Below are 72089 nucleotides of genomic sequence, written 5' to 3'. Positions count from 1 at the left end.
GACCGCAGACGTCATTGTATGCCCGTCTAGCCGCTCTGACTCTAACTGACAGGTCCTGCATGATAAGAATGTCACTTCCCTCATATGCGAGACGCTGCGACTTCTTTGCAGCAGCCAGGATTTTACTCTTGTCCGAGTAGTTGTGAAGCTTAATCAGCACAGGGCGTGCGCGGTTGGGTTTAAGCGGGCCCAGTGTTCTATGCGCCCGGTCGATTTTAATAGCGCCATGTTTTGTTTCAATCTCCAGCAGCTTGGGCAGCCAGGTTTGAAAGAACTTAACAGGTTGGCGACCCTCCGCGCCCTCTTTCAGACCGATGATACGAATATTGTCCCGCCGGCTGCGATTTTCGGCGTCTTCTGCTCTCTCCGAAAGGGACTGTACAGTTTTTTCCAACGCCGATATCTTGCTATGAAGTTCCGCCACTTCATCCTCGGTCTGGGAAACACGGCTCTCCGCCTCTGTGATTCGCTTCGTGTTATCCTCTAATCGGGTTGTAATTGTGTCCAGCGTCGACTCAAAACGAGCGAATTTCTCGTCCAGGAGAGCGCTTAAATTATCAGTTACGGCCTGTACCAGACTGGACTGTTCAGCTGAAGAACCACCATCTTTGTTACCTTGATTAGCAGACGGTTGGCCTTTTGCTGTCGTGCGGCCCCTTCTAGTTTCTTGTTGAGAAGCCGCGGGACCTGATCCTGACATGTTTACGAGTTGGATGATGAAAATTAAATTAATAAACAGCCACGCAGTTTAGTGTAAAAATGAGAAAATAACGCGATGGTCGCGGGAGCTCGGCGAAAACGTGCCACTTAGAACAAGAGCATCACGTGACCCCCTGAATCATGGTGTTCACCACATTACTGTCTGTTGCAGTACTGCACTGAAATAGCTGTGCAAGGTGCAGGTGTGGATAGTCCTGGCGGACTTACATCAAGGCCATGAAAACCTGGTCTTCCAGCAGGATGCCCTCCACTTTCCATCCTGCAAAATACACAATGGAGCCCTCAAAGCGCTCCACCAACCCTGCCACTCTTTTAAACATGGCCATATCTGGAAGCCCTGTTTCCATCCTTATGACCTCATCTGTCAGCCATGCAACAGAGTATCTGCCTGACCTCTTTATCTCAACTGGCTCAGACTGCAAGCGGTTATCTCCTGCCTCATCTTCACAACTGGGTCCAGACTGCTCACTCGAGGGTCCGGGTTCGGGGTTGGTGTCTGGGTCTGCAGGCTCAAGCACTTTGGCATAGCCGTGGTCGATGGACTTGCTTGTTGAGGGTAAGCTGACTATGCTACACTTTGTCCATTTAAACAAACTTGGCCCTTTGTCTTTCCCATGAGGGAAATGGCAGCTGCAAATTCTAATATTAGCATCTGGCTCCGTCTGCTCGTCTGCAATGAAAAAGAGAAGATTATATAATGAATACTTAAAACCCCGGAGCACACCTCCAGCTAGCCTGTTTATCCCGAGGTTTTCCCGCAGCCTGCCGGATCAAGGCCATATCCAGATCTGACGAAGGACCTTCGCCTGGACCCGATGACAATGCAGTGCTGAAGTGCCAACTAGCCTCTCCCTATGGAGGATCCCTATACCACTCTACAGATAAAGCGTTGTGGGAAAATTACAAACCTGCGCACATATATTCAAACGCCAAAACGAATCAATTCTTAATGCGCATGTGAACACCATCAGCGTTTACCACAGGTTCACGAGTTCACACTTACAAATCAGTCGGATAGATTAAATTGGTAAACGTATTTGGTGTGCTGTCCAGGGAGAGGGCTCTGATTTTGGCTAATTGGCCCGAACGCAGAGTATCTCTGTAAAGCTGCTTTGAAGCAATCTACATTGTTAAAAGCGTTATATAAATGAAGATGACTTGACTTGACCAAAGTGTGATCACACTAAATACTGATTTGATTTTTTTTCCTGTTCACTCACTTTGCAATTTGTTTATTTATAATATATTAATTCATCTACTTTTGACTTATTACCGAAATATGTCATACAATGCTAAACCCTTTAGAACCGGCTGTGTCGTCGCTGACACAGACCAGCAAGCTGTATTCATTGTACCGTAACTCTTCAACCGTTCGCACTATCAAAACCATTCAAATTGTCCCTGATAGTAGACAACATGTGCTTTTCTGCAATATACGGCTTATTACGGTAATTTCATGCTTTCCGTCAGCAAATGACAGCAGCTTTCTGGCAGTGAGAGAAGGAAGGATTTTAACAGAGAGATACGAAGCGCGGCAGGTTAGAGTGTTTTGGACTGCATAAAATAGTAAAAGAAACTAACAAATACATTGCGAAAGAAGTGGCAGACAGCAGAAGATACTGCAGCTATTAATGGTACTGCAGATATTGGATTTTGTCGCTCTTTTCTTGCCGTACCGCAGCAGATTCAAGTGTCGACGCTGTGGGTATGTATGGTTTTTCATGCTCTGACGCATTAACAAATTAATTGTGAAAATGATACGTTTCAAGTGAATCTTTTTGACGCAATATATTTCATACATATATGTGAACATATAGATAATGCATTTAGCACTTTAACACGGTTGTTGAGAGTATTATAAGATGTATTGAATTTACATGTGCGTCACATGTGCGAGCACGGATTCATTTCTCGTGACGATTGCGTCTGTCTTAACTATCTGACGATTATTTGTATTATGAGTTGAGTGAATGTAATCTCTATCTTTCTAGTCCATATGAATGTCTGCAGTCTGTCATCAGCCAATGTAAATTGTCTTCATGTTGTTGTTTCCAAAAAAAAGGTATGTTGCTTTCATGTTTATTCTGTTAACAAATGTTATTTGAATGAAGAATTACTGATGTTGTCTGCAATTAACCATTCTGTACATTTATATTGGTGTACTTATTATAAGTATTATAAGTGTTATGTTAAGTTTTTCACATTGTATATCTTTACTATGTGTCTAATGTGTATAATACGAGTTAGTGGCAGCAGATTCAAGTGTCGACGCTGTGGTCCATATGAATGTCTGCAGTCTGTCATCAGCCAATGTAAATTGTCTTTCTTCTTGTTGTTTCCAAAAAAAAGATAAATTCAAGCTGAACCCCATTTGTGAGTGTGTCCTTCCACATCCGTTACACATGTGTATGTGTGCGTGCCTATGAATGGACGCATTTGTATGTGTGTGTGTATGAAAAAAAGTGTCCTAAATGAAAACTGTGCAACCCAATGTCACAAAAAAGACTTGTATCTGATGTATTATACTTAATTTTTCAACTTTAAAGTGTCAGTTTCTTTCGTTCGTAATTTTTCAGGGTTTTTTCTAAATATATATATATTTTTTTGTCTATTTAAATTCTATTTACAAACTCACCACACACAATAATGGTCAATAACTGTAATTTGTTGAAAGCTAATCTTTTTCTGAAAAAGATGACACCTTGCACATGAAGATAGCACATTGTTTTAGAATTTTACAATCAAAATGTGTGAAAAACACCTATTTTAGCTTCAGGTTCTAAAGGGTTAACCCGATAATCCTTTGATATTTTCTCTTAAGCCTAGTTCACACTACATGATTTTAAAACGTCGGGCTGAACTGTCCGGTTCACACTACATGACTTGCTCTCTGTGAAATCAGGAGTGTTCAAGTTGTTGAGCTGTTCACACCACACGACACAACGTGATTGATCCGCAACAGGAGGTAACGCACTACACGAGTTTACAACAACTCTGTCACCCAACGATTCTATCTTGTCTACAAACCACGTTTTGTCACAAAAAATCACGCGATAAAACGAACCGGAAATGATGCGAAACAGCACGCGCGCCAATACCCAGAAGAAGACGAAGAAGAAGACAACACGCGATTATGGACGTCAGACAGAACCTGGTGCTGCAAACTGTTTGCGCGATAATTTGCTCTGAGAAAAAATAATAATAATAAAAAAAATAAGAGAGTATGGGTGAAAGAGTGGATCCGCATACGCGAACAGCAGGGATTGTCTGTGCTACAGAGAGAGTTGGAGGTGAGTACAGCATGTTTATATCGGAGATGTAGCTGCATGTTTATGTTTGGCCGGACGCATTTAAAATGTTAAAATATCAACGTGTTGTGTACTGTGCTAAAAAGCTGTGTTGCTTGATTTATTTATCGTTGTAATAGAATAATGATAGGACAGGCTTCAGGGAGTTGCTGCGAATGACGGCAGAGGAGTTTGATTTTTTGCTGGATAGAGTCCAACATCTTATAACAAAGCAGGACACCAAGATGAGACGTGCAATACCACCCAGAGAGGGTCTGTCTTTGACCCTGCGGTTCTTGGCAACAGGTTTGTCTGATTTCATTTTAAACTGCATGTAGTGATAACGTTTTTGTCTGTCTGGGTAAGTTATGTTTCTGACTTTGTTTGGTGTCATGCAGGTGAAGCTTTCAAGTCCCTCAGGTTCCAGTACAGGATGGGGACCAGCACCATCTATCAAATAGTGATGGAAACCTGTACAGCTCTGTACCAGGTTATGAAGGAGGATTTCTTGAAGGTAGGGAGTTATTTAAAAAACGTAAAGATATACACTCTACAACTTAATTTAAAAAAAGAACACCCAGAACATCAACATTGTGGACATCGGCAATATACAGTTGACTTTCCTTTTTCCTCAAAGTATTTTAGTAAAACCTATGATTACAAACAGGGATATACTTCCGAAAAAGCATAAGTAATTATATTTTTATGTCTACACATACTTGTATGTTTATTCTCTAGTTTATCTTTATATACATATTTATATGGATTAAGTGAGAAGGAGTTTGACTCACAAAAGTATGACTATCCAATTTTGTTCTACATATAACTGTATTCTAATCATTCAGTCACTGACTTTTGGTGTGTCCTATTATTTTAGACACCATCAACGGAGGGAGAGTGGCATACAATAGCCATGGATTTCGAAAGGAAGTGGCAGTTTCCACATTGCCTTGGGGCACTGGATGGAAAGCACATTTACATACAGCCTCCAAGAAAAAGTGGAAGTTTTTACCACAATTACAAGGGCAGGTTCTCTGTGCGTATGATGGCTGCAGTAGATGCGAACTACAAGTTCATCTACGCAAGTGTGGGTACCCAAGGTCGAGTTTCAGATGCCGGACTGTTTGCTCACTCTGATCTGCGCAAAGCAATGGACGAGGGCAGACTGAGCTTTCCCCCACCTGAGTCCTTGCCCGATTCTAACACAGTGATGCCCTATATGTTTGTGGGAGATGATGCATATCCATTAAGGCATGACCTAATGAAGCCATATCCATTCAGGCATGACCTAATGAAGCCATATCCATTCAGGCAGATGGAGCACAGTCAGAGGGTTTTTAACTATCGTTTGTCTAGGGCACGAAGGGTGGTAGAGAATGCATTTGGCATTCTTGCCAACCGGTTGAGAGTGTTCAGGTCGACCATTTGCTTGGAGCCAGACAAGGTGGTGAAAATAACAATGGCTTCCCTGTGCATCCACAACTTCCTCTGCGAGCGCAGGTCAGAAGCATATGCCCCTCCAGTTTTTGCAGACTGGGAGACTGCTGACCACAACATGGTTGATGGGCAATGGAGGAATCATGGCATGGGTGCTTTCCAACCGATGGAGAACACCTCACATCGCAATTATACAGCGACAGCCAAAATGCAACGCAATCTGATGCGGGACTACTTTGTCTCACCAGGAGGAAGTGTTTCTTGGCAGTATCAACACATTTAAAAAGGAACTGATGTAGAGTTATCCCTGCAAACAGCAGGTTAAAGTCAGTTTAGGAAATTTTATTTTCTTGTGTGTTCAAAAATCCAGTATTAATAAAGAATATTGTTTTGTGATTATCAGTTTGTAGTGTTGTTATTCAATTTGTTATTTCAATTGCATACAAATCCAACGGTGCAGGTATGTAACAATTAAAGGCAATCTATATGTTGCAATTAAGTACCTTATACTACCTTTATTTAGTAATCCACATTCATTATTCACAGAACATTATTAATATGCCTATACTAGGGCTGGGGTGATAAATAATAACATAGCTGATCGTGATAATTGTCGATTACGATAAGCACTGGGCATTTTTACTCGATATGGATTGATCTAACAGCCAATCCCACACTATTATATTTTGTGTATCGCCCAGCACTCTAAATAGGCAGCTTCTCAATGATTGTGTTTGTGGTGCACAGCAATATGTGTTGTAACAATAAGCTAAAATATACATATACGTTAAATATATATATATACCATTCCCCATATGAGTGTACATAATAAAAAACAATTGGTCTTCACGTTGTAAATAGTTGTTATTCCTTTTATTACTTGTAAGGTTTTAATTGAAATATATTATAATGTGAACGATGTGAAGGATACTCTGTAATTCAATCATCAACAATTTGAGCGTTGAACAGTCAATTAGGTCACTTCACTTTAGAATGTAAAAGCTTTGAGAACTGGACAGACAGCCTGTTTTAGAATTTGTGTTTTTTTTTTTTTTAAGTATGTTTACATCAAAGAAAAAAGTAACACTATACAAACAAGTTTAAACGGCAAGTGGTGCACTACTATAATAAAACAAAATGTAATAGAACAATATTGTTTAAGATAGTAAAAATCCACAATTCACAATCCACAGGTTCATTAGAAAGTCTAGTCATAGGCATGTTCGGGTTGTGTCTCCAAAAGTGATCTATGAAACCCATGACCTGAGGCATAATAAGGCTGCTGGGAATGAGACTGGGCCGTTGGTAGACCTGAATTGACAGGTTGATATGGGGTAGGTTGTCCAGGTGACGACAATGACCCGCTTCTGTCATTCTCCTGGGCGTTGTATATCATAATCATTATGCTTCTTTTTACTCGTGATAACAGAACTGGGTCTTGAATATCCCTCAATTCCAAAGCCACCTGGTTCCCAAAAGAAGTTAATGTATCCCGAGGTGTTTGTGAGTCCACTTGAGCAACCATCTGTTTCAACAAATCCAGCTTCTGCAGCTCTACAACATCCTCGGACACCCTCTTTCTTTTTTTGGGGATTGTTGCTCAAACGTGGCTGTTTACCGCTATCACTTGAGGCAGTTGAAGCAGTTTCCTCCGACAATGTAAAGGCTTCTTGATTTGACGGAATTGGGGTGGACGCAGTACGTGGGGAGCTGTCCACAGATGGTGTATCAGGCCTTAGGTCTGAGAGGTCCATATCCTCTGCATCACTCTGCCCACTGAATGATGCACCAAGCTGGAACAGAGAAGACGGTGATAGGATTAAGAAAGAGCTGCTTCAACAACATGCACTTACATTACCCAGTTCAGCACAGTGTAAGATTTGAGTCAAGAGAGCAGAATAAAGTATTACTGTTTACTGTAGCATGTGTGAGACAGCGTGTGTATGTGTGTGGTATTGTATTTTTCAGTGATTTTTTCAGTCAGTGACTGAGCGAGTGTGCATGTTTTTGTATATGCCAAATCTGGCACTATTAACCCATTTAATCCCAAAAATATCCAAACGTGTGTGGAGTGCGTGTGTGGCGTGCGTGTGTGGGGTGTGCGTGTGTGGGTGTGTGGCATGCGTGTGTGTGGGTGTGTGGCATGCGTGTGTGTGGGGTGTGTGGGTGTGTGGCATGCGTGTGTGTGGGGTGTGGGGTGTGTGGGTGTGTGGCATGCGTGTGTGTGGGGTGTGTGGCGTGCGTGTGTGTGGCGTGCGTGTGTGTGGGGTGTGTGGGTGTGTGGCATGCGTGTGTGTGGGGTGTGTGGCGTGCGTGTGTGTGGCATGCGGGTGTGTGGCGTGTGTGGGGTGTGTGTGTGTGCAGAACAATTGTAAACTTTTAATAGTTTGTAATTTTTTAATAGTTTGTAAACAAAAACGCATCAAGACCGCTCACGGGCCTTGTTCGTTTTAATATGTATGTGTTGGTGTATGAGTGTTACAAATGGATGCTATTACAAATACATGTCTTGCTTCTGTTGACCGTTTAACTTACTGTTGTTTCGCATGGCCGGTGGACAATATATGTTTTGATGAAATCCATCACTCTGAGAAGCCACCTTTGCCTAGGAGTCAAGGGTTTGCAGCCACTCCCACTTGGTTTGGGTTTCTGCAAACAACAGTACTGCGTTCGCAGGGATACTGCCCTGGTCTTAATGTCCTCAACAGTAAACTCTACAATTAATAAAGAAAATGCATTATTCTCAGTTATCCACCACCACAAATTCATTTATTTTATTTGTCTGTTTCAAACTAAAAATGACAATTTAATCCTTCCCTGGTTTAAAGTGTCTCTCGACTGGTACAAAAGGCAGATTGGAATTAAACTTTAACTGAATATCCTCTTACTACACAATAATATATATCACAATAAACAGAATTACAGTAAAAAGATGTAATTTACATTTCAACACATAACATTTAGATAATGTAAAAATAACATTTTGCTCACCTGGCTGTTTGAGAGCGTTTGTAATTTCCGTCCACCTTTTCTCTTTCTCTGAGCGGTTGTGGTACATCTCATGTCCAACATCATAAAGGCATTCATGCTCCTGCCACAGTTCGATTAAATTTTGCTCCAAATCCTGAGTCCATTGCTTTCTTGACGACATGTTGCTAATCTTTCTGTAAACTCGTCTTCCGTGTTTCTTTGAAAATCGCGTATTTACCCGCGTCTTTACCCAGTGACCTCAACCCATGCGTTGCTCTGATTGGCTGTAGCTCATGACATCATGACCTCAACCCATGCCTTGCTCTGATTGGGTGTAGCTCATGACATCACGTGAGCTTGAGTCGTGCGACAGCTCTGGATATCTAGCATGCTAGATATTTTCCTGGGCTCGGCGACGCGTCTGCGAGCGTCTTTGATGCGTTGTTGGCTCTTTCATACTAACAGATTGGCGATCGTTCATCGCCCGCTAATCCCCCGCGATTTGCACGCGATAACACCCTGACCTGTCGACGAGCTCAACGATTTGCAAATCGGGCTTAAATCGGGCTTATAATCCTGTAGTGTGAACTAGGCTTTACAGGAACTTCCCTTCCCCCGAATTCTTCAATAAACCTTTGATTGCATGGAATTCACATCCACTGTGTAGTGCTTTTGGAAGCTGTGTGCCTAATTGGGTACTTGCCTTAGCATTCTCAGGGTGGCGCAGTGTTAGACTTATTCATTCACTCTCTCACTAATTATCAAACTACCTTGCCAAAAAAGGAGACTGACTCACCATCACAATGAAAATCTTTGTCCAGAAGAATGACATGCATGGCTGCCTTCCTGCCTTCCGATTCTCCCCGAACTGCCTGATCTTTTTAATATTCAATGTTCACACAACTTAACACAAAATGGTATATTCCAGAATGATCACACTGGTGTGGCAGTACTCTTCAAAGGGTTCACCCATGTTAAATACTTGCCGAACTCTTCCTAACTTCATGACTACTCTCTTACTGTTAAATATTGCGAGTAATGAAAATGACATGGCTAAGTTAACGTGGTAATCCTAGCTAACGTTCATTGCTCGCTACTAGCTAGGTAACTTAGCTATGTTCCACGCAGATTTGTATCTCACCTGATGTGTTTAATCCAACGACTCCTGGTCCTTTCATCACTCGGGAAGCGAAACAACGAGCAAGATCCGTTGCACATATGTGTGCAGTCTGGTACAAAACACTCAGGCGTAACGTTACGATTGTAACGTAAGACTATAGAAAAAATGACAGACGTTAGCTTCAGTAAAGTTAGCTGCATTCATTGAGAGAAAAGTTATGACATCACATGTGCGCCTTTTGGGTTTGTTGTCTTACTTATATATATATAATATAAATATTATTTATATTTATATTATTTATATTTGTATATTTTATAACATATTTATATGAATTTACATATTTTGTGTGCGCTTTTGTCTCAGTGGTTCAAGGCTATTTAACGAAGTCTATTTACTTTAACAGTGTCGCTGCTCACACTACCGTGATTGTATATTACTTATAAAATATAAATAATACAAATTTTTATAATATTTATATCATATTATATATATATATATAACATATTTTTACATATTTATATTAATTTACATATCTCGTGTGCGCTTTTGTCTCAGTGGTTCAAGGCTATTTAACGAAGGCTATTTAATTTCACAAAGTGTCGCTGCTCACACTACTGTGATTGTAAGCCTGCCAGATGGATTTCTTTTTTGATAGCCTTTTAATGAAATTTGAATTTCTTAAATGTTTAATTGACTACAATAGATTATTTTATTGATTATATTGGATGAAATCTCACAGGTCCAGCTTATTTGTAGTCAATCTTTCCAAAACAGAGTTGGAAGAGAGTTCAAACTTGCCAGGACTAAGGCGTGCTGAGGCAGGTCTAGCTCAGTTTCTTCTTTCTGAAGCCGTTGTTTCTTTTGCCAGCTATGGGAGAAAGCGGTCCCCAGCGTTCGACACAAACCCATGGCCCGGCGGTGCGTTCTTTTTCTGCTATCATGGAGCTGGTGACGGCTAAATGGAGGTTGTGGCCGAAGCATGGTAGCCATCCCCATCCACGTTTCCTCACCGCAGCCACAATGTTGGCTCCGTTATCAGTAGTGACACAAGCCAACCTCTCCTCATCCAGAGGCCATTCTTCAAGAGCGGATCGCAGAGCCTTGGACAGGTTGTCACTGGTGTGACTTTCTGGGATGAAGGAGGTCTCCAAACACCTTGACAACAGCTCCCAGTTGGTGTTCAGGTAATGAATGGTCACGCTCATATAGGGCATGTTCACGCTTGACCACATATCTGTTGTGAGAGGATAATGGTCAGCATCTTTTAGCTCGCGAGTCAAACTGTCCTTCATTTTCACATACTTCTCTGGTACTGCCTTTTTTGGGGGGACATATTGTTCAGGGGGCACATATTGTTTGTCGAAGGCCTGTAGCGTCGCCTTAAAGGCTGGCTTCTCACCTTAGTTAAATGGCAACTTTTCCTCCACCAGAAGGCGGGTCACACTATCCGTCAGGGTTCGGCACTGATGGCTGTCGCCGGATGATGGATTCGAAGATGCGTCCTCAGGTTGTAAGTATTTGAGCGTGATACCGGTATCTTTTTGTGGCAAATTCTACAAATGGACTCATCCAAATTGTCTGGAAGTCCTTTTTCGTCTGGTTCAAAGCCAAAATGTGCCCATATTGGCGGCGTGACATTTGGCTTTGCCACCAAGTTAGCCCTCTCTGCTATGTTTCGATGGAATAGTAGCCCATCTACCTACCCGCTATTGTCGGGAGAATTGTGTTAAATAAGCACGTGCAATTAAAAACTGAGGTCCTGCTTTTGGGGTTTCCTCATCAGTCATGCTTCTGTATTTTATGCTTTAGTAAAATGAAATTCAAATTATAGGCTACAAGACATTACACAGGTACTCTCGCATTTAGGCCTAATAGTCAATACGAATGGAATGCTATTATGTGTCACGGAACATTCCGCTCCCCCAGTCGCGAAAGGTCGGATTTGCTCCATCTTTTGATGATAAGTTTTGTTTAGAAATCCTTGAATCCATGGAAGACACAGTGTCATTAGACACAATCCATGTCATTAGGATCAATGAATCCATGTTATTAGACACAACGTGCACACATGTGCAGGCCAATGTTTTTTTTGTGTGGTGATGGCGGTGACGAGCGCAGACCCGCGTTGGGCGTCACGTGACCGTGATATTGCAGTAATGCGGTGACCGTCCCAGCCCTAGTGAATGCACTCACAGATTCCAGAAAATCACTGGCAGTGTGAATGAACCAAAATCAAACGATCCTGGGACAAATCCCAGGACACATTATCCGTGTATTTTCCGGAATCTCTGTGTGAAAGGGGCTAGACATTGACATGCATAATCGTAATAATGCATCCCTGAACAGAGCGAGTGTCAATATCAAAAGTAGCAGTATGTGGTGTGTCCACCAGATGCTTTAATTTGGACGTTTATTGCTCTGTTCACATCTACAGTCCTCATGCCTCCTTTCAGCAGGACTATAGCATGTTCACACTGGTGACCAGAGACTGCTGGCATCTTTCTGCTGGTGTTTTTCAGTCAGTTGAAAGGTCTCTTTCTTAAATGTCCTAACTGATTGAAACTGACATTTATTGTCTACTGCCTCTAAACTGTTAGTATCTTAAAGACTGTTCCACAGATTCATGTGCAAAAATTGTTTATGCTTGCATGAAACACATTGTTTAAACCCTTCCCAATAAATATCTGTAAAACGTAATCTTTAAAGGGGTCATATAATGCCATGTTTATACAAGTTAATATGATTCTTTAGGGTCTAAATACAAAATTTGTGTTATACTTTAATTAAAAATTCTCATTATGATTGTAAGAAAACACTCATTTTACCTGGTCAAAAACAGCTCTGTTTTCAGCACGCCATTTCAGTGCATTTGCCTTTAAATGATAATGAGCTTCGCTGACTCCGCCCCTCTGTTCTGCGGGCGTTTCGACACAACGCACGTGGAGTGTTGCCTTGACAACAGTTGAGGGTATATTTTGGAGAGAGAATGGCAGCGGGAGTCTCTGAGGACACATCTGTGCAATCTTATCAGTTTGAACCGGAGTTGGACCTGGAACAAGATGACGGCCGCAAAGAAGTTCGACAATTAAGGCTCGAACAGGACGTTTCTGAATGGTTGGGTAACATAATGTCACTTTGATCTATCTTTGTATGCACTGGCAGGGTAGAGTAGTGAGATACGAACGCTGTGTGTTTACTGATGTATAGGTTAGTTCGTTGACAGATTGATGTTACAACTAATGGTCATGAAAAACTTTTCTTCGTGATTTGCAAAGATTAATATAAAGGTTAATAAAACTTTACACTCACTTCTTCTGGAGGTGCAGAGGGAACATAAATAGTTGCCACCGATTCTTTTTTCATGAGCAGCTTCTTACCAAAACCAGCTTTATACTGACCCTCGTTTATAAAGCAGTCTGGCGAAAAATGATTCGCGCAAACATGAACGCATGGATCTTGCTCGTGGGGAATATTCCCATTCGAAAACAAAACTCAGCCACTGCGTCTTCAGCGGTTCGGATTGAGGAACATTACAGTTTTTTACAATCACTTTGCTACTATTTTCAGAACCTTGATGTCATTTTTCAAAACTCTAGACACAAAACTCAGAACGGTTATCACTTGTAACACAGGTTGTCTAATGTTCAAAACATTGCATTGTGCATTCTTATCTTTAAAGAAATCTTGCACTTGCACAATCATTGGTTCAAAAAACAAATTTACTGTGAAATACCATTGAAACACAACTATAGATCACCCACACACAAGCAACCGATAGTTTCACTCTGTCATTGTTCGTACAATCATTAACTATTGTAGAACAAAATAGGTGATACAGGTTTCATTATGGTACTACATGTACAGTAAATACCTCTGTTACTGTAAAGTACTGCAGTAGTAGAGAGAATATTACAGACAAAGTGGAATCATTGAACAAAGTTTGTAATATATTGATGCAAAACACTACAGTACAATCACAACATTGGTTTATTTTAATCAAAGCAAAAATACAGTAATTAGCTATGAAATAGAAAAGAAAAGACAGTACTGTAAACCATCAAATGCAATGAAATAGAAAAGAAAAGACAGTACTGTAAACCATCAAATGCAGTGTTCCTCAACTTGCTTGCACTGTAAGAAATAAAACAGCAGTGATTACTGTACTTCTACATTGTCATCAACTCTGTGTTGTGGATTTGGCCACAGGTTCTCATCTACATCACAATGGATGTTTTCATTAGCCAAACATCTTGGAAAAAACCTTCGGGCATGGCGAATCCAGGCCTGACACTGGTCTGCTGTGATGTCATTGCAGGCGTCATCCATGGCCTGGAGAAGAGTGACTTGTTCATGAGGGTGCCTATCATGAACCTTCCATCTCCATGCGGAGAAAAATTCCTCAATCGGGTTAAGGAAGGGGGAGTATGGGGGTAAATACAGGGTGTTAAATTGTGCATGGGCCTGAAACCATAGGTCACACCTTCAGCTCTACAAACCTGTTCGAGCTCATCAAGAAAGGTGACAAGGAGAGCTGCATTATATGGTCCAATATGAGGTCTGCGTCCCACCACACCATCTTCTGATATAGCCGCACACATGGTAATGTTGGCCCCACGTTGTCCAGGTACTTGGATGGTTGCCCGCTGGCCAATGAAATTCCGACCTCTCCTCCTTGTCTTGGCCAGATTAAAACCTGCCTCATCCAAATATATGAATTTGTGATGGTCGTCATCAGCATCCAGCTCCATCACCCTCTAAAAATACATTTTGGAAAGAGATTTAGAGATTACCGTACAATGTAGAATTTTTGGGAATGTTTTTACAACAGCCGTCTTGAAACTGAACTTACCTGAACATACTCAGTCCTCATTTGTTTCACTCTGTCTGCATTTCTTTCGAAAGGCACATGGTATAGTTGTTTTATAGATACCTGGTGCCTTTTCAGTATGCGTGCAATAGTCGGCAAACTTATGGATCCCACATTGTTGAACATGTCTTCATTGTCCAAGATATGCTGGCAAATTTCTGTAAGGCGAATATCATTTCTGGCCCGAACCAAATCGACCACAGCCTGCTCTTGCTGGTCAGTTAGAATTTTGCCTCTGCCTCCACTATTTGGCCTAGTCACAATTCTACAGGGAACATTAGAGTAAGAAGACACTTGGTCACATCACCTATTCTGTGATACACATTGGTATGCAGTCATTTGACAATTGAGAGTAGCATAATGTTTAGTGCATGCTGATAACTTACCGGTTCTCATTGCGGAAAGTTCTGATTATTGAGGCCACGGTTGACCTTCTCAGGTTTGGTTGTATCATTGTAGCCGCCTCAGTCATTGTCATGCCATGATTTATGACATGGTCTACAACTATTGCCCGAATTTCATTGGACACTCTATGCTGTTGCTGCCGCTGTCTTGGTCCGTGGCCTTGTCCTCTACCACGTTCCCCCACACCTCTCAAACGAGGCCCACGACCACCTCTCAGAAGGGGTGCCTGTCCTCTACCACGTTCCCCCACACCTCTCAAACGAGGCCCACGACCACCTCTCAGAAGGGGTGCCTGTCCTCTACCACGTTCCCCCACACCTCTCAAACGAGGCCCACGACCACCTCTCAGAAGGGCTGCCTGTCCCCTACCATTCCTTTGACCAACACGTCTTCCTCGTCTTCCTCCCACCACTGCTTGACCTCCATTGTGACCTGGATCACCTGCTGGCTCCATGTTACGTATCACTATGCTCTTGCAATTGGATCCCAATCAACTCTTTATATACTCATTCCACAATGTGCCCTCAATCATCAGTAACGAGTTGGCAGAATTGGACAAGCAATTCCAAGGGCCTGCATCTCTACAGTGCAGTACTGTCAATACTTTAAATAGTCTGAAAAGGTGGTACAGTATTTGGGACCATAGACACAGTGTCTGATGAAGCATTACAGTATGAGGGCCATTCCACCGAATGGGTGACATTTGCTTGTTGTATTTCTTCAAAATTAAACTTTATTTTTTATCTTTTTCAACATTGAATCTAATACTACACATATTTAACTATTCAAAATGTGTATTGGTCAATCTCAGGCAACTTTATTTACTTTTTTACAAGGTTTAAGCAGAAGATGGGCGCATGTTTTCTCAATCCTGTTACCGAAAACCATGTGCCATTTAAAAAGCAAGTTTAAAAGCATGTCAATTAATTCCTTTGTTTTCCCCACAAGAAAGTGTTTATTTTAAAGAAATTGTTGGTTATTTGTTCCAAAAATGTATATTTGTGACAATAAAATCACTATTAAGGCAAGGTGTATTTTAATAAAAAACACAAAGCCATTTTTTTCATTTTAAAGAAGACCAAAGCCTCAAGTTTATATATTTTTTAAACAATTTAATTGATTAAATAATTGTATAAATGATGGGCCAAACAAAACTGATAAAAACAGTGATTTAATTTAATTTTTTTAGAAAAATGAAAAAAATAGTAACAGGACTGAAAGTAACAGGATTGAGTTTTCAAGCAAAAAGTTATCAAATACATGGCATATGGCCACATAGTACATGCTAATAGCATGAGGACACTGAGCCATTTCTAGTGCCTTTCCAAAAGTTAATATTTTTAAAATAAACAAATAAAATCTAAGAAAAAGTTTAGGTAACAGGACAGTATGTTGAGATTGACCTTCTCAGTCGTAGTTACAATTTCATCACATATACAGAAATTAAAATGAGAAGACTAACTTATGGTCTTCCCATTGCCTTCAGAAGATCCAGATGATGCAACTTACTGTTGAAAATGGTCTTGTGGATTATTCCCAGTTTTTCAGAGGGGGTAATGTGTTAGGGTAACAGGACTGAGTGAAAACCCGGGGACATGACTAAAATGTGTATTTTATCTCAAATATTAGATAAAATGTCTTTTTCTTTTTTCATTTTAAAGCAGATTGGATATAAAGTCACACAACAATAAAAAAAAATTCAGATTTCTGAAGGATTTGAATCATTATATTTCATTGTAAAGTTTAGAGATGGAGAGTGGGGACATGCAGAAAATGCAATTTTTTAGTGTTCTATGTAGTTTTTATCTAAGTTTTTAAATATACATTTTAAATTTGTAGGTAGCTTAATGTGCAGGACATTTTGCTTAATAATAAAATGTATTTTAGAGTTAATTTTCATGCAATTTTATACATATAATGTCCTGGGGACAGAAATGTCACCCTTTCGGTGGAATGGCTCATGATATAAAATATTAGGCTACATCCATGGATATTGTAGTCTAATTGGTTCATGCTCCACGCTCATTGGTGACAATGAATCTCGTTATCTTGAAACTTTCATGATTTACTGTAAACATGGAATATTGTTTGTCTGTTTCCATACAACTATGCATTAAGAGTAACGCAACAGTTACTTATCATTTTGAGCAGTTGTATCAATTGATAGTTAGATCAGTGTAAGGAAATGAATAGACATTCATTTGAAATGTAATGTGTGAATTGCCTTTTGAAATAGTAGTACTTTGATGTTAAGTTGTGTCATATTGAACAAGTGATTTTTGTTGAATGAACAAATGATCTAAGTTTTATGTGTATTGTATCCAAGCAATTGAGAAAATGGTTAGAGTTTTGAAAAATGTGCATTTTGATAATTGGTTGTGAGTTTTGTGTCTAGAGTTGTGAAAAATGACATCAAGGTTCTGAAAATAGTAACAAAGTGATTGTAAAAAACTGTAAAATGACTGTGTTCGTTATTACTCCCAAGAACAGAACACCACAATCGCTTAGACACCATTCTGCTCCAGCGTATCAACAATGGCGGACTATGATGACAGCTCGCTCAGGGCGGGTCTGTGCTGAAACGCTGCTGTCAATCAACAATAGTGGGAGGGGCGTCCGATTTATTGACGTCACACGGCCGAACGGCTCGATTTGAGGCAGGGGAAAACATATAAGGAGATTAAAACAAAAACACTGGATGGATTTTTATCATTATATGATGGTTGTGTACAGGCACTGCCAACACACATTTCAGTACAATCAACTTGTAAAAGTGCATGTACCATTATATGACCCCTTTAAAATACAGTGTCATGAACAAAAGGATGTTTTTTAAAGAGTTTATGTGAAAAGATCAATGACAGTTTGCGTGCGTGTGTGTGTGTGTGTGTGTGTGTGTGTGAGTGTGTTTATCTCTGTGTGTGTGCGTGTGTTTATATCTGTGTGTGTGTTTATCTCTGTGTGTGTGAGTGTGTTTATCTCTGTGTGTGCGTGTTTGTGTGCGTGCGTGCGTGCGTGTGTGTGTGTGTGTGTGTGTGTGATGCTGCGCTGCATCTCCAGCCCTTTCACTGCACCTGCACAAAGATATGTTTATTGTTTAATAAAGATATGTATATTTCACTAAATGAATTTGTCAACTAAAGTGAAAGTGTTTTAGGGGCAGTCCTGACTGGAGGCCAGATAAAGATAACGATCAGACAGTAATTCGAGGTCCGTGACGAGGTCACGCCTTCTGCTTTATCTCACACTCAGTGTTTACTGGAGAATCTCGATCAGCCCGTTTCACGGCATTCTCTGTTTCGGCTTTTAAAGAACCTGGAGGAAAAAAACCCCAATTCTGAACCCAGAGAACACAAAGTCTCCATCTGAAATATTAATGTTTTTTATTACTGTACTATACATTCATGAGAATATTAATGAGAAAATACAGTTTTGAAATAGATTAGTAAAATATATCTTTAGAAATCAATCAGGCATACTGAGGATTTCAGTGACGAAAAACCATCATAAAGATCATAATGTTCCCAACTAGAATCTTTTGATAAATACACAGATGGACACAAGCTGTGTCTTTCAGGTGTCTGTCTAATATTCTTTATTGTGTTTCATATTCAGAGTTTCATGTTGAGATGTCTGTATTGTACAGCATAACTGGGTTCAGGTTCCGTCAGTATAATATCATATTGCATATATGAGATGAATCTGTCATTGTAAATCTGCCTCTGTCGCTGTAAACTCACGCAAGGCTCCATAATGACCCGCGTGAGCAGTGATGTACATTCATCATTATTAAAGTGTTGCGCTTGATAATGTGTAACACAGGAGTCCACTTCTTCATCATTACTGGTTTAGCAGATTAAACATCTCACTATACAGGAGACATTCAGTGGGATGAAAGGTCAAGATTATATTGTACTACACGATACACTCAGTGTGTGTGCGCCTCAAATCTCACTCTCATTTCACTCTCACCACTTCTTTTACTTTATAGCTATAGCTTCAGTTGGTGCGGTGTCATTTCCCCGATCCCCCTTTCATCAGAACTGTTTCTTTGGTCAGGTTTGACGGCGGATTGATCACAGACCCGCTGAACCAGATCCTGAAGTCTCTCCGGTTTTCCATGACTTCATCTCCTGAGAAACGTAATCAACTGTTACTGTAAGTCCACATTCCTCCAGTTGTGCAGAAATGTGCCGGAGCGGGTGGATTTCTCTGGGAAACCGGTATCGTTCAGACACTGCCGGCCCTCTGGCTCACGTCACATGAAAAGCAGAACCAGTTCTACAATAAATAGATGATAGACTTGATGTGTGCGCTCATGTTGTTTGGCGATGCTGTCCCACATGGATCTGCGTGTGCTGGCCCTGCTGATGCTGAGCTCGGGTCTCTGGGTCCGCTGTGATCTTCCCAGCTCCCTGAGCGGAGCGTACATGCAAGGAGACATCAACATCGCCATCCTGAGCTCCATCCACTCTAAAGTGATCAACCTCCACAAGAGGACCAGACCTCAGCCCTTCGTCTGCACCGAGTGAGTGTCCGAGACCTGCACATCACCTTCATTCACATGTTTACAAGTTCAGTTCTTTGAAATCTCACTTGTTATCATCTGAGTATTACAGTAAAACACATCTAAAAAGCATTTTTGTTTATTTATAGTTGTGGGTTCCATGTACTTTTATTATTCTATATAAAGGAGTAGTTCACTTCAGAATTAAAACCTCCTGATCATTTCCTCTCCTCCACGTCAGCCAAGATGTACATGTCTCTCTTTCTTCAGTCGAAATTAAATGAAGGTTTTTGATGAAAACACTCCAGGATGTTTCTCCATATAGTGACTTCAATGGGGTCCAACGGGTCGAAGGTCCAGATGTGAGTTTCAGTGCAGCTTCAAAGTCTCGACACGATCCAGCCGAGGAATAAGAGTCTGATCTAGACAAACCAGCGGACATTTTATAACAACATTTTTAGTGTTTTTCATATCGTCAGCCTGTGAGATCGGCGAAACATGATATAATCGTGCTGGGGGCGGGGCTTACTTATTTACTCATTAACTTGCTTATTTACTCATTAATTTGCTTGTTTAATTACTTTGTTTTATGTATGAGAATATTTTTCTATTTTGCTAGCAAAGGTGGAGTGTTTAATAATAGGCTAAATCTGGTTATTTCCCAGTATAGTGAGGTATAAAAACATCCTCCTCATTCTTGTATCTGACTAGTATTCAATTTATTATGTCTGTTGTGATGTTAAATGAAGCATTAAAAACGCAGGAGTATTTCAACATGTCAGCGGGACACATATAATCCTCTCATGCCGTTACAGATGCAGAATTTTGACTGTACTTCTGCACGAGATGAGAACACGTTTTTATAAATTCTTTGGTATTTGATATATGTCCTCCTACCAGTTTTCTGGCCTATCACATATGCACACTTCGATAAGCCCGAAGAACGCGGGTTCATGTGTTTTACATGCCGGGAGAAATCAGTAAGGGGCAAAAATCTAGATCTAAAAACCGAGTCGGTCGGGTTATACACAGTTACGTAGTGAAGACGTAACCGGACCAGACTGTATTCGTCATAGCGACGTGCCAAATAACGTTCCAGCAACAACTTTGTGATTCCCATAATCGTCGTGGTGACGTTATAGTGGTCCTTTGCAAGAACGTGATGAGTACGTCTCGATGACCAAACTGGCTGCGAGGGCGTAACATCAAAGGACCATATTAGTCGCAGCGACGTGCCAAATAACGTTCCAGCGACGACACTTTGTGATTCCCATAATCGTCGTGGCGACGGTATAGTGGTACGTTGCTGGACGCGGCAGGAACGTCTCGATGACCAAAATACCAGGTCCGCATTTATTTTTAAAACCCTTCTCACCTTTAGTCCTGGGAATGAAGATGTGCTTGATCCATAACCCTGAAATCAGCATAGAACTGATCAACTCAAACATTCTCTGCTGTAAAACCTTATAAATTCTAATAGGGAATTGTGTATTGTTTTTCAGTAAATACATTGAGGGATCAATACATATATGAAAATGTAAACCAATACAAACCCCTATTAAATTCTAAATAGAAGATGGCCCAACACCACACTGCATTCCTTTTTAATCAGCATTTATTCAGTGTTACTTTGTACAATTACTAAGCCAATACATTTTGGACATTAACGATTTTTTAACCATGTGAAGTGTTAACAGTTATGAGTACAGAAATTTAACACGTCAATTAATCAAAAAAACATAATCAGTGAATAATGTAACCAACTATTATTATTTTTATTGAAAAAGTGTCTTATTAGGGATGGGTGTAGTTAAATAATGATGTTACCACTGATACTTCTCAATACTCTTATTGACGCTACGCTCTATAATTTGGCGCAAAAACAATAAAGACAAAAAATAAAATAAAATAAAAGATTCAGTATATTATATGTGAGGGTCCTGCTACAAATGTCTTCATTGCTTCACTACCAGTAGCTAAACCTGAACAATGTGAAGATTACCAAAGATCTATAGTCCTTGAGCTTCTCTGAAGATAACAAATAAAACAAAATATCTTTCATAAAAATAACACAACATTTATCAATATTTGTTAACTGTGAAAGATCAAAACGCATTTGAACTAACAGTTAGTTTGAGACATTTTTAGCGCTCCGTGTAAGTGACGTCTTCGATTAACAGCAAATACATTCATCAGTTGGTTACGTTAAATAAATTAGCCAACTTCCAATCATCCATTCAACTGCCAGCAAAACCTTTACAAAACTAAAAAAATCTCATCTACACATAAATATGTGATTAAAAGCCCAAACTTTTATAAACAAGAGCTTAGGTTAGCCTACCTCTTCTGAAAACGGTTGAGATGCTAACGGACTTTTGCGAAGATACTAAACTATTTCTAAAAAGTAAATATTCAACAGATGTGTGTCAATAACACGTAAGAAAAATGTCAAGAACAGTTGTGTGTATTCTTTGTGTGATTTTAGACTAAACTCACCTGAAAGCAGTGAAAAACAACAGCGAGAGAGGGAGTTTTGCTGCTAGTCAGTTGCAGTGGTGCTGCGCCGTTTCCATGGCAACTCTGCGCCGCTCCAGGGTTTGAAAGCGCTTCGCATGTTTAACCCGCACGCCCATAGTCAGTCAAGCAGCATTTACATAAATAAACATCTAGAATTAACACATTTAGCCCAAGGACAACATTGTAGAGATGTGGTCCACTGATAACTTAATAAAACCTTTGATGAATTAAGTAAATGCCCCATATAATATCCAAACGGCATATATCACTAGGATAATACTTGTAATGCAATTTTCTGTAAAGTTATCAGGAGACCAGTGGACCACGTCTCTACAGCGTTCTCCTTGGGATGAACTAGCGATGTTTTCTGAGGACGTGCCCACGACGTTAGCCAAGATTCTAAAAAATGGAATTTTACCACAACGACTTCCTCACAACGTTGTCACAGAGTAATGTCATGCTGACCAAATGACGACTAACTGACGACGTCGTCACAACGTACTGTGTTAGCTGGGTACTTAAACATGACTTTACTGCTATAAAGGAAAACAGGTTAATGCGTTTACAAAACCACATGCATTGTCAGTTTATTCAGCATAATCGGGTTAAGAACCTTTTCACAGATGGCAGATTTGTGCTGTGTTCGTGAACTAAAGAATGTTATCAGGCCTATATAATTATTAATAGTTTGTAATTATTTTGTTTTTAGTGTTATTAGTGTCATCAAATGTTTTGTTAATGTGCCATGGAAACAAAATGCTGACGAACGATGCCGTTTTCATCTTGGCTCAAACAACAACTGCAAAGAAAGATGCGTCTGTTAACGATTTGTGAATACTTAGATAACCTTACAATTCAATTTTGATGTGGTATGTAGTTTTGTAGTCTTTTTAAAAAAAAAAAAATTTAAGGAGTCCTCATGTCGGTGTCGCCGCGTGTCGGTTATGTCGCACATGTGATTATGTGGTGATGTCGTTATGAATTTAGGCAAGGCAAATTAATTGTAGGTCCTAATATTAATTTAATAACAATTCTAGCCTTATAATAATAATAAAAATAATGTAATACATTAATGGGAAAACGAGCCAATTATCGTATTGATATCATCAAAGCCATCAGCGATATCTCTGACTATCGTCGATACACAATACTATCGTCGCAACCCTAAACCTTTTATATACTTTTTAACTACAAATGCTCGTCTTGCACTAGCTGTGATGCGCCACGCATTAGGTAATCAGGTTGAAAGGTCACGTGTGAGACATAGGCAGAAGAACAGACCTAGTGTTTACAAAGTGAATGTGCAAAAACTAAGTCAAACGCCATATACAAAAATAAAAAAAGGTAAAACAATGATGTCGAACGATTTTGAAGTTGGAGGAGAAAATGAGATGGAGATTTTCACCCAACATTTTTGAACCGGAACACACGTGACCTTTCAACGAGATTATGTAATGTGTGGTGCATCACAGTGCAAGACAAGCATTTGTGGTTAAAAGTATATAAATGTTTATTTTTTTTATTCAATGAGCGACGGTTTGGCTAGATAAGACTCTTATTCCTCGGCTGGGATCATGTAGAGCATTTGAAGCTGCTCTGAAACTGCAATTTGGACCTTCAACCATTTGGACCCCATTGAAGTCACTATATGGAGAAAAATCCTGGAATGTTTCATTTCTTTTCGACTGAAGAAAGAAAGACATGAACATCTTGGATGACTTGGGGGGGGAGAGTAAATGATCAGGAAATTTGAATTCTGAAGTGAACTAATCCTTTAATAACAAATAATCTTACAGCTGGTCAGCTAAGAAATTAATACTAAGTGTCTTTCTCTATATTTCCAGTTTTGATCTGATCCCATTTCTACAATCGCTGGGTGCCATCTACACAATCGAAGAAATCAACAACTCTTCGTTACTTCCGGGGATTAAGCTGGGATATGAAGTGTGTGATTCGTGTGCTTCTCCCACCAAGGCTCTGCACTGCGTGGAGCATCTGTTGGCCGTTAACGGGTCGGTGCCGGCGCTCTCAGACTACTCCGACTTCCATCCACCAGTGAAAGCTTTTCTGGGAGAGAGGTACTCCGAGCTGTCCATCGCCATCGCCAAGCTCCTCAGCCTCTACCTGTGTCCCCAGGTAATCTCTCCACTCTACCTCTCCACTCTACCTCTCCACTCTCTACCTGTGTCTGCACGTAATCTCCTCACTCTCTACCTGTGTACCCTGGTAATCTCCTCACTCTCTACCTGTGTCCGCAGGTAATCTCCTTAATCTCTACCTGTGTCCGCAGGCAGGGGTGTAGTACCAAATTTTGGGCCCTGGGTACAAACCCACTCTCGGCGACAGAGGGGGGGGGGTGTTGACGGACTTTTGACTTGAACTTGGTGACTTCTCCAACGGGGGGATGGGTGGGGTTCTGGAGACGGACTTTTGACTTGAGCTCGGCGACTTCTAAGGGCCCCCCCCCCCGCCTCGGGCCCTGGGTACTCGGTACCCTTTAGCCCCCCAGTACGACGCCCCTGTCCGCAGGTAATCTCCTCAATCTCTACCTGTGTCCCCAGGTAATCTCCTCACTCTCTACCTGAGTCCCCAGGTAATCTCTCCACTTTACCTCTCCACTCTCTACCTGTGTCCGCAGGTAATCTCTCCACTCTACCTCTCCACTCTCTACCTGTGTCCGCAGGTAATCTCTCCACTCTACCTCTCCACTCTCTACCTGTGTCCCCAGGTAATCTCCTCACTCTATACCTGAGTCCCCAGGTAATCTCTCCACTCTACCTCTCCACTCTCTACCTGTGTCCGCAGGTAATCTCTCCACTCTACCTCTCCACTCTCTACCTGTGTCCGCAGGTAATCTCCTCACTCTCTACCTGTGTACCCAGGTAATCTCCTCAATCTCTACCTGTGTCCGCAGGTAATCTCCTCACTCTCTACCTGTGTCCGCAAGTAATCTCCTCACTCTCTACCTGTGTCCGCAGGTAAACTCTCCACTCTCTACCTGTGTCCGCAGGTAATCTCTCCACTCTCTACCTGTGTCCGCAAGTAATCTCCTCACTCTCTACCTGTGTCCGCAGGTAATCTCCCCACTCTCTACCTGTGTCCGCAGGTAATCTCTCCACTCTCTACCTGTGTATGCAGGTAATCTCTCATTAGTCAACGTTACTTCAATAATTAACCACATAATGTCCCTTCTGTCATCTTTTACTTGCACTCGTGTCCCAAATTTATTTATTCTGTGGAGAATCTTCATGCAGCTTGTTTCCATACAGCAAAAGTTCATAGCCTATCAAACATCAAAGAGAAGAAAGAGTGACCTGAAAAGACCATATAAGCATCATAAACATATCAAAACTCTAGTCTTTATGGCTTACATGCTATATTCCATCTATTCTGAAGTCATGTGATGCTTTGACAAATCTCTGCTTGATGGTTCCATGAAGAACCTTTAACATCGATGGAACCTTTCCATTTTACAAAAGGTTCATCATAGTGGAATTTTTTTTTTTACAATGTTCTTCACACCAAGAATTTTTTTTTTTTTTTTTAAGATCTGCACACTGAAATATTTCTTTTGAGACCAGAAATGGCTCTTCTATGGCATCCCTGCAACAGCCCCCTTTAGAACCCTTTATTTTTAAGAGTGTAGATTCAAAAATGGAAAGATCACCACTGATAAACACTTGTTGTAAACTAATGTTGGTCTGTCCATCACACAAACATGGTTATAGGAAATGTGTAATGTAGCACACAAGTCGTATTAGGAGCTTGCCGAGCTGAATAAAGCCTCCTTCTGATGACAGAATTGTCAGTTTTGCTTTCAGACCATACAATATATACCAAAAACATTTAAGCTGGCTATGATTGAACCACTTGTTAAAAATAAAGCAGCTTGATCCTACAGAATTAGTCAATTACAGGCCGATCTCGAATCTACCTTTTCTGTCAAAGATACTAGAAAAGACAGTATCCTCACAACTATGTTCCTTTCTAGAAAGAAATGATATCTGCGAGGATTTCCAGTCAGGATTTAGACCGTACCATAGCACTGAGACAGCTCTCATTAGAGTCACAAATGATTTGCTAGTAGTTGCAGTCGTAGTTATATCTCTCTATTAGTGTTACTCGATCTTAGTGCTGCATTTGATACTATTGACCACAACATTCTTTTAAATAGACTCGAAAATTTTGTTGCCATTAGTGGAATTGCACTAGCATGGTTTAAATCATACTTATCTGACCGTTATCAGTTTGTAGCAGTAAATGAAGAGATTTCTTATCGATCACAAGTTCAGTATGGTGTACCACAAGGCTCAGTACTAGGACCGCTGCTGTTCACTCTGTAAATGCTACCATTAGGAGATATCATTAGGAAACATGGAATTAGTTTTCACTGTTATGCCGATGATACTCAGCTGTATATTTCTTCACGTCCTGACGAAACTTACCAATTCACAAAATTAATGGAATGCATAGCTGATATAAAAAACTGGATGACTAGTAATTTCCTACTACTTAATTCTGAAAAAACAGAGATTGTAATTATTGGACAAAAAACTTCCACACGTAATAACCAAGAATACTGTCTAACACTTGATGGCTGCTCTGTCAAGTCTTCGTCGTCGGTTAGGAACCTGGGTGTGTGTGTGTGCTCTTTGATAGCAATCTTTCATTTGAAAGTCACGTGAATAGTATCTTTAAAACCGCTTTTTTCCATCTTAAAAATATATCTAAATTACGTCATATGCTCTCATTGACGAATGCGGAACAATTAGTTCATGCGTTCATGACATCAAGGCTATATTATTGTAATGCTCTACTGGGTGGTTGCCCTGCACGCTTAATAAATAAACTACAGCTGGTCCAAAACGCAGCCGCTCGAGTTCTTACCTGAAGACTAAAATTTCATCTTTGAATATAATTTCATTAATTAATATTATGTATCTGTATTATTATTCTTTATTTAGTATTCATAATAAGTTGTATTATCTTATGAAGTTTAAAATGCATGAGTAGACTATAGATTGCATGGACACATGTGTTTAAGGAACATATTTTAGACACAAGGAGGGTAGCTGGGAGGATTATGTATTCTGCTTAGAGGTATGTAATGTTCACTTAGCAGAGAGTTCCAATGATGAATATACTTCAAATGTGTACAGTTGGTATGCTCTTTGCAAGAAAATGAATGTTTCAACTGATGCAAATGTACCATTTGTATACCACTAATGTATACACTGAGAAATAGTTTCTTAATGTGGAAAGTGGATTGTACCATGTGCATATACATTTCATTTTAAGCATAAGCAATATGTTTTGTTACCTTACAAGGAAGCTGTAAGACTCTCTGTGATGTATAAAAACTCAATCTTACTGTACTACAGCAGAGAAACATGGAGGCATGACTGGGTGAGAGGAAGGAGAAACACGAAACGCATAGACCTGGCATGAATATAACATCTTCTCAGAGTTTCTCTCCTGACATATAAGAATAAAAATCTTTCTTGGCAAGATAACTGGTGTCTGGTCCCGTGAATCAAATAATAACGGGGAAAAGGCTTAATTCCAAGTCTACATTACCAGAACCAAGAAGTATGACCATATTAGCCCGGTTCTGTCAACACGGCATTGGCTGCCTAATAAACATTGTATACATTTTAAAATATTGCTAATTACTTACAAAGCACTAAATGGTTTAGCTCCGCAGTACTTGAGCGAGCTCTTAACGCATTATAGTCCTTCACGTCTATTGCGATCTCAAAACTCCGGCCAGTTGATAATACCTAGAATATCAAAATCGACTGCTGGCGGTAGATCCTTTTCCTATTTAGCACCAAAACTCTGGAACAGTCTTCCTAACATTGTCCGGGAAGCAGACACACTCTGTCAGTTCAAAGCTAGACTAAAACACATCTCTTTGACCTTGCATACACATAACACACTATAGACTTCTATAATTCAATGTTAGGCTGCATAGATTAGGTCAGCCGGAACCGGGAACACTTCCAATAAATTTTTATGTACTTGTTACATGATAAGAAGAATGGCGTCTACGCTAATATTAGTCTCTCTGTTTATCCCGAGGTTTAACGCAGTCCTTTGGATCCAGGCCGTATCCAGATCTGATGAAGGACCTGCGTCTGGACACGACGACAAAGCAGTCCTGAAGTGTCAACTAGTCCCTCCCCTGTGAAGGCCTTGCTCCCTTCCGTTTACCTCTGTACAGATAAAACGTTGTCAAAATAGCTCCGGTTCACATGGCGACTCTGAAGCGATAAATAATTCTGTATTATAAATGTTTAAGGCCAGACAAGTAATTTGTTAAAGGGCCCCTATTATGCTATTTTAAAGTTTCCTAATGTTGTTGTGGAGTCTCCTACAACATGTTTACATGCATCAAAGTAAAAAAAAAAACTGTTTAATTTCCTCATAATATACATTTGCACATCATCACATTTTCAATGATTCTCAAACGACTCGTGAGATGATCAATCTTTCCGCGAGCTACTCTGCTCTGATTGGCCAGACAGCTCAGTCTGTTGTGATTGGCCTACCGTGTACAGAGCTTCGAGAAAAAAAAACGCTCATTGCCATAACAACATCAGCTCTGCGTGTCCTTCAGTAACTAACAATCGCGTTGATTTGACCATATCAATGCGAGCGCGAGTCCGATGATGAAACACTGGAAGAGCTTGTTATTCAACCCGAACCTCCATCGCCAGGATGACTCGAGCATGATGTTTCTCAGTGGTACACTACTCAGTCAGTTTGAGGTACATTATAAGATGCTGCAACTATAATTCCTCACCATCAGCATTAACAAGTGCATGTCCATCAACAAACCGATTATTTTACTTGTACTCATTTATTTATCGAGTATTTTACTAATATATTGCGGTGAATACGTGGAAACTGTATCAATAACAGTGCATGTATGCAATGTACATTAGCCGAGTTCTAGCGTGAATGATCTGATGTAACATAAACATTAATACAACAAATATTTCCTCAAAGTAGTGAGAACGACAGACAATCTGCATTAATTTGTAAGTCCTGCTAATTCGATCCAAGGGCGGCATTCAAATTAGCAGTGAAGGTCTCAACGCGCGTTCCGTCTCTTCCAATGGCAAAGGGATTTTTAATTAAATATAATATATTTCGTCTTATGTATTAACTCGTTTCATCTGACTCCATAAAATGAAAGTGTTTTTCAATGATATCTGTGCATCTTTAAATATACGTTAATGTTTGACTATTCCTTTTAACTCCAATGAAAATAAAGTCAAAGTCTGTTAGAATAATCAAATATAACAATTTATTATGTCAGGTAAATGTATTATAACAATTCCATAATCAATTGAAAGATAATCAATGCAAATCATCAAATGTTTTAGGATTAGAGAAATAGATGCAAATCCAACATGAACTACATGAGCTAAACCTCACGGGCTATCTGAAATACAGAAAAAGCCACGATCCCTTGCTACATTCCATTAAATAGCCAGAACTTCTTTTCAATGGTAATTTGCATTCAGGTTATACCTTATTTTGGGGGTGGGGGAGAAAGGCCATTTGTCCACCTTTCTTTGTGTGCCAGTTTCTCTAAACTTCTAAAAAACCTTATTACCTTTTGTTTTACTTATTTGGAATGAGACATTTGTACCACTCATTCCTGAGACATTTCAAATGATACCAAACATAATACTCAATGATAATCATTCACATCAAACCATACATATATTCTTATGTGAGTTTCAGGTGATCTGTATGAAGGGGAAGGAGTGGGTGATGAGGGGAAGAAATGTAGATTAGGATGATTCAGAGGTGAGACCTTTGTCTCCGGGGAAGAGTGGGGAAGCCAAATGTTAATTTGCCAAGGTCCTTTGTCTCAATAGACCATGTGGTCAGATATTGTCTCTTCAACAAGTTTTGTGGTCAGATATTTTCTCTTCAACAAGTTTTACGGTCTTACAGATTTCCCTCCTTGACCCCGTGGGTCACATTCGGATGAACACTTACGGGGTCACGCGGTAAGACGTTTGTTGTAATCCTTGAGATGTAACTCAAAATTGTCTTTAGAATGTCAGCATCTGTAGAAGCTCAGAGGGCTGTGTTCACCTGCAGAACACCTGTTCTCACCAGGTGTATATAGCTTTAGTCCAGCAGGTGGATGAGGCGTTCAGGCTTTCTTCCGGTGATCCTGTGATGTGAGCAAAGTTCATAGAGTCAATCTAGACCTTTCAACTTGTTCAGTTGACGTGTCATTCCTTCATGGAGAAACTTCCGTTTCCCTGGCACCTTCCCCATGATAATAATCTGTCCCTTCTCGACCAATCCTGTCACCTCCCAACGGTGCGGTTGTCTGGACAGACCTCAGTGGATGAAGGTGTTCTCCTTGGCTTCACACTGCTTTGTGTGAGACACCTGAAAAGCATCTTAAATGTCCGCTTCACGATTGAACACATATGAACTTGAACTCGCGAAGAAATCCATAGAAACGCATAATACAACAAAACAAAATCATGTCATTCAATGTAAAATACCATGTTCTTGTCAGCAGGTGTGAATGGTACATCTGTCTCATATGTTTCTCATGGTCCCGAATGGTAAGTTTGTCTCATATTAAATATCCAATTCTTAAATATATATATTTTTTTTGGTCTGAATTATACAAAGGAAATGCAGCAAGAGGTCAGTGTAATCAAAGCAATCAAATAAATGGTATGCATCAATACGTCTTGTAATAACAATAATATTCAAAAATAAAAAAATATGAAGAATCACTGTTTGTTCAGGAATCTTCCAATGTAAGCCACTTATGCAATCTAAGAAGTGACTTGGAACATGAATGGAGATTGTTCATTCCTTGCAACAGGTGTGAGATTGTGTGTTTGTGTGAGGGTGTGTGTGTGTGCGTCTGTGTGTGAGTGTGATAGTTTGTGTGAGAGAGTGTGTGTGTGTGTGTGTGTGTGTGTGTGTGTGTTGTTGGCTAAGTCACAGTCAATGACAGGGTTGAATTGTAAATTCTGTAATTGTTTGAAGCGCTCACACTTCAGATCTATTTGTTATGATGTTTCTGTTATTAGTGGTTGTTGAGAAATCAGGGGCCCTCTGACCTTCCAGCCACCCTAATAACAATCAGAAAATTTAAACATTTTTAAATTTAATAGCAGGTCTGCCTTTGCTTTAATTTTGTTTTGCATCATTGATTTGTGACTGTAGCCATTCATATGTATATTACAGTGTTTTCCCATGAGTTGGCAGAGTGTTGTGAATAGCGTATGCTATGTGTGTCTCTGTTAGACGGTCATCATGGGATCAGCTTTACCATCCTATGTGTGTGAAGCTATCTGGATCTGTTAGTGTGAAGATGGACAATAGATCTTTAGTGAAGTGACACTTTTGGACTCTGTCATCTTTATCTTCTCATGATGTGTAGTGTTCAGTCTGAATAGACTTGATCTATTCCAGGTGATGATGCTGTGAGGGTGTAGTGATGGAGGAGTGTGTTCAGTGTTCATAGGAGATGGGTGGAATCTACTCTATAACAATTGTGTTGCAAATTTTAGTTCCAGTTCTAAACTGGGAGGCCATGCTAATGTAGTGATGTGCTATTGTAAGATGTAAATGGCCTTTGAAGTGTCTTTTCACCCATCTCCCGAGTCTCAGGTTATGTTCTAACAATCGTGAGGTCCGGCCGTCCTGGCATCCGTCCTCCGAGGAATTGCAGAAGTAAACCTGACAGAAACAAATGCAGAGAGAACCACAGTTAATTCTGATGTTTTCAACAGTTTCAAATTCAGACATGTGGAATTCTTTTGCTTGCTCCATTATCATGTACATTGCAATTTTAATTCCAGCTGTCACATGAAACCGAGTTTCATTGACCAGGTCTGAATTATTGCTGTTGTTTCAGTGCAGTGTGCGACACCTAAAAGCTGCTCTTGTAGTCGAGCCTTCACAGTCTGCTGTGTCACAGCATTAGAGATCCCAGTTTTCGGGTTTTACGTCAAGTTGCTTTCATTACAGCCAGATCTGTGGGCATGAATCATTTCATGGTGTCGTTCACACATTTGGTTAGTGCAGATCTCTAGTTACCTGCAAAAGGCTGTGGTCTGTCTGATGTTTAGTTCACACCCTCCTTCTAAATTTGCTTCCTTGATCAGTTGGCTATTACCTGTGCCACACTTCTGGGAGTGTTTTTAAAGGCACAAATTAATAAAACACACCTCCGCCCTTTTGGCACTGGATAGCAGGTCAACGAAATCGAACTGTAAGGATTAATGTCACACTTCTCCAATTAATGCCTGCTTGGCGATTACAATATAATGTATATTAGAATTTAAGAATATAAATGAAATTATATTGTTTCTGGTCTCTGACGAGTCTCTGCTCGTTCTCGTGCCAATACATTTGAGGGAAAAATGTGAGATTCAATGAATTTAGATGTTAAACTATTGAGCCATTTGCTATTGGGCTGCTACCCGACTAGCAAATGACGCTAATAGCTGAAGGCCTTGAGTGACCAAAGTTGATAGCTCAGTGAGGGTTTTAGGTGCATTTGAGCTTTGGTCACTTGCAGAGCGCTGGTTTGTGTCATCAGAGTGTGGCTGTCTGCGTTTTTTGAAATAGGGTGGAGGTCTGCCTCTGCCCAATGACCAGCACTTCTCCTCTGTATGGCCTGTTTTGTGACAGGAATTACAGAGTCTGCTCAGTTTTTCACCGTGTGGCTTTCTGAATTCTCCTGCAAACGGAGGATTTTCATGACATTCTAACACAGCTCCCTCACCATGCATCTGTTTTCGTGACTCAATTCTTGTTGCCCAGCTAACAATACCTTCGAATGTATTTTTTGCTGGAGAAGCACCATACATGAGCGATTGTTGTACACGCGGTCCTGCATTTGTAAGTAGTAAGTCAAGGAGAGTTACATTGTTGTGGTTAACACCTTCAATTCCAGAATACTCCTCAAACAGTTCAAACATTTTTTCTGCATATGTCTCGAACGATTCTTCAGTACTCTGTTTCCGATTGAAAATCAATTCCCATCCAACAGGACTACAACCACGTAGATCGCGAAGACATCGTTTTAGTCTATTAAGGATTTCACTCTCAGGCTCATCTTGATACACTGACTGTACAATGTTGCCTGTCATCAACGCCTGTGGTATCTTATAGTTCAGAACATTTGGAATTGAGCTGATAACAATTTGCCAAATATCTTTTGGTTCAAGCTGAAATGCATGTTTTAGACTAATAATGCGTCTCCACCATGGTTCGAATGGCTCTTTCAAGGGCAATGGTCCGATCTCTGCTTTAAACAAGCTACATTCAGTTACCGTTAGAGGACGTCGAATGGTTGATTCTGTGCCATTTGGGTGCCGTATCACCTTAAAGGCTGAAACAGGCACTCTGTTCAAAACTCTATCACATGCTTCACCTGTCTGAAAAGATACAGGATTGTTAGGGTAGGCGGGCTCATTTAAGAAGTGCACATTTTTAGTCCCATCGCTGTTGAGCTTTTTGGGAGACATGGACTTTTTAGCATTTAGTTTAGTCTTAAGATCTGCAATGGTGTATTTGTGATTTTTACACTTTTCAGTCAGGGCTAACTGCTCAGCTAGTAATTTATCTAGCTGTGTTTGAAGATCTTGAATCTTTGCCTCAGACATTTTTGCCTCTGCATTTTTAGAATGCACTTCTTCACATTTAACATCCATAAGCGAAGATAGAAATGTTGTTGACTTATCTAGCCGTTTATAACTTATGAAGTTTAAAGCCTCAATTATTTCACCATGTTTTGGTTTCCTTCTGTTTACTACCCACTGTTTCCCACCAAGTGACAATTTCATTGTCAATAGCGTCCATGTTAAGACCCTTTTTACTGAGTTTGTACAGTGTAGGCTCGACCTTTTCGGCCCACAATGTAAACAGGGCAGGATCATTATACATGTTCCAATTTATATTTGGGGAAGTTTCGTTCCCTGAAGCTTTGAATATTTATCTTTTCTGTTTGCTAGGTTTTGAATACCTTTTCTTCTCATTTAGTCTTTTTAAATGGCCATTTTAACGTTTGATTATTCTTTTGAACTCTTAATTTTAGTTTTATCCGATTAGATCAGGGAATCTATATCGCTCAGCGTTCCTTCTCCCAAGGCCGCACGGCACACTCCCGTCAGTTCCAATAACCAATTCAGAGGTAATTTGGCTAAATATCTGGGATCTGCCGTAATTCACACGTATACAATCGAAGACATATACATACATAGCCCCCTTGAATGCCACCTCAGGAACTTAATTCAATAATTTACTTTAGCACGTATCTAAAGTAACATTAAATTAGGACAGAGGTATTTAGACGTACCCAAATCTAGGTTGCAGCATTAGCTGATCCTAGACGGAAATTAACCCATCTCCTCATTCAAGTACACTTAAAATGGTATCGGATATTAGCCGTCGCTAATCTGACGCGAAAGATGTGGAAATATACGAATCCAATAATCTATGGAAAAAACAGTCTTTCAGAGTCATTCAGAATTAATTCAAACGTAACCATTTACAAATTTGGTATGCGAAACAGCTCCCATAGAGTGGAGAGGTAAAGTCTACTCGTTCTCTAAAGCTTTGAATATGAAAAGGTTTTTTGTTTCAGGATTAATGAGATGCGCGTTCGTGGTTTCTGACTTTCAAATTCATTGTGAATCACATTATAACCACATTCAGCATAGAGACACACGCGTTTAATTCAGTTCACACAGGATACATAGCCTAGAATACAACATCAACAGCCTTTACCTAAGTGTTCCAAATACACAAACAGTAAAGCAATCCTGTGTTTAAAGAATAAACTTAAAATTAGCCTATGTGCACATATAGTGGCACAAACAATTATAAAGTGTGTTCTAGGAGTGCATTACAATGTTTAAAGCACAACTCCAAATTTGAAAATACAAATTATTGCATTATTGCTTTTTAATCCCATCTGTGTTAAAGTGGAAGCTTTCAAATGCAATATAGAGTTTGTCAAGATTAGTTTAGGTTTAGTATAGAATATTATTCAATGTGGCTTTTTGTGCCCACCGGTGGGCCGGTCACACAAAGGGTTAAGCATTGAATGCAGCATGGCTTTAGCATTTAGCATTAGCTTTGTTTTTTAAGTAGCATTTAGCTTAGTCTCCTTTTGGAAGCAGCATGGACAATAACATTTAGCTTAGCCTTGAGATCCGATTTTAGCCTGTAAATAATATCATCCTGTTTTTCCAAATTTAGCTTTTTATAAACAATGCATCGATCTGCCTTTTTATTTATAAAATCACGTGTTCTCCGATTTCTCCGTTTACAAACTTAGATTTTTCTTTCTGTTGTTTGCCGATTCTCTTATTGTTGCTAGTTCGTTTCAACAAAGCCAATACCACAATGGCGACAAACATGCGGCTGATTTGAAACTTTTAGGCTGTTTTACAGCTCCTCATCAAGTAACGTTACACGAAAAACATTTGGAAGATGTTATTCCGATTTTAGGTTTCGTTTTTTTGTTGCTTAGGCAAACAAAGATATCTTTAATCTATTAACAAGGGTTTTCATTCTTCATCTGCGCTGCCGCTATATCACGTCCTCACGTATTTCAGTTCCGGACTAAACAAAGGGCTTTCCTACCCATAACAATGCAAACAACATTCTCAACACTTCTCAAAAGGGAAGAAAAAAATGACTTACCGCAGCGGCAGAAGAAAGTGAAGATGTTCAAACCTCGTTATGATTTTAAAATCCCCATATTTTGCTGGAAAAGACGTTGCTCGCGAATTCATCTGTTGCGATCACGTCCCGGGGGTCACCAATCTGTAAGTCCTGCTAATTCGATCCAAGGGCGGCATTCAAATTAGCAGTGAAGGTCTCAACGCGCGTTCCGTCTCTTCCAATGGCAAAGGGATTTTTAATTAAATATAATATATTTCGTCTTATGTATTAACTCGTTTCATCTGACTCCATAAAATGAACGTGTTTTTCAATGATATCTGTGCATCTTTAAATATACGTTAATGTTTGACTATTCCTTTTAACTCCAATGAAAATAAAGTCAAAGTCTGTTAGAATAATCAAATATAACAATTTATTATGTCAGGTAAATGTATTATAACAATTCCATAATCAATTGAAAGATAATCAATGCAAATCATCAAATGTTTTAGGATTAGAGAAATAGATGCAAATCCAACATGAACTACATGAGCTAAACCTCACGGGCTATCTGAAATACAGAAAAAGCCACGATCCCTTGCTACATTCCATTAAATAGCCAGAACTTCTTTTCAATGGTAATTTGCATTCAGGTTATACCTTATTTTGGGGGTGGGGGAGAAAGGCCATTTGTCCACCTTTCTTTGTGTGCCAGTTTCTCTAAACTTCTAAAAAACCTTATTACCTTTTGTTTTACTTATTTGGAATGAGACATTTGTACCACTCATTCCTGAGACATTTCAAATGATACCAAACATAATACTCAATGATAATCATTCACATCAAACCATACATATATTCTTATGTGAGTTTCAGGTGATCTGTATGAAGGGGAAGGAGTGGGTGATGAGGGGAAGAAATGTAGATTAGGATGATTCAGAGGTGAGACCTTTGTCTCCGGGGAAGAGGGGGGAAGCCAAATGTTAATTTGCCAAGGTCCTTTGTCTCAATAGACCATGTGGTCAGATATTGTCTCTTCAACAAGTTTTGTGGTCAGATATTTTCTCTTCAACAAGTTTTACGGTCTTACAAATTTATAGGTAATAGTGGCCCACAGCTGATCAGCAGAAGTATTTCAGTAAGAGTTAGCAGGAGACCTACACAATATAAAACTCAAAACTAAGTTTTTTGAACACCATCTTTTAAGCGGTTTGCGAATCCTGCAATAAACTGGCTTTACCTTCACATTATAGAGCACAGTGCCGTCTTCTCGACATGATGCTGTCCAGTGTCCACAGGAATCAGCTGCCGGTTTGAGGTTCAAGTTTTCCCTGGTGTCTGCGCGTGCGTGGGCGGCCAATATACTAATAATGTTTCGTCTTGACGTCACGACGAAACGGCTTATGACTCGTTTGAAAAACAATTCATTTAATTGACTCAGAGTCAACTCTTACTTTTGAAAGACAATAACTTAATATACGGTGCACTTTCAGATTTAAAACTTTGCAGGATGTTTTCATTCACTTAGAGCTATGTTACACACTACATGAAAGGTCATTTTCAAAAATCCATAATAGGGGCCCTTTATGGTCAATTTGTAAAGGAAGACTACACGCCTGCGCACATATATATTCAAACGCGCATACCTATAGACTAAACACGTAATACTCATGTGCAGGGCCGCATTAAGAGCTCACTGGGCCCCGGGGCTATGAGCTCTGCAGGGCCCCCCCACCACCACTTTAGGTCACCAACTACATGAGCTAAATGTTCTATCATTATACGAGTCATTTTATTCATCTATAGTATACTTCACAGTTAAGTTATATTACTTTTAATACGATTTTTTATCATATCAAAATTTTATGCCACTCAAATTTCATAATTCTTGTGACCAATTTCAATATCACAAAAAATAAAAGTAGCTTAAGAAAAGAATCTCAAGCTTACTGATGACAAGAGTCACAAATAACAATAGAACAAAGGCACATAAGAAATCGACCTACTTGAAAAACTTAAAGCACTGAATAATATTATAATATTATACTGTATAAAGTAATCAAATAAATAATACATAGTTTTCACTATAAATTCAACATTCATTATTAATTTTACAAAAGTGATTCAGTCAAGGGCAGTAACTTTATTTCTAATGTTTGATTAACATTATTGCACAAATGGCGACAGCAGCTTTATTAGCAGCTTCTGTCACTATAAGACCTCAGGGTCGGAACTCAAGTGCGCTGTGCAAAACCGTCTCAAGTTCACCATGGTCTCAAAACCAAAATGAATTCTCTCCCGCTGCTTACTGTGCCTGAGCAGTTTAAAATAATTTGTATCCAAACCACAATGTTTAAAAACGCGTTTAAATTATAAACTTGTATCATGATGGCGCAGGAAAATGTATTTCTACCGGATATATTATCGCCAGCCCTTTAGGCGAAAATAGAGTTTGATCAAACACAAAAAGCATCATACATCCATCAAGTTAATAATCAAACTTACCGAAAATTTGTGGGGTCGATGATGACGCATGTGTTTTAAGAATAGAATGAAGTGAAGAGTGGATGCGATTGATTGGTTGATGCTGCGTATATTCTAATAAGGCGCAGGCAGCCATCTATAGGCATACGTGCAGCAGCAAGTAGATCGTTCACAAGTTAAATATAGAATAAATGTATTTGTTATATCAAATTAAAACGTGACGTTTCAATTCACCATTCCTTGCTGCCCACGGGGGGTTGATTGACAGGCGAACTGGCCAATCATAACGCCGAATACGCAATTTTGTCCGACAACAAAGCTGGCAGTAGATTAACGTCGGTGGACTTGAACTTGAAAACGGTATTGTTTAAATGACAATATTTGAAAGTTGAGACTTTGTTTCATATCAACAGTAAGCTGCTCTGAACTCTCTCTCTCTCGTAGTCACTCGGTGTAACGTTAGTCTTTGCCCCGCGATGTATTTTTCACTGCGTGAGTGAGAACATGATGTGCGTGACTCGTGAGAGCCGCCTGGCTTGTCACACAGTAACTAAAAAAGGCGGGTCTTTGCGAACGGTCACTATAATATTAATGATAATGATTCCATGATAATGCATGGAATATACGGCAAAGCGCCACTAAATAACATGGCTAATTTGTGGGGGGCGTTGCGTGGTAAGGCTTTGGCAATCAGATGGCTAGTATCTACTCCACAGCCAATCAAGGGCCCCCTCCTTGCTCGGGCCCCGGGGCTTTAGCCCCGCCTAGCCCTATTGTTAATGCGGCCGTGCTCATGTGCACGACGTCAGCGTTTTCACAGGTTTGCGTTTTTAAAGCTTGTGCAGAAAAAAAAATATATTGCATTCTCGAGCTCTAAACACTGTTGTTGTGCGAATGAGCGGCCGGAGCACGTTAATAGGTTTCTGTTAGAACGGTGTCGTGTAAGTGGCTCCTAAGTTAATAACGAATGATCTTTGCAAAGGAAGTGAATCAATCAAAACTAACTTTAGCTGGACAATAACTTTATTCTAGAGCTGCTGCTGTAAAGCCAAAACAATCTCTGTTACTTTAATTTCCTATTATCACTGTAAAGCTGCTTTGAAACAGTCTATATTGTTAAAAGCACCATATAAATGAAGGTGACTTGACTTGACTTGTAACTCAGTCAGTAAACCAGTCATGCTTTCATTATAACTGACTAAAAGGTGCAGACTCAACAATAAAAACAGCTCTATGGTCAGTAGCATAGCGATGTATGAAGCAAAGCTCACAATGAAGCCACCTTCAAACCAAGCAGCTTTCGGTTGTTCCGTTGAATTTGTGTGTCCAACTTGAATCAGATACGCGGGGGAATCTTCCGTCCTGACACAGACACTTCCGTTCCGTCCCAATCACACAGATTCCTACTGAATGACTGGATTTTGCCTGTGAAATGACACCGTGTCCTAACCTGACAATATGCGACAAGATTCCTGACAGAAGAGCTTTGTGGGTGGAGTCTGTCTGCATTCGCAACCAAAACAGTCCAAAATCAGCCAATCAGAAGAGCTTGTGGGCGTAGTTTGTCTGCACTCACAACCAAATCGGTCCAAAATCAGCCAATCAGAAGAGCATGTGGGCGGAGTCTGTCTGCACTCGCAACCAAAACAGTCAAAAATAAGCCAATCAGAAGAGCTTGTGGGCGGAGTTTGTCTGCACTTGCAACCAAATCAGTCCAAAATCAGCCAATCAGAAGAGCTTATAGGCGGAGTCTGTCTGCACTTGCAACCAAATCAGTCAAAATCAGCCAATCAGAAGAGCTTGTGGGCGTAGTTTGTCTGCACTCACAACCAAATCAGTCCAAAATCAGCCAATCAGAAGAGCATGTGGGCGGAGTCTGTTTGCACTTGCAACCAAATCAGTCCAAAATCAGCCAATCAGATGAGCTTGTGGGCGGAGTCTGTCTGCACTCATAACCAAATTAGTCCAAAATCAGCCAATCAGAAGAGCTTGTGGGCGGAGTCTGTCTGCACACACAACCAACTCAGTCCAAAATCAGCCAATCAGAAGAGCATGTGGGCGGAGTCTGTCTGCACTCACAACCAAATCAGTCCAAAATCAGCCAATCAGAAGAGCATGTGGACAGAGTCTGTCTGCACTCGCAACCAAAACAGTCAAAAATCAGCCAATCAGAAGAGCTTGTGGGCGTAGTTTGTCTGCACTCGCAACCAAATCAGTCCAAAATCAGCCAATCAGAAGAGCTTGTGGGCGTAGTTTGTCTGCACTCACAACCAACTCAGTCCAAAATCAGCCAATCAGAAGAGCATGAGGGCGGAGTCTGTCTGCACTCACAACCAAATCGGTCCAAAATCAGCCAATCAGAAGAGCATGTGGGCAGAGTCTGTCTGCACTCGCAACCAAAACAGTCAAAAATAAGCCAATCAGAAGAGCTTATAGGCGGAGTTTGTCTGTACTTGCAACCAAATCAGTAAAAAATAAGCCATTCAGATGAGCTTGTGGGCGTAGTTTGTCTGCACTCACAACCAAATCAGTCCAAAATCAGCCAATCAGAAGAGCATGTGGGCGGAGTCTGTCTGCACTTGCAACCAAATCAGTCCAAAATCAGCCAATCAGAAGAGCTTATAGGCGGAGTCTGTCTGCACTCATAACCAAATTAGTCCAAAATCAGCCAATCAGAAGAGCTTGTGGGCGGAGTCTGTCTGCACACACAACCAACTCAGTCAAAAATCAGCCAATCAGAAGAGCATGTGGGCGGAGTCTGTCTGCACTCACAACCAAAACAGTCAAAAATCAGCCAATCAGAAGAGATTGTGGGCGTAGTTTGTCTGCACTCACAACCAAATCAGTCCAAAATCAGCCAATCAGAAGAGCATGTGGGCGGAGTCTGTCTGCACTCACAACCAAATCAGTCCAAAATCAGCCAATCAGAAGAGCATGTGGGCGGAGTCTGTCTGCACTCGCAACCAAAACAGTAAAAAATCAGCCAATCAGAAGAGCTTGTGGGCAGAGTTTGTCTGCACTTGCAACCAAATCAGTCCAAAATCAGCAAATCAGAAGAGCTTGTGGGCGGAGTCTGTCTGCACTCACAACCAAATTAGTCCAAAATTAGCCAATCAGAAGAGCTTGTGGGCGGAGTCTGTCTGCACTCGCAACCAAATTAGTCCAAAATCAGCCAATCAGAAGAGCTTGTGGACGGAGTCTGTCTGCACCCGCAACCAAATTAGTCCAAAATCAGCCAATCAGAAGAGCATGTGGGCGGAGTCTGTCTGCACACACAACCAACTCAGTCCAAAATCAGCCAATCAGAAGAGCTAGTGGGCGGAGTCTGTCTGCACTCACAACCAAATCAATCTAAAATCAGCCAATCAGAAGAGCATGTGGGCGGAGTCTGTCTGCACTCGCAACCAAAACAGTCAAAAATAAGCCAATCAGAAGAGCTTGTGGGCGGAGTTTGTCTGCACTTGCAACCAAATCAGTCCAAAATCAGCCAATCAGAAGAGCTTATAGGCGGAGTCTGTCTGCACTTGCAACCAAATCAGTCAAAAATAAGCCATTCAGATGAGCTTGTGGGCGTAGTTTGTCTGCACTCACAACCAAATCAGTCCAAAATCAGCCAATCAGAAGAGCATGTGGGCGGAGTCTGTCTGCACTTGCAACCAAATGAGTCCAAAATCAGCCAATCAGAAGAGCTTATAGGCGGAGTCTGTCTGCACTCATAACCAAATTAGTCCAAAATCAGCCAATCAGAAGAGCTTGTGGGCGGAGTCTGTCTGCACACACAACCAACTCAGTCCAAAATCAGCCAATCAGAAGAGCATGTGGGCGGAGTCTGTCTGCACTCGCAACCAAAACAGTCAAAAATCAGCCAATCAGAAGAGCTTGTGGGCGTAGTTTGTCTGCACTCACAACCAAATCAGTCCAAAATCAGCCAATCAGAAGAGCATGTGGGCGGAGTCTGTCTGCACTCGCAACCAAATCAGTCCAAAATCAGCCAATCAGAAGAGCATGTGGGCGGAGTCTGTCTGCACTCGCAACCAAAACAGTCAAAAATCAGCCAATCAGAAGAGCTTGTGGGCAGAGTTTGTCTGCACTTGCAACCAAATCAGTCCAAAATCAGCCAATCAGAAGAGCTTGTGGGCGTAGTTTGTCTGCACTCACAACCAACTCAGTCCAAAATCAGCCAATCAGAAGAGCATGTGGGCGGATTCTGTCTGCACTTGCAACCAAATCAGTCCAAAATCAGCCAATCAGAAGAGCTTGTGGGCGGAGTCTGTCTGCACTCACAACCAAATTAGTCCAAAATTAGCCAATCAGAAGAGCTTGTGGGCGGTGTCTGTCTGCACTCGCAACCAAATTAGTCCAAAATCAGCCAATCAGAAGAGCTTGTGGGCGGTGTCTGGCTGCACACACAACCAACTCAGTCCAAAATCAGCCAATCAGAAGAGCATGTGGGCGGAGTCTGTCTGCACTTGCAACCAATTCAGTCCAAAATCAGCCAATCAGAAGAGCTTGTGGGCGGAGTCTGTCTGCACTCATAACCAAATTAGTCCAAAATCAGCCAATCAGAAGAGCTTGTGGGCGGAGTCTGTCTGCAACCGCAACCAAATTAGTCCAAAATCAGCCAATCAGAAGAGCTTGTGGGCGGAGTCTGTCTGCACACACAACCAACTCAGTCCAAAATCAGCCAATCAGAATAGCTTGTGGGCGGAGTCTGTCTGCACTCACAACCAAATCAATCTAAAATCAGCCAATCAGAAGAGCTTGTGGGAAGAGCATGTATATATCATACATATTACGCCATTTTAACATTATTAAAAACACATACTGAGTGACTGAAACAGTCTTTGTCATAGAATACACTTGTTTGTTCAGAGTTTGAACATTCTTGTTTCCTTTTACTTATTTTCAGGATCTGAGGTAAATTGTGTTGTTTCAGTATGGTAAAAAAATGGACTGCATTTATATATCGCTTTCACAGACCCAATGGCCACCAAAGCGCTTTACATTTTGCCTCACATTCACCCATTCATACACCGACGGCGGTGTCAGCCATGCAAGGCGCCATCCAGCTCGTCGGGAGCAGCTGGGGTTAGGTGTCTTGCTCATGGACACCTCGACACTTGGTCAGGTGTACCTTCCTTCACCAACCTTCCGGTTTGTAGACAACCTACATGAACCACTGAGCCACTGCCGCCCACAGTATGGCTATAAAAGGCAAACAAAATAATATTCAAACTCACAATAAATACATAATTTTAACATTAAATAAAGCACATAATTAGTACCTGAGAATATCATTGTCATATTTTGCATGATGTTGTTTCAGCCGCGTTGTTGCAGGGATAGAAACCGTTAATAAAACTTTACAATAAGGTTCATTAGTTAACTACATTAGTTAGTTACCATGAACTAATAATGAACTGCACTTCTACAGCATTTATTAATATTTTTTCATGTTAATTTCAACATTTACTAATGCATTATTAAAATAAGAATTTGTATTAGTTTATATTAGTTAATGCATTAACTACAGTAACATAGTTAACAGTGAACAGCTGTTTTTATTAACTAACATTAACAAAGATTAACAAATACAGTAACAAATGTATTGCTCATTGTTAGTTCATGTTAGTTAATGCATTAACTAATGTTAAGGTTTATTAAACCTTATTGTAAAGAGTTTCTAAAATAGAATTGTCTCATATCGGACTAAACTCTGATTAACATGGAAAAGACGCCTTTGATTGCATGTTGCAGCATCACATCTGTTTAGCACACGGTGTTAAGGCATAATGTTTATCTGCCAACAGGTCAGCACCTCATCCTCTGCTCCAGTCCTGAGCGACAAACTGCGGTACCCGTCCTTCATGCGTGTGATTCCCAGTGACATCTACCAGGCTCAGGCGCTGGTCAAGCTCATGTCTCATTTCTCATGGAACTGGGTCGGTGTCGTGTATGGAGATGATGACTACGGGAGAGCGGCCTACCAAAGCTTCGTCCAACAGTCAGCTGGAACGATATGTGTTGACTTTGAGAAAGCGGTAACGCACTACTTGGACCACGTCGATGTGGAGAAGTACATCAAAGATGCTGCTAAGAGCATTAGAGAGTCTCGCGCCAAGGTGGTGCTGCTCATCCTGAAGCCACAGCTGGTGGAGAAGCTTTTCAAGGAGATGATTCAAACCAACACAAGCAGAGTCTGGATCGCGAGCGACGCCTGGTCTATTTACCGGCCCTTAACCAAGATGAATGACATAAACAAAGTGGGTAAAATCTTTGGCTTTTCCTTTACCATGGGAAACATACCAGGGTTTGAAGACTACTTGAGAAACCTCAGGCCGATGCCAGGAGCAAGAAATGCCTTCATAGAAGAGTACAAGCAGCTGAGACTGAACTGCTCGCTTTGGCCCAGGAACTGCTCCACAGATGACGTGCTGTACGCTGTGTACCTGAGAGAGGCCTACATGGAGAGGCTGGCCATATATGCTATAGCACACGGGCTCAGGACACTGCTGGACTGCAACGACACCGCCTGCTCCGGAGACAACAACTTCCCTCCCTGGAAGGTGAGATCTCTCAAGCCCACGGCGCTTTGAACTTACAATAGGAGGAGAACACTTCACTGTGAGGTTCAGCTGGTAACCATGACGGTTATTAGGTTAATGCTCATTGTTAACTCATAAAGCATATTAAATTGCACTAATTGAAAAAGAATACAGTGCTTGCAATATAATGCATTGTATTTTCAGGGCTTGCATTTTTATTTATTTATTTAATAAAAAAAAAAAAAAAAGATTATGCAACACTTTATAGACCAAACAAGCATACTTGAAACTTTGATATTGTCAAAGCTTAAAAATGTATGTTTCTCTAAAATAATTTTAGGGTCTGAAATTCAACATGGTTTTATATTGAACTCTTTCCCCACCAGTGTTTTTTATTTTTAAAAAGCACACGTTTCTGCTTGTTCTTCGCCTGTGTTTTGGTCAGGAGATTCAGTACTCTTAGAAGATGCGTAATGGGGCAATAGTAGATGGAGATCGGTACTCTACTGCAATCCCTGCCGTTCCCGGATGTGCAACGTTGAACTTTCTGTCGAATTTGAACCACTGATTTGGTGGAAGTGAATTTGTAAAGTAAAATAAAATGGACTGAATATTGCCTGTCGAATATTATTGTAATTTTTAAACAGACTGAATATTTTGGAAGTTAAGTCTGGATGGCGAATGTGGATTATTGAATTTTAAATAATGAAAATGTGTGTGAAATGTTTTGAATTGAAATATTCACAGCTTAAATATACAACCATGTTGAATTTCAGACCCTAAAATGCAAGCCCTGAAAATACAGTGCATTAAAATGCAAGAACTGTTAAAGCAATAGTTGTTTTTTTTTCAATTAGTGCAATTCAACAAGCTTTTTTATTTCAAATACATTTGTCATTAATTTACTTCCATAGTCATGTGATCATTAACCAACATCAGAATACCGTGTACATGCCAATATGGTAGCTGAAATAAAGGTTGGGAACCACTCACCTAAATTAAGAAATCCTGTTTATTGTTCATAGATAATGAATTTAACCTTACTGTAAAGTGTTACCAAGATCAAACACCATATTCTCCAGTGTTTTAACAAGCATGAACAACAGTGTGATGAATTGTTTAATCTCAAGAACACTTGTACTCTTTGACAGCTATTGGAAAGCATGCACAGTGTGAATTTCACGCTCGATGGCACTAGATATTTCTTTGACGAAAACGGTGACTTTGTGGATGGTTACGACCTCATAATGTGGAAGGAAAAAGATGATGAACGAATTATTGAAATTGTGGGGAAATTCCTCTTGAAAAAAGGAGACGTGGAGATCTTCAGTGAATTCCAGTCGTTAAATGACAGCGTGAGTTGAGCTGTCTCTACTTTTGCTATTCTCTCCACCACCACAAGAAAACAGCCATCACTGACATGTGTCTCTCTCGTCCTCCAGCTACCCTTGGCCAGGTGCTCAAACTCTTGCACACCTGGCACTGCGAAGAACCAGTCCAAGATCCCCTGCTGCTACAACTGCGTTGAATGTTCTGAAGGAAAATATACTGATGGATACGGTAAATCAGGATTCATTCACAGAATTCACTAGGAAATTTTTCATACAGAGTATCTGACTACAAATAGCAGAACAAAGCAACACTGGAACTGTCTTCAGATTGTATTATTATTATGATTATTATTGAAATGATTGAGCATAGTTAAGCCAAACCCATCAGTCAAAACAAAAACTTGTGACAAAATATGTAGTACTGTAATACTTCCAATATACCATACAATACAATACAATAATAGAGAAAAAAGCTTATTAGGGCTGATAGCGAGCTACAGTCAAACCAACATTTATTCAGACTCCTTCAACATTTCTCACATTATCACAGTTTCTTCCCTATAGTTTAGAAAATGGTAATAAAATATGACAAGAACTCAGAGTTATCAGATCAGTTGATATTTGACTGGTTTTGTCCGTCCTTCTGTTAGACTCTCACACATGAATTATGTTGAATATCTGTCAGCTGTTAAATTTAACTACACAATTAGATAATACCAGTTTAGCTCAACCAGTGACCAAGTAATGCTTCATGTTGTTCAGTGTGTGTGTAAAAAGAGCATTAGCAATTACAGAAAACACACTTCAGCAAAACATGATCAGCTCAAAATGGAGGAATCATTTTTGGTCCCAAATTTGTATAAATGTTACTGGTAGTCACTGTATGAAGAATATTTGGGAATAATATGTCACAGTTTACTTTATTTTGCTCTCCTCACTTACAAAAATGAACTATAGTGTCCTGCACACACTATAATTTTTTTTAAATAAAAATTATATCTGATGTCTGAATCATTTTTGGTTTGACTGTATATTGTGCTTTCCTAGTTCAAATTTGATGACAAAATAAGTGCGTTTTCCTTTTCAGATTTCCCCGAATGCCTGAAATGTCCTGAAGGAAAATGGTCTACTACGGGAGCAAGTGAATGCGAGTATTTCCAGGAGATTTATCTGGTTTGGAACGACAGTTATCCCATAGCTCTGTTAGCGGCGACAGCGATAGGCTTGATTCTAGTGTTCACCTCCTTCATCATTTTCAATGTGCACAGAAACACCACAGTCATCAGAAAGGCTGACAACACGATGTCTTGTTTCATGTTCCTGGGGCTGACGGTCAGCTTCGCCAGCGTAGTCATGTTTATCGGCCGGCCGAACGAGCACCAGTGCAGGGCTCAGCAAGCCTTGTACGGCCTCGGGTTCACCCTCTGCGTTTCCTGCATCCTGGTTAAAGCCTACCGCACTTTCCTGGCTTTCCTGGCCTTTGATCCGGACAAGCAGCACCAGCTTAAAAAGCTCTACAAGCCTGTTATCAATTTGGTCCTGCTTACCGGTGCTCAAGGAATCATCCTGTTGTTCTGGATGACTCTGGGAAAGTCTCCTCGACCAGATATAAAGTGGCCTGAGAGTGGCCTAAAACAATATGTTGTCTGCGACGAGGGCTCCATCATAGGTTTTGTCGTGATGCATGGTTACATAGCTCTATTGGCCTTCATTTGTTTCTTTGTTGCATTCAAGGGTAGAAAAGTGCCACATGATTTCAACGAGACTGGCGTCATCATCTTCAGCATATTGATTCATCTGTTTGTCTGGCTTTGCTTTATTCCCATTTATATTGAAAGAAACAAGACCGAACAGCGGCACATTGTTCAGGCCTCGGCCATCCTGGCATCCAACTATGGCATAATCTTTTGTCATTTTATCCCAAAGTGCTACATAGTCCTGTGGGAGCTGTCGGAGAACTCGAGGGTATCGATCATGGGGAGGTTGGCTAGACGCATTAAAGAGGACACAGCCACTGCGGACATTACCGTACTACATGAAGCGGGCCGGATTACTCCAGGCGTCATCAGCCCTGGTGTAGCACCATCGGTGATCGAGATCAGTTGCATTACTAAAGATGTTTTCAGTACTCTCAAGACTGAGGATGTTTTTAATATGGATAGAGGCGGTATAGATCCTACAGTTTCCCGCCATTTCAGGGTGACGCAAAGACACACTACGAAATAAAAATAAAAGTGTTGTCTTGTATTCTTCTAGCAATTCCATCAACAAACAAACACTTCCTTGGCCAGAACAGTGAATCTTTCAGACTTTCTTAAATAATCTGGATTTTTCCTGCAAAAATGCTTTTTTTACTTAGTATTTTTATCTAAAAATTCTTAAATAAAGATGTCTTTAAATGCCATAAGATATTATGTCTTGTTTTGTGGGAATATAAATCAAAAGTAAGAGAGTTTTTGCTTAAAACAAGCAAAATTATCTGCCAATGGGGTAAGCAAAATAATCTTGTTTAAGATTAGATATTTGGACTGGAAACAAGACAAGTAAGAAAAGCATTTTTTGCAGTGATATACATTGTACATATATCAATACTGCATGTAACCTATGATGAAAGTTGCTAAAATGATGATTTGATGAATTTTGCTGTATGTTTTTATATATTTAACTAAACAGGGAGTCTGCATTTACGTATTAATGTACTAAATTAAATGGTGAAGTGTGTAATCCTAAAAATAACGAACCAAACCGTTGCTACATCTGACCCATGGGACAGAAATTACACACCTCTTTCTGTACTGTTTCTTTTTGCATATTGTATATGTAAAACTGTACATTTAATAAACTATAAAAACTGATTTGAGCTTTGGACTTTAATGCCATTATCATAGTCTACCACTGCTTGTGATTCTTGTGGATCATTTTGCCCTGTTAAAATCCTGGCCTTTGCCAGCAGATTGCAGACAACACTGGCATAAATCCAGGGAGGATTTAAGTCAGAAGTAAACATCTATAAATACTGCAACCTCAAGCCACACTGAACTTAATTCATCTGCTGGTTGTTGTTCAATTTCACAGAAACGAAATTGATACAGTCATTTAAACAGTTTTTTTTTATGAAAACTGTTTCCACTGTAGAAAAAACGTAAGTCACTGAAGATTTTTACTATATATCTTGATTCTAACGCTTATATGATGTTAATTCAATCAGAATTAGCAAGTGGTAAAAAGAAAAGAAGAAAAGGTAACCAGCAGGGTATCTGATTAGTGAGATGAGCTTATAGTCTTAAGCATGCGCTTTATTCCTGTAGCGTGATCATGTGTGTGTGTGTGTGTGTGTGTGTGGGAAAGACTGGAAGCTTCAATCCTGTTCTTCAATTCTGGGCTCTCTATGGCATACAAAACCAACTGGCCAGCGGTAATAAGTAGAGAAAGACAGGGATTGTGGACAGCGGCAGTAAAGGACAACGGGACACAATTGGTATGGTACGTAAACAAGAACCAAGTTGAGGTTTTCTGACAAACCACTTTCAAATCTGCAGTCAATCAAAAGAAAAGCAACAGGATTCTCCCATCAACATGGGGTGCTCTCCATCTAAAGGTCAACTCTTCAGCAAAAAAGCTTTGCTGTCTGGATCACCGGAAAGCCAGAAAACTGCTGACCTGCCCTCTGATGGGGCACAACTGCAAATCAAAGCAGAGATAAACACTGCTTCAGAAGCTCTAGAGATACAAGAAAATGAAAAACACATTCAAGGTAAGAGATCCTCAGTCGATGATGTAGTTTGTGATGCCACTGTGACAGTCGAAGAAGATGCTTCTGAGAAGATGCTAGATGTGGTCTGCTCTCAGGATGAACAGAGTGCACAAGAGGGCCTCTTAGAAAACCAGAAAGAAGGAATAGAGGAGATACGGACAAAAGATAAGCAAGGAAAGCGGAGGAGGCAGAGGAAACAGAGACTGAGAAAAAATTCCTATGCGCAGTCAAAGGCAGAGTTCATACTGAAAGCCCACCAGGCAGCCTATGCGTACCTGAACCCCAGCATTTCCAAATACGAGTCTCTTTTAGGGCTCGTGAGCCAGGCAGCTCAGACCCATCTCTCCGTACAGACCGCAGTAGCTGCAGCAGTTGTGCACTACGAAGAGATCAACCAGGCTTTGGAGGAAATGGCCGCTGAAGGCGAGCAGCTGCTGAGGGAACATGGACACAACATGAAGTGGCCTGCTTTACTTAAAGACTATCCACCTACGACCAAACCAAGCAACGACCTGAACGAGCTTCCCTCCGAACTGCTGCAGCACATGCTCCTTCACTCCACAGTTCAGATGATCTCAGTGGGAGACTCTGTGAAGTGCCTGGGTGACGCAGCCTTACAGGAGCTAGCTGACTACGTTGGGTCCCTGTCTGAGGTCTTAGGAGAGAAGCTGCTGGCTAAGCATGCGGCCGAGGAGCGCCTGAAGCAGGTTCTGTCCCGTGTGGAAGCTGCTGCCCTTAGGAAGCCCGGCCCAGAGGACTCTGCGCTGCATAGTGAGGACAGCGGCATAGGGGCGGACAACGAGTGCCAGAACGGCTTCCGTCGGAATAGAGGGAGCTCGGGATCAGGAGCAAACGCTGGAATAACATCTGTCTTTACCACCGGCTGCTGTCCAGATCAGCAGCTCCTTAACGCCAATGAGGAAGGCACAGATAATGATGATGATGATGATGAAGATGAGGATGATGAGGATGCAGAACTTGATGATGACGTCAGTGAAAAAGATGAGCTGGGGAGGTTGACCGACAAGACAAGGCGAACAGTGAGTGGTTATTCTGAAGCAAACTCCAGCTTTCCCCCAGTTCAGGGTGGCGTTCAAAACCAAGATCAAGTCAAGACCAGTAACTTGAAAAGGAAAATCAGACGGCCAAAAACCGCAGACAATAGCTTTCAGATGAAACTAAAACACCGCCATTTAAGACGGCCAAAGCGCTCGCAATCCGCAGAGTGCTTGTGTAGCAAAGCGGAAGAATCAGATCCTAATGAGGAACAAGGTAACCCGAGGAACATGCACTGGAGGAGAAAAAATAATCTCCCAGAAGATCATGGAGGCCGTGTACGGACAAAGATGGGAAGAGGTTCATCTGTAGGACAGTGCTCAGCAAGGTCCTACGGCCTCCAGTATGGCAGCAAAGGGCCTTTCAGGGCAGTAAAATCTAGCTCTCCTCCAAAGTTTACTCCAGAACCACCTGGGCGACATGCTGTCAAGAGGCTCATTAATACGTTTAGCCAAGGGGTGGAGGATAATTCAAGACAAAGTCCTGTAGACCAAAGACCGGTGAGAGTTAGGGGCAACAAGAAATGCTCTCTCCCACTGTTGCAGACCAGCAGAGAAGCACTTACCACCAGTAGGAACATCAAGAGTAGCATCCGTTCGCTTGAGCCCAGACCGGCTGACAAACCTGAGCATCTGGATATAGACAGCCTCCCGCCTCCACCCCCAGAAATGCTCATGGACAACACATTTGAAAGCAGTGTAGGGTTTCCCAATGAGGACCGGGCTCGTGATTCACAGTGCAGAGGGCAGCGACTCCGCACTTTAACACAAAGAGAGACTGCCCCCCCCAACAGGGCTACAATGCAGAGAGCAACTACTCAGCCACTGAGGCAAGATGCTTTGCAGGGATCCTGCATTGAACAGGAATACAATGCAGGTTTGCGAGGTTCTGCTCCTCATCAAGGATGCAAGATCCACAATGAGGGTGAGACTGCAACTATGCACTCGAAAGGTTTCCCCCCAACGACTCCCCCTGTCTCAAGGACACGGCTTCCACCCTCCTGTCCCACTCTGCACCACCCAGTGCCAAGCCCTCCATCCACGGCCTGCCCCCCTACTAGGAAGTGGACTCCATCAAACACCTCCAGTGTTTCTGGCTCTCAAGCATATTTTGAAGCCCGGGCTGTGTTCTCTCAGGAGAACCCGCCACTCCCTTACACATGGACACCTTCAAGTACATCTACGTTGCCTCGGCCTTGGGGTGAACCGGCCAGACCTCGCCTTCAAACCTCTTTCATGGGACGCCGTCCGTCAGGTCATAGGTCATCCCACAGTGAGCCGCCACAGTCATTGCCCGATGCCAAACAGCAACAGGGTCCGGGTAGTGACGACACACCTTCGACCAGTAGTGAGGGGTGAGTACCTTCCAGCCTCATTCCTTGTGATCCAATATGTAGCAAATCTATGACACAACAAAGGTCTGAATACAAAAAGACAAAACAGGTAGAACATGACTGAGCCTGTTGAATCAGATTTTGCCAATCTTTATAACCAGGGCTGAGATTCACTGGGGAGACTCTAGTTGGGAAGATGTTTACTTTTATCTTTTTTTTTTATTACTTTAAATTACTTTTTTGATGTATTTAAATATAAAAGTTCATGTTTCCTCCAAAGATTGTTTCATTGTGCATCAAGACAGGCATATGAAAGGTCAATAAACAACATTTATGAATTGTGTGTGGCACAAACTCTTCTTCGTTCAAGAGTATCTCTGCTTGGCGATAATTACCTATTTAATTATGGCCAAATTAAAGATACATTCCTTCGGTTTCATAGACATGGCTTAAGCTAGTCCAAAACTAAAATGAAAGTTTGAGCTGTCTAAACTGAAAGCAACTTGTTTTTCCACCACACGCCACTTCCAGCAGTACACTCAATATATAAATGTTGCGGTACCAGCCCTAGACCCACAACGGTTCGTAACACACTGATAAATCTTAAAATATATCACTGCCAATGTTTTGTCTCAAGATGCACATCAGTAATGTTTTTTATCTAAGGCATGTTTATAAAAGCTTCTTAAATGCCCAAACTGAACTAAGGCCTAATCTGTGAAACCATTGTGTAAGAAACTGCATATGTACATGCAGAATTTAACAGGTGACACAAACCTTTTGAAAACATTTATCTTCAGGATAAAGTAGAAAAGGTGTTTAGTGCTTTGAATATAAACAATTATTAAACACATTTAAAGATGAATCCAGTTTTAAGGGAAAGGGGAGTTAATGTGCATTATAAAATTAAAATAATTTGGATAATGCTTCTAGAATACATAATAATATTATTGAATAATATTTGTTTGAGGATGTTAGCATAGACATTGGTGTTTAAACATGTATGTATTATAATATAAGAATTCTCAGAAATAATTTAAACTGCTTGTCAAAAATAGTTTGAAGAAAAATGTAAAGAGTATTAATGAATTGATCTCCCCTCCTTCTCTCAACCTGCTTCATCACATGAGGTTATGATACTGCTTTTACTCAATGAAGCGCACAATCCTGGAAATTAAGAAGCACAACGTTTTTGTTTTAAAACTGAGATCACGATTCTGAATAGACAACTAAACAAAATAGGATATAATTTACTAGAGGTTCTGGCAAAATGTTAACTGCTGCAGTCTGTTTAAAAATAAAATTAATGAATTCAAATGCATTTTTTTAATCACTTTGTATAAATGATTCAATGATTCACTTCTCTTGTTTCAGTACTGGATAAATCAGTGATTTTAAAAATCTATTGAATGAATGATTCAATGACAAAAACATTTTTTTTTAACAGTCACTTATCGCCACCTACTGGTGTAACAATATAATTGAAAGAATCTTTATTTGAAGCGTCAAGTTACTTTCAAAAAGTACTATTTTAAGATTTGCTCTATTATAATCACCACCGTAGTCATCAGTGTTTATATCTGAACCATAAACTTTTACTGTGATCATTTGAATTACTGTGATCATTTGAATTATTGTAAGAAATATTGATACAGTTGAAAAGGCTGTTTGTGAAGCTGTTTCATGTCTATAGGCTAACTGCTCTCTTTGGGTCAGTGCCAACACACATCTGAATGTTCGCCGTGATCGTACTTTTCAAAGCTTTATTAGACGAATCATTGTCGTTTAGGAATAAGATCGAAGATAAGAAGGTGTTTGATCTTTTAATGATTAATCGTGCAGCTCTACTGTGTGTCTCATAACAGAAACAGTCTCTTTCCAGGCAACAAATCATTATTAGACAGAGTTTGCATTAAATCTGATTAAACCTGGATAATTTCAGATAGCCTATGTAAATGCGGATTTATCCATATTAACTCTATTAAAGTAACGATTTCGGCTAAAATCTCAGTTTATCCCACTTAATTTACCTGAAGTGATTTGCTTTGATTCATGTTCATCGGCTGCAACCTGCAGATATTATGGCCAATCACAAAAGTCGATTGCGCAACCAAATGTATAATACATCGACTGCTGCATTTATTTTATATTTTTTACTTCGCTATGGTTTTGTGCTGAATTGGTATCACTTTCATAGGTTATTAAGTGAATAAAATATAGAAATCCTTTAATTTCCTTAAAACAATCTAACCAGTTTGAACCGGAACGCCACCCCCATTGTTTATAGCCAGTATCTCAGAGAACAAACCCTCTCATCTCCCTCCCTCATTTTCTTCTCTTTCTCCCGATTTCTTGTTGAACAAGTTTGACCCAGAATGAAAGAACTTGTTTGTAATTGTACAGATTCCTACTGTCCTGCCATTACAACTAATGTCATCACCCCAGTCCTGCCTGCAATGCAAGCAAAGAATTTGCTGTAACCATGTGATAAATCAAATCTTTCGTTTCAAAAAAAAAAAAAAAAAAAAAAAAAAAAAAATACCTTTATACAGTGTTATTCACAGTGATTTCTGGTTTTCTATGATCATTAAATAGTCATTCTGAATCAAATGCATTTATTTATTGAACATTGGTGTCTTTTATCATTTTACAGCACCAGAGGCTTTTCTTTGTCTGACACCCTCAATATTTCAAAGGTCTCTGAGACATAAAAAAGAAATGATCTTGCATCACGTAAACTTTTTAACTTCATTGAGATGAGATGTCAATAAAGGGGAAACCCTGCAGAAAACCAGAAGAACTGGGAAACTCTTATGGTTGCACATTCTTCTGGCCAGCGTGAAACACACACACTGAGATGAGTGAGATGACACGATAAAGACAGTAGCTGGGGAAGTTCATAAAGAAAGTGTAAAGCACTTCTCACATGTTTCTCTGAGTGTTACATGACTGAAGCAGAGGGTTGGAGAGCTGGTAATCTGATCAGAGTTAATCTCAGCATAATCCCTGTAGAAGAGCATCTCCTGACTCACCTGTCCTGATGGCCTCATTCACCATCTGTCTATACACAAATCAGCATTCATACATTCACCATCTGTGTGTCTACACCCCTAAAAGCTCATATTAATGCGTATAAGCTAAGCAAAGGTGTCCTTTTAAGGGTTCTGTCGCAGTGTCGAGGGATGTGCCCTTAAACACAGGATTTCTGCACTTACAAGATCTTAAAGTATTCAAACTTCCCATTTCAAGGCTGTTTATAAGATGTGTAAGCGTTCAGAAAAGTGAGCTTGTTTTCTGGAGTTGTCCTATAGATGTTTCTGTGTGTGTGTGTGTGTTTTCTCCCAGGACGCTGAGAGCGGATCTGGACACACACAGCCGGTTGGACATCACACACCAGCTGGACTAGGCCTTTTCTCTCTACGCAGATCTGGGACATTTCAGGAAACATTTCCTAATAAACATCAACACCACGATGCTTAAAAGCGCTTAAAAGTGTAAAAATAACACTCTGTGTATATTACTCTGTTAATCTCTTATTTAAGTGTGTTTACCTCTCTGTTTGTAGCCTGATCTTTCTATCGGTTTTGATACGTAACACAAAGGAAAGCGTCTTATATTTCTTATATTCTGTAATACGGCTCCTATCATACTCTCTCCTCATTTATCAGGAGCTGTTATTGTGACTTACTACTTAGAAATAACTAATCCTATCATTTCACACAGTGTGTCTCGTTCCTAAACTCTTACGATTATTTTGTGGTAATTTGTGATCACAGTCCATAAGCGTGGAAGACGGTGAGGCCTTCAGATTTCTGCATGATCTTCTGTTGAAATGTGATGTGATCTTCACAATAAAGGTGTTGTAAAAACACACACACCAGTAACCATCATTATTATCTGTGAGCAGCTTTACACTCGTTCTCCATCGCCCCTGTGGTGTTTTATATGTGAGTTTAGTGTCAGGCTCTAAGACACGCACTCTGACCGACACAAGAAACTCAACAGCGCCTCCTGTGTGTGTGTGTGTGTGTGTGTGTGTGTGTGTGTGTGTGTGTGTGTGTCTAAGTGAAGAGGAAATATATTTAAAATTGTGCTTTTTTGGACATATTTAATATATTTAAATTATACTATACTAAGTCCGTATTAAATGTATTATTTTGAAACAACTTGAAAGTATATTAAGTTTATTTCAAGATATGCTTAAGATCAATTTTAAGCTATTTGCAGTATATTTTAATGTTAAATTGTGCTAAAATGGAACCGTTTAGTGCATTTAAGTGTATTTTTTTTACCGTTCATTTAAAATATACGTTCATATTTCTAAAACTACAGTTAGAATATATTTAAAGCTTCATTTTAATGTACGTCAAGATCATTACACTAATAGTTTATTATAAAGCTGTTTTATTCGGAAATCAAAATGGTATATTAAAAGTGCAAAAATACTTCAATATAATTGTTTAGACATGCATACTCTTTGAAATCAAGAAAACTTTAATATACTATCTTGTTGTGTACATTGCAAAATAAATACATAAGAGTACATTAACCCTCTGGGGTCCTTCATTTCAGAGTCACACTCAGGACCTTCGGGTCCAAATGGTCCGGAAGGGTGAGATTCATATATATTAAAAAAATCATCTTTTTTTTTTTTTTTTTTTTTTTTACTTTTTTTTTATAATATTTTTTCTTTTTTGGTGTTTTGAGATAATTTTATGATTTATAATTAATATTTATGCAATAATTATGACCCATTTTTCCCCCATTGAATATAATAGATTATTTTTATTTTTTTAAAGCTGTATTTCATTTTAGAGTCAAGCCTAGGCCTCATGAAAGCAATTTTTGAAATGAGATGGATGCCATCTGGTGGACAAACTGAGCATTTTAAAAATTCAAAACACATATGTAATCTGAATTTATTAGTGTTTACGTGTATAAAAGTGTGTTTGTGTGTGTGGCTGTGTCTGTTTTGCACTCTTGATGTTTTATAGATTCACCCCTTCACTGTTGTGTGCTTTTTTTCTGGATCGTGGCTGATTTGTAGATTGTAAGCACAAAAAAACTCTGTATTTTCACATTTTTGCCAATTTCCCATTTATTTCCTATGCGGGTCCATTTGGACCCGAAGGTCCTGAGTGTGACTATTTTTTTAACAACCACTTAGACTATTCAAATCCTGTCCCCAATTTATTTGGGTGTTCATATAGCAAGTACCAACAAAGTCACCAAATTTCGGACCATTCCGAGGAAGCTATGATTTTTAAAAATGTATTTAAATGCTTCGGGTCCATTTGGACCGAAGGACCCCAGAGGGTTAAAAAAGTACAGCAGCAAATATAATCTCTTGAAGAAAATACATAACAAAGATCAGTGAAATGCTATGGCAGAGCTTTATTTATACATTTTTTGTAGAACATTTCAGTTATACCTGTATTACTGAAAAGTACACTATGAATATTACATCACTTAATAAATAAGCATCACAATGCAATTTTCTGGGGGAAAAAAAGTTATAAAAGTTAGTGAATAATGCATTATTTACAAACTTAAGCCTGCAAATTTCTGAACCAAAGAAACAGAAGAGTGTAAATGTCACATCTTCATCTTCAAGTGGACGATCATTTCTTGTGGTTCAGACTAGTGCTTGAAGACTGCTTTATCACAGGATCTGTGAAAGGGAAGAAGAATTTATATAGAATTAACCGATGATTAACATTTTTGTATCCATGTTTGAATATATGGATTATAATTTGCATAGATATGCATTAAAATTTCATTGACTTCTCAGTTTACCTTTAAAAGCTTTGTCTATATCCTCCTCAAGCTGGACATTAGAGTCCACTTTATCCTCTCGTCTGTCGCCGCTATACAGCGCTCTGAGTTACTCTGAACATGAGATTAGAAGAAGCCCGACACCACTGACGGTCAGCAGAGTTCAGTCAAACTCACTGATAGAGTTATCATCAGTAATAAAGCAGCCTGTGAGTATTAGAGGGCATGTTGTATAGTGATAAATGTGGTTTATTTAAACCTAGGGTATTTCCCATGAGCGTCTCTATTGTGGTCATGCTGACATGTACTCTCTTCACCTCTGTTGCAAAGATTTAAGGAAATTAGAATTTGTTAAATTAAAATTAGAAGCAAAATATTGTATGCCAGGACAACTAGGACAAGTGACTTGCAGCTTTACCAAAAAAACAATTAAATAAGCAGATTTTTACATGAATGACTCAAAGGCGGCACAATTACCCAGGTGGAAAAGATGTAGTATTACATGTATTAAAAATAATACATTTGTATTTCCAACATGCTTATTTGAAGTGCATTAAAAATATATTGAAATGCATTTTAATATATTTCTAAAAATTATACAACAAATACATTGGTAATACATATATGCTTAGTTACACTTTTAAGACCTTTGACTATAGTATTTTCTTCTCTACTATGGAAGTCAATGGTGCCAAACAACTGTTTGGTTCCAATCGTTCTTCAAAATATCTTCCTTTGTGTTCAGCAGGAGAAAGAAACTCATACAGGTTTGCAACAACTTGAGGGTGAGTAAATGATGACAGAAGTATCCCTTTAAACCTTAATAAGAAAGGCAGTCATGCTCTCAGAGAGAACATAAACACCCAGGAGCGCAGTCTCAGCACACTCAGGCCCAGGCATGTGAAACAGGGATCGTGGCCGTCACATGAGGATAGGGAACAACTAGAGGCGTGAACCTACACTGGTCTCACGCTTCGGCTCGATTACGATTATCAAGTCATCGATTCAGTTCAATTCGATAGCTCGATGCATTACGATGCACTGCATCCTTAATTTTCAATTTTACTTCACATGTATACAATTTTGTCAATAAATACAAGCAGTCAGATATATGAAATGAACCTTTAATTTTACCTGAAACCACGTTTCTTGAATGTATCAAACATCAAATAAAACTCAAGTCTGGGTGAAGACTGAAAAAAATATTGTTTAATGTTATTTTATTTTTATTTTATTATTTTTCTTTATTCATTTTAATAATAATTTCATAATGTTTTTTTATGAGGTCAGACAGTGTTTGTACATGTGTGCTGAGCAGAGAGCTGCTTGAGTTATATTTTGCTTAGGGGTACTATGTCTGCAATGCAATGTTCACGGAGACAGTTGGCATGTTCTTTGGAGGGAAAGGAATGTTTCCACTGATGCAAATGTACCACTAATGTATACAACAAGGTTAGTTCTTAATATGGAAGTGGATTGTGCCATGTTTAAGCATGACGTGTACATATGACATATGTGTTCTAATTTTAAGAAGCTCAAAGCAACATGTTTTGTTACCTTACAAGGAAGCTGTAAGACTCTTTGTGATGTATAAAAGCTCAATCTACTGTACCACCACAGAGAAACATAAGGCATGAGGGGGTGAGAGGAAGGAGGAAACTTAGAGATGATGGGGTGAAAAGATAGACAAATGGGGAACAGTTAAATCTAGAATGAGACTTCCTCACCGGTAGCCTTATTGTTATATGCCTGTTTCTCTCTGTCTGACATGACACACATTTAAATAATAAATCTATTGGCAAAAGTAACTGGTGTAGCTTCCGTGATTCAACATTAAATGGGGGAAGCATGATTTTCAAGTCTACATTTGGCGTCACGATCGAACAGGATTGCATCTTCAGGCATTTGTCTCATTCATTTCAGGTAAGACTTTTCCTATTCTAAAATAGTTCTAAGTCTGCCTGATGATTTGAGACATTGACTGAGACTGCTTTAAAAGAACTGTGTTATTTAAAGTACCAGGTGTGTTGCCAAAGAATATGTGTGTCAGACATAAAAATAAAAATTCAGAAAATGGAATTAAATTAAGTAATTCAATTTAATTTGGGTTATTTGAGTTTCTCCGAAAAGTAGACCTCTAAAATATTTGAACAATTCTGGGGTAAAACAGTGGATCTTTTTTAGAAAGAAGACCATATAGAATTAGCTGTAAGGCGATTTAGCAATTAGCTTGTAAGGTGGTTGGAATATGGCGAGATTGCGATAAAGGGCAGATCTCTAAAATATATCCAATACACGAAGAATCGTTTCAGAAGAAGACGAGGATAGTGACAAGCGGTTATTTATAGCGGTTTAAAGTGGCGGAATAGATCCTAAAACTTAAATACGCAGAGGATTGAACTCTTAGAAGAAGGGTATCAATGAAAAAAAAAAGAGCTAGGATCGCGGGCATTCTGATTTTGACCGCAGAGCTGTTCGGGTATTTGAGGAGGATACTGATCTGAGTAAGCTTAGAGAAGGAAGAAAAGGAAAAATTATCTGAGATAAACTAGGAAAAAAGAAAGAAAAAGAAACAGATCTGAGTTAGACTAAACTAAAAAAAAAAAAGAAAAAAAGACAACTGAGTGAGAAGGGAGAGTGAGAGGGGAGATTGGAGCAGCCCCTTCCTTTGGAATCTATACCCTCCTCTAGACACACACAGACACACAGAGATATAAATAGCCTGTTGCTTCTCTAGTATACATAGAGAGTGGTAAAATGACCGGAAGTAATGAATAGCAAAACATTATCTTCGGGTATTTGAAGAGAAAAACAATCTAAGCTTTTGAATAGAAATGTCTGGTGTTAATGTGGGTTTAAAAGTAATCATTGTTTAATGTTACGAAATTTAAGTTTTGTCTAAAAAGAACAAGAGATAAAAAATAAGATCATAAGATTGAAGTTAAGGAATTACTTTTAGGAAAGATCTATGATAATAGTTGTATAGTTAATTGACAAGTACAAGCTGGTGAACATTATAGATAATCACTCCAAAAGAATGAGAGTTGGGAAAATATATAAGGAAAATTATAAATATATATAAAGATGTTTATTTGAAAAACATGTCATTTCTGACTAAGTCAGAGTAAAAGTTAGTAGAATGAAATTATAAAGTTATGAAAATGCAGAATTACTCTGAGACATTCTTGACTTTCTCTCAGAGTTCTTTCTCTCATTCAAAGTCAGTTAGAATCTGCTATTTTAGCCTGTGTCATAAGTCAAGAGCTATTTATAGTAAAGAACAGTGTCTCAGTTGGAGATTATAGACACAGAGATTTTAAAATTAAATTGGGAGTAAAATGTTTCTAGAAATGAGAATCTACCTTGAATGATAGAAGTGAACATTTTTTATTTGTTCATCCCATGACCAGTAACTTCTTTGTCTCATCTTTGTCTTCACCATGAACAGGGCTGATGGTTCGGTTATTGATGTAACAGAACATTACACTGAATGAACGGGTGTAATAACTAAATTCACTAAGTATAACTCAGCATTGCTATGTTGATGTTTTAAAGATGTCTAATGGATTTTAGTGATGAAATACTGTCATTAATTTGTCTCCATGTGTTTACACTATTAGGCATTCCAAATGGCTCTGATGGTTCTTGAATGCACTTTCCTGAGTTCCAGAAAATACCTATTTAAAAAATGTTCTAATGGAAAGGAGTGGTTACAGTGTGCTGAGGTGATTTCTCAAAGACGGGTAAGATTCTCTAATGGCCAACAGAGGACAACCTAAGGCAGAGGGTCACCGCCACTGGCCACCTACCCTGAAGGGAGGTGTTTATGTGAGATGGGTATGGTTGAGCAGATGTTTGTTAGGCCAACAGCATCATTGAGGGTTACAATAGTCTGCCCGTGAAAAATGTGAGCTCTCCATGCCTGATCACCAGAAACCGCATTCCTTGGATGACTTGTATTTCATTGTGACCAGTGTCCTTTACTTGATATAAATATGTCAGAGGACAGCACCCTGAGTAGGGGAGATTATTTACAAAAGAGCTGATGGGAATGAGTTTTCAAAAACTAGCTGAGACCATGAGGGAGATTGTCGTTAACTTTATGGAGAACATAAATATTATTAATTAATTTTAGGAATTTGGTGTTAGTTGCTTTATGGACAACATTGTTTTAAAGTTTTAGATCCTGAATCTGTAATGGTTGAATCTGTGAATTAAAATGTCTACCATAGTTTTCATTTTTGCAGATTTAGACATGCTATTGATAATTCCAAGACATGGTGGTGTTTAAAGATGAAGACTTTGTTTTTGCCAAATCAAAAGAAGTCTGGATAACAGAGGATGAATGAATTAATTATATAAATTAAAAATAACTTTAGAAATGTTCCTTTAATAATAAATTGATAAAGCTGAGAATGGAACATACGGAGTGAAATAGGAGATTTTACACATTCTACACTACGAAACACTACCTCACAAACAATGAACATCCGTTTACTGATTTTCAACCCCAAGGGATAGGATCCTTTAACATCAACGTTTATTTTAATTTCTTGTTTTGGTTCGGAACTGGAGGATTTAATTAATTAACGAGTTAATTAATTAATGAGTTCAGGCACGGGCAGAAGACTTATTAGTTTTTCTTTTCTTAGATAAATGGGGTTCATTTTAAATGCATACACATAGATGTTAAAATACACATAGTATACGGGGACATAACATGGGTTGGGTTTTTTTTGTTTTGTTTTCTGTTTCTATTCTTCTATCCTTTTTGTCTATTTCTTTGGTCTGCTTTTCCTTTTCCTCACTATCACTTCATTAGGTGGCCACTGGTGGAGTGACGGTGTGGAACTGACTGTCGTAGTTCCAGTGGAGGGACTGAAGACCAGTGATGGGAATAACGGCGTTATAAATAACGCCGTTACTAACGGCATTACTTTTTCCCGTAACGAGTAATCTAATTGATTACTCTTCTCATCTTAATAACGCAGTTACCGTTACTGCCAAAAAAAGCGGCGCGTTACTATAACTGATGAAGCTGTTGTTTTTTTTCATCAGACCAACTAGATCTCTGAGCGAGAGGCAAATACTTTGTTTACTGTTCTTCCTTGGTTAGTGGGCAGAGCACGAGACAAGCGCATAAATGCTGACGATTGGCTGATGTAGAGTAAAATGTCATTGTAAGCCAATCAGAGGTAGAGTTAGGCGGGTCTTCGAAAGCACGCATAGTAGTGATGGGCATTCGGCTCTTTTGACTCAGCTCACTGAGCCGGCTCTTTTGGCTCACAAACGGCTCTTTAAATGACTTTGACTATAATATTTCAATTTTTATTACATAATTATTTCATTTCTATAGGCTAAATTTGTAAAAATAGAGTCGGCTCTTCAGATATGCGAGATATGGCTCTTAGAGTCGGCTCATTCGCGAATCGCGAACGACCCATCAAAAGCTCATTCGCGAACGAGTCGATCCATCATCACTAACACTCATTCGCGAACGACCCCTCATCACTAACGGCTAACGCTCATGAATTGCGAAGTGCGAACGACCCATCATAACGCATAGTCGGACAGGACAGGACACACAAGGAACAACACAAGACAGTCAGTCTTTTTGGTATATTGCTTAACAAGCTTAATTTAATTTTGCCCAGTTGTGGCCTGTTGAGGGGCAATAAATATCAAAAGTTCCAAAACATCTATTGTGTTATTTGCATTGATCCACTATATAAACATAATATCTACATACATGGCATTTGATTGGAGGCTAGTCTCACTTTGTCCCACAACAACATTTTTTTTTTTAGATGTGTGTACAATGTTTCATGTTTCTGTTAATAATGTAGGCCTATTGTATTAAGTGTCCATTTCATTATAATATTCAGATTTATCATAAATAATTGAACATGCACATGTATTTTAAGTTCCGTTAAAGAGGGGTAGAGGTGGGGTCACATTTGAGCATTTAAAATGTAATTTTACTTGAAAGTAACGCAATAGTTACTTTCTTAAGTAACTAGTTACTTTTAAAATTTGTAACTGAGTAACTAATTTTGTTACTTTTTGGAAGAAATAACTAGTAACTGTAACTAATTACTTTTTAAAAGTAACTTGCCCAACACTGCTGAAGACTGAAAAAAATATTGTTTAATGTTATTTTATTTTTATTTTATTATTTTTCTTTATTCATTTTAATAATAATTTCATAATGTTTTTTTATGAGGTCAGACAGTGTTTGTACATGTGTGCTGAGCAGAGAGCTGCTTGAGTTATATTTTGCTTAGGGGTACTATGTCTGCAATGCAATGTTCACGGAGACAGTTGGCATGTTCTTTGGAGGGAAAGGAATGTTTCCACTGATGCAAATGTACCACTAATGTATACAACAAGGTTAGTTCTTAATATGGAAGTGGATTGTGCCATGTTTAAGCATGACGTGTACATATGACATATGTGTTCTAATTTTAAGAAGCTCAAAGCAACATGTTTTGTTACCTTACAAGGAAGCTGTAAGACTCTTTGTGATGTATAAAAGCTCAATCTACTGTACCACCACAGAGAAACATAAGGCATGAGGGGGTGAGAGGAAGGAGGAAACTTAGAGATGATGGGGTGAAAAGATAGACAAATGGGGAACAGTTAAATCTAGAATGAGACTTCCTCACCGGTAGCCTTATTGTTATATGCCTGTTTCTCTCTGTCTGACATGACACACATTTAAATAATAAATCTATTGGCAAAAGTAACTGGTGTAGCTTCCGTGATTCAACATTAAATGGGGGAAGCATGATTTTCAAGTCTACACTGGGCACAGAAGACAACAGCAGCATTTAGATTAGAACACACAAAAGTAAACACTAAAAGTGCATAGCAGGGAGTGTACTTAAATACTTATATAGTGCAGTGTACTTTGTAAAACATGTAAATATTGACAAATGTATAAACATGAAATTAAATTACAAACCAAAATAAACAAGAGGCCAAACCTACTTGAGTATATCATTATTCAAAAAACTAAATCTGCACTTCAGCAGTGTTTTTTAATACACAAAATAAAAGCAAACATACAATAACAGCACTGGGCACAGGAACTTCCTGAAACATTTATTTAAGAACACTAACTGGTCTGGTTTAAGAGTGCTTCTTTTAGCAGGGACCACATCATCTCCTGCTGTGGAGAAAACCTGCTTGTGCCTGGGATACACAAGTATCGCTTTGACAGCCGAGAGAGGAGAGGATCGTGGACACACCACCAGGTCAAAGGGTCCTCAGTGAGAGGCAGAGATGAGCTTTACAGTATTTCCTCCTTAGCAATGACATCTACTGTATCTTCAGTGTCAGTGAAAGGCCTTTCGTCTGGGAGCAGCAGAGGGCCTGTCCTCCATGGAGTTTCTTCTCCTAAAGGTCCTGTTCCCTCAGGTGCTTCATCCACTTCTGTCATTCTAGGTGTACCCTCATTCTGTGTTTGAACAAAATAATTAAACTAGAACAGTAGCAGTGCACTCAGTCAATACAACAGCTCACATATTATATTAGGATTATAACTGTTTTTCAGTTTTAATAAAAATAATAATAAATATTTTTTTTTAATAAAAAATAAACATTAACAAATTTTACCTACTATTAATATTATGAGTGTTTAAGTTTGTTTTGATTTTGTACAAGAAACATGATGGGATTACCTCCAAGGATGCAGCCTCATCTGTCAGAGCTCTGTAAACCTCAATCTCTCTCTTCTGTGAGAAAAGGCATTCCCTTAAAGGGTAACTAAACACTAAACCAACTTTTTTTAACCCTCTGGGGTCTGAGGTGTTTTCGGGTCCTTGAGATGTTTTGGCATGCTCTGACATTTCTGCTTTTTTCAGTTGCTTATAAACATATTAATGGCACAGGTGAAATTACACTCTATATAGGACACATAGGGCTACCATAATATGTGAGCAACATGTATGTACATGTTTGTATTTTGGAGAGAATATTGTTTATGCGTGGTTATTGAAAAAACAAAAAAATAAAGTTTCTAATATAAGGCCACAAATAACATACTAAATATCTGTCCACAAGACTTTTGACTAGTGGATGTTGTCGCCTTTTAAATTGTGAAAAACATTTTTTTGTTTGCAAAGGCAATATGCGGATGGGCGGAACGGCCCAACCCCCTCATGAATAATTAGGCAGTTCTCACCTGAGCAGACTGCATACTAATGAGCCTTTCATTCAGGGGTGTCACACAAGAAAGAATGCAAGGACAATATATATATAAATAAATAAATATTTATACACACACACACACACACACACACACACACATATATATATATACAAGCAATCAAAATATAAATGAAAGCCAAAAGCACATTTTTAGTCACACCTTTTAGCCATCCACATACCATTTTTAGCCATCCACCACAGTAAAAATAAACCAGTCGCATTTCAAAGTCGTACGCGAAATGACCGCCAGGTGGCGCAAAGGGACATTTAGCAAAACGTAAGTGGGGCTAATGTCTATTAACAGTAGCCTAAGGATGAAATACTACAAGTTATGGTAATTTCCAAATAAGCCTACAACAAATTGTTGGTCATACAGATAAGATATAATCTTTTAAAACTGTAAAAGGCTAAAGTAGGCCTACACTCACAGGCTAAAGACAAAACGTTTTCTCGCTCATGTGAGAACCAAACGTTTGGGTATTTCTCAGTGAGAAAATTCATAGCCGAGCGGTAGAACTTACGGTTCATCATCAAGATGACACGGGTTAAAATCCCGCACAAACATGGTCTGCTGTAAATTTTATATTTATTATTGCAGAGAGATTTGTCTAGCTCTAAAACTCTGTTACACCATACAGTTTTTTTTGTGCTTATATTTATAAAATACAATTATCATGCATTTCCATTTTACACTAAGGAACAAAATAGTATCCAACAGAACGACTTTGCATCTGTATAATAATATGCTACCAATCGTAATTTCAAAAGCAGTTCTGTAAAAAAATAAATGATATATAGCCTATATATATATATATATATATAGGCTATTAGGGCTGTTTTCGACTAAGGATTTTCACAGTCGAATCTGATTCGTTAGATTTTGCCGTAGTCGACTGATAGTCGAACCTTTTTTTTTTCTTTTTTTTAGATAGCAGCTATACGTTCGGTTGAATAACTGTTCGTCTGTTATAGGACAACTCGCTCTACGTTTATTTAAAATGAACAGCAAGACAACTAGAAGTGAATGTGCTTTCCATTAATGAATCCTTAACACACACAAAAAAAACGTTGCAATGAACGTGCTTTGTTTTAAATAAATCACACACAGTAAACAAAACCTTAACAAAAAAACTTTGCAATGAACTTTGCAATTTAGACGCGCAAACTGCGTGCCGGTGCGGTGAGAGTAGCCTACATGCTCGGGCTGATTCGGCTTGAAGTCGTTCATCCTCGGATGCGGCGTCGCGCGCGCTGTTACAAAAAAAGCTGTGCACACAGCCAAGCCGGAGCCAAATGGAGTCTTGCCGGTCTTGCGCACCCAACGCGTCATTTTTTTTGCCGTCCGCACCTTCGCGCTCGTGCGGACGCGTCGAGTATAAACAAGGCTTTACTCCGTGTCAGCGCGCGCTCTGATCGGTAAAGGTGCACAGACCTCTCCCGAATCATCTCCAGCACTCAGCCTCCGATCGCACCACTAACTCCGCCTCCGTTTCCCTCGTAAGATGATATTAGTATTTAAACATTCTCTATGATAAAAAATGTTTGTAAAAAATATTTTAATAGCACGGTTTTGGCGGTTATAGAGTTCTAATGACGGTGTTCAACTATAACCGTCGGTCTCATGGTTATATAATAACCGTCACACCCCTCATAACACTCGCCTACTATTCGACTATGAGATTCATAGTCGAATCAGACCTCTCCGAATCGAATCGTCGAATCCTCGACTATTAGAAGTCAGCCCTATAGGCTATATATATATATTTTTTAATTCCAGGCTCTCACGCCACACCCCCGATTTCTCACGCTGAAGTGTCAACCCGGTCGGTCAAATTCCTGAAAGATATAGTTTATCTATAGATCTACCTGTTGAGCCACTCGTGATCGACTAGTTATTATACCGCAAATTAGTTAAAATATCACGTAATCTGTCTAGAGCGAGCGTGCATGCGAGACAGATATTGTGCTCCAACCCGTGCGCGCGCATGGCAGAGAGGTCTGTACCCTACAACCTAGAGTTTTTAAAATCATGGTTTTAAGTAAAGTGTGATTTGCCAGGGGGGACTGGGATTTCCTTCTGGTCTAAACATCCCTGCTTCTGCTGAATTATTTTAATCCCCACACCCCTCCCTCCACAGCTAATCAATGCTATAGGCTACTTCACCAATATCAAATATATAAAATAGAGATATGCGACAGGCACGTTTAAACGACAAACAATACAATCAAAAGCGTTTCAGTTGTTCATTAGTTCCAGTGGCCTTAATGCATGCATGGCTTTTCAAAATTTCACAAAGCGTGTTGAGATTATTTTGAATGAAATATTGAAGTTTATAATTAACCCCCTGGGGTCGGCTATCGCGCCGGCGCGATTGTCTCGCTTTTTTTCTTATCAGTGCAAAAGAGACTCAAAATACTCGGTTGATTTTGATCTTACATATAAGTGTGATACATCATTAGATCCTGTTAAGTTTCTATTTTTTTTGTGGATACTCACAATAAAAACAAAGTCTTGTGCTTTTCACCAAATAAAGAAAAACAAACATGATGCGAGTTCTGCGTTCTCTCTGTCAGTGAAGTCCATTCTGAAACGCGTCCTAAGATTAACTGTAACTCCGCGATTACTTGTCACACAGCCAGGAGAGATTTTTCTTTATGAAGCTTGAATTCTCTTCTTTTAAATGAAGTAATTTATATAAAAAACAAATATTCTCAGTTTATGCAATCTGTATGAAAAGAGAGTGCTGTCAGTATTTTTTTCCACAGCTCATTACACTTCATTACGCGTTAATCTGACACGCCCACGGAGGACGCGCGCTATTCAAACGCAAATGTCGAGGCAAGCCATGACAATGCCCACATCAGCCGTTCCACCGCGGCGGTAAAATGTGTGGTGTATTTGCTGCCTTTTACCGCTAAGAGGCGCTACAATCATAGACTCTGAAAAGTGTTCGTTTATTCCGGTTTATTCTCTCTAATGCGTCATCTGCGGCCGCACCGCGGCTGATTCAGAGCGATTGAAAGCTGAACACACCCCTATGACTGTCAAACGCTGGTGTAAGAGTGAGAGAAATACTCTGCGGTTCTTTTAAACTTTAAATGGTCAATATGGACATCTATGTGATATGAGCTACTTCAACCCTGGTGAAAATGCAAGATGTTTTTTATTTTTATCTAAATCTAACATAATTGGTACAGTAAATTTGTAAAATATTTATTTTAAATAAACAGAATGCTTTTCAACTTCAGTAATTTAGTAAACTATTTATTTTATATATGATATATTTTAATTTATACACTTTTAAAGGAATAGAATGCTTTTCAACTTCAGTAATTTAGTAAGATTTTAAATGAACAACATGCTTTTTCAACTTCTGTGTGAGATAAACTTTCAAGGTCCCCAGCAATGTGGAGGGAGGGGAGGAGATCCATGCTGCTTCAACATACGCGTGCACACGCATACACACACACACACACACACACACAAACGACTCCCTAGCTGGTTACGGTCCAAAAATATATATAATTGGAGATAGTTTTCAGAGAGATCCGGCGCTACCGTGTGGGATTTTTCTTCCAACTCTGTAAAACATGTAAGATTATTTTATTTTATCTAAACAGGCAGATAAGTGCACGCGGCGCATCCTTTACTGCTCTGACAAAGACACACACACATAGAGGCGCGCTCCCTATGTTTTGAGGCAGAGGGAGATCATTCATACATGTTTACAACTGTTCAACAACTGTTTCAACTTTTTGGGGTGAGGTTTTACATAAACTGTATGTTTTATATTATTCAACTCTAATACATTTTTAATGTCTCCGTTTTTTAATTGGAAATGCTTCACTGAATACATTTATTTTTTACGTTTGTGTCAGATAAACTATAACAGTTTTTCTTATCACTTTCACACACACCTGCTATGATAAGCTTAGGCATAGCGAGGGGATGCGCTAAAAAATAACAATCCACCGCTTTGTAACTGTAAGTCCAGTACATCTCAAACTATCTGTCACACATCCTATACACCCTTTTTCTTGTTCAAACGATTAGACAAACTGTCATCATTTTTGACAGAAACTTTTTAACTGCAAGGGGCGGAACTAGATCAAACAAACTTCAAACAGTTCATCATTTTGACAGAAGCTGTAACCACAAGGGGCGGAACTAGATAAAGGTCATCATCCATCAATTTGACAGAAGCTGTAACAGGAAGGGGCGGAAACTAGGTCAAAGGTAACCGGAAGGGGAGGAACCGGAAGGGGCGGGACAGGAAGGGGAGGAACCGGAAGGGGCGGGGGAAGATCAAAGGATAGACACGCCCACCTGTCAATCAATCATTTTGACAGGTGCTGTATCCTATTACTACTATCCACCGCATAGTTTGCGATAGTGATCCGGGGACTAGGGATGTCCCGATCAGGTTTTTTTGCCCCTCGAGTCCGAGCCATTTGATTTTGAGTATCTACCGATACCGAGTCCCGATCCGATATAAGACATAAAAAAAGAATAAAGAAGAGAGAAAAAACAGATCCAGGATGTTCCTTATTTTTTTATTTAATTCACCTTATTTTAACATTCAACAACTATGTTAACAAACAGAGCACTTCTGTGAGGTAGCTTGGACAATCAAGTAATAAATAACATAAAATCTTCACTTTTGGACTTTAGTGCAACAGTAAATATAGAAAAAGTCTAATATAAAAACAAATAGCACCTCAACTTAAAATACCCGGCAGGCATGTAAACAAAAAATAAAAATGTTTTAAAAGTGTATAAAAAATAATGAGTATATATATATACATTAGGGGTGTAACAGTTCACAAAATTTGCGGTTTGGTTCGATACGATACTGCAAAAAGAAAGAAATGCCAGAGAAATTTCCTATTTATTAAAAGAAAAACTATTTTTAAACAAGTTTGAGTTTTCCTACATCTTGAAACTTTCAGGTTTATAAATGGGGGTAATCTTTGAAGGATGAACAAATAATGTTTTGGTAATCACATTAAAAATAACATTTAAATATGTATTTATATAATATTTGAGTTTTGAAGTGCAACATTAAATCCATGTTCATTCACGGCACAATGTTTCTCCTGGTGTCCACGTCAGCGCTGTTTGATCTAATAGAGATCTACGGTTAATAACGGAGAAATCTGAATGCTTCTCACTAGATCTCGCAGCGATGTTGTTACTTCAGTGGCGAATTCAAATGTTTTCTTCACTGGATCTCTCAGCTCAGTGTCGCTTGATCTCGCGCTGCACAGATGTTGCTGGTCCGAACTGATAAATGGTCCGTTAAGCACAATATAATGAGTAGCGCAGTTTCGTTCCGCTTTTATTACGCTTGCCATTTGATGTTGCCCAACGTTGTGGTGATCGCGCCAGCGCGGATTTTGTCTGCAGGAAAAATGGTCCTAGGAATCGTTCGGTTTGTATGTGTACCGAACCGGAAGCCTCGTACCGAAACGGTTCAATAATTACGAATACATGTACCGTTACACCCCTAATTTACATATATCCGAGTCCTGATCGGGAGGTCACGTCCGATTCCGATCGAGTCTGAAACCACGTGATCGGGCCCGATTTCTGATCGCGTGATCGGATCGGGACATCCCTACCGGGGACAGCATGTTTTGCTGCACGCGTTAAGGGAAATAGCGGCGTTCCGAATGAGTATTATGTGCTGTGCCTCATCCTAAAGTGCTGATTGCTCCAACGTCGTGCTTCATCAAAGTCTGCTGTTCTGTTTCCAGTGATTATCCCGCATCTAGGACGGGACTAAGACGCTTCCCGTGGCTTATTTTAAAGTGAACTTTCCGGGCTTAGGCTCAGTGATGCAGTGATATGCTTAGTTTTTTTTTGGTTATTTCTTTAATTGGTTTCCATGGTCAAGTATGTTTTGAATTTGTATTTTTTTGTTTTCATTTCATTTGTGACCAGTGAGTTCATGTGTTGCTTTCAAACACTGTTTGCTTGAGCTACACTGCTGAATTAATTTGATTATTTTGTTTAGTGACTCTTTATTTAATTTGAGTTTATACAGTATCTTTTTTTTTTTTTTTTTTTTTTTTTTGATTGGGATGACTGAATTG

At 39.6% G+C, this 72089-nt stretch overlaps 5 protein-coding genes across 5 annotated transcripts; 3 read left to right on the top strand and 2 right to left on the bottom strand.

The window, feature by feature from the left end:
* The first annotated feature begins 3880 nt into the window (after window positions 1–3880).
* On the top strand, window positions 3881–5727 carry LOC130091947 (uncharacterized). Its single transcript, XM_056260108.1, has 4 exons — window positions 3881–4010; window positions 4148–4313; window positions 4406–4521; window positions 4885–5727. The coding sequence occupies exons 2-4, from the start codon at window positions 4184–4186 to the stop codon at window positions 5725–5727; spliced, it is 1089 nt and encodes a 362-aa protein (XP_056116083.1). The 5' UTR covers window positions 3881–4010; window positions 4148–4183.
* A 1087-nt stretch (window positions 5728–6814) lies between these two features.
* Window positions 6815–8595, bottom strand: LOC130091946 (uncharacterized). Its single transcript, XM_056260107.1, has 3 exons — window positions 8436–8595; window positions 7980–8158; window positions 6815–7237 (listed from the first exon to the last, which is right to left on the bottom strand). Exons 1-3 carry the CDS (start codon window positions 8593–8595, stop codon window positions 6815–6817), a joined length of 762 nt encoding a protein of 253 aa, XP_056116082.1.
* Window positions 8596–13748: 5153 nt separating this feature from the next.
* LOC130091945 (uncharacterized) lies at window positions 13749–15357 on the bottom strand. Its single transcript, XM_056260106.1, has 3 exons — window positions 14788–15357; window positions 14384–14666; window positions 13749–14288 (listed from the first exon to the last, which is right to left on the bottom strand). Exons 1-3 carry the CDS (start codon window positions 15258–15260, stop codon window positions 13749–13751), a joined length of 1296 nt encoding a protein of 431 aa, XP_056116081.1. The 5' UTR covers window positions 15261–15357.
* A 3717-nt stretch (window positions 15358–19074) lies between these two features.
* LOC130091951 (G-protein coupled receptor family C group 6 member A) lies at window positions 19075–48228 on the top strand. Its single transcript, XM_056260112.1, has 6 exons — window positions 19075–19334; window positions 23675–23966; window positions 43799–44554; window positions 45685–45888; window positions 45976–46093; window positions 46952–48228. The coding sequence occupies exons 1-6, from the start codon at window positions 19138–19140 to the stop codon at window positions 48088–48090; spliced, it is 2706 nt and encodes a 901-aa protein (XP_056116087.1). The 5' UTR covers window positions 19075–19137; the 3' UTR covers window positions 48091–48228.
* A 776-nt stretch (window positions 48229–49004) lies between these two features.
* Window positions 49005–55519, top strand: pcare2 (photoreceptor cilium actin regulator 2). The gene is made up of 2 exons (XM_056260111.1): window positions 49005–52028; window positions 55353–55519. Exons 1-2 carry the CDS (start codon window positions 49441–49443, stop codon window positions 55411–55413), a joined length of 2649 nt encoding a protein of 882 aa, XP_056116086.1. The 5' UTR covers window positions 49005–49440; the 3' UTR covers window positions 55414–55519.
* The last annotated feature ends 16570 nt before the right edge of the window (window positions 55520–72089 follow it).

Source organism: Rhinichthys klamathensis, unplaced genomic scaffold, assembly GCF_029890125.1.
Source record: "Rhinichthys klamathensis goyatoka isolate OS25496 unplaced genomic scaffold, OSU_Roscu_1.1 h1tg000173l_1, whole genome shotgun sequence".
Taxonomy (NCBI): domain Eukaryota; kingdom Metazoa; phylum Chordata; class Actinopteri; order Cypriniformes; family Leuciscidae; genus Rhinichthys; species Rhinichthys klamathensis.
Note: the sequence above shows the minus strand (reverse complement) of the source record. Positions and strands in the feature narration are given on the sequence as shown.

Bases quoted from the DNA above. Each gene is read 5' to 3' on its own strand.
- LOC130091951 (XM_056260112.1), top strand. From the start codon at position 19,138: ATGCTGTCCCACATGGATCTGCGTGTGCTGGCCCTGCTGATGCTGAGC. The intron at 44,555-45,684 runs GTGAGATCTCTC...ACTCTTTGACAG, and splicing joins ACAACTTCCCTCCCTGGAAG to CTATTGGAAAGCATGCACAG. The intron at 46,094-46,951 runs GTAAATCAGGAT...TTTCCTTTTCAG, and splicing joins AAAATATACTGATGGATACG to ATTTCCCCGAATGCCTGAAA.
- LOC130091947 (XM_056260108.1), top strand. From the start codon at position 4,184: ATGACGGCAGAGGAGTTTGATTTTTTGCTGGATAGAGTCCAACATCTT. The intron at 4,314-4,405 runs GTTTGTCTGATT...GGTGTCATGCAG, and splicing joins CCTGCGGTTCTTGGCAACAG to GTGAAGCTTTCAAGTCCCTC. The intron at 4,522-4,884 runs GTAGGGAGTTAT...CTATTATTTTAG, and splicing joins TGAAGGAGGATTTCTTGAAG to ACACCATCAACGGAGGGAGA.
- LOC130091945 (XM_056260106.1), bottom strand. From the start codon at position 15,260: ATGGAGCCAGCAGGTGATCCAGGTCACAATGGAGGTCAAGCAGTGGTG. The intron at 14,667-14,787 runs GTAAGTTATCAG...TGTTCCCTGTAG, and splicing joins ACTTTCCGCAATGAGAACCG to AATTGTGACTAGGCCAAATA. The intron at 14,289-14,383 runs GTAAGTTCAGTT...ATGTATTTTTAG, and splicing joins TGAGGACTGAGTATGTTCAG to AGGGTGATGGAGCTGGATGC.
- pcare2 (XM_056260111.1), top strand. From the start codon at position 49,441: ATGGGGTGCTCTCCATCTAAAGGTCAACTCTTCAGCAAAAAAGCTTTG. The intron at 52,029-55,352 runs GTGAGTACCTTC...GTTTTCTCCCAG, and splicing joins CCTTCGACCAGTAGTGAGGG to GACGCTGAGAGCGGATCTGG.
- LOC130091946 (XM_056260107.1), bottom strand. From the start codon at position 8,595: ATGTCGTCAAGAAAGCAATGGACTCAGGATTTGGAGCAAAATTTAATC. The intron at 8,159-8,435 runs GTGAGCAAAATG...TATTAATTGTAG, and splicing joins AAACGCTCTCAAACAGCCAG to AGTTTACTGTTGAGGACATT. The intron at 7,238-7,979 runs GTAAGTTAAACG...TCTCTGTTCCAG, and splicing joins ACCGGCCATGCGAAACAACA to CTTGGTGCATCATTCAGTGG.